We start from the raw sequence: 53,620 nt of genomic DNA on the forward strand, positions 1-53,620 counted from the left end.
CAGTTTAATGACAGTGTTTACATTTTACAATAATACTGTCATTGAACATTTCCAAAAGTTACAGGCAACCACGAATAGGCCATGCAAACAGCCTTGGCATACACAGCATAGACCAATAAACATATTCCTAGAAAATAAATGACCTAAGAAAAAAACTAATGACCTGTCTGTCCAGCAGCACATGCAATCACATGGACAAAATAGGGCTCTCTAAATAGTGGGCATATGATGCTGACTCTGTGTCTTGACTGTCCGCAAACTTACCCGCCAGACACGTCGTTGCGTCGAGGGTGAAAGGTTGTAGCCGTCATCACTGCCGCGATAGATTGATCTTAGCAACCAAGGGTAGGGAGTGGGTGGGAGGAGTGTCTCACGCGGGCATCGGCTTTGACAAAGCTCTGCCATCTACAGCTAATGTGAAACGAGCACAGATCATAGCCTATCTGTCAATCCTCATCCTTTTTACGAGCACTGAATCAGCGACATCCAGTCTGTTGGAACGACTAGCAGCTGAGAGATTGAGGAATACTGCGTCGTGCGGACCGGATTGGCAAGAAGCATTTCATCTCGTTATGTAATTGCACGGGTGCAGCGTCTGGATGATTATGTATACACCACTGGACTTCCAGCAAGAATGACGAAATCATAGTGCTGTGAGGCTGGGAAAGAGGATTTGCCGAGGACACAATATGTTTTGTTTCCAACAGTGATGCAATGGGAATTCATATGATTGCATTCATTGTTTTTCGCATCTGAGGCGCTAGTTGTTGGCCCGGTGCTCTGATGCTCCAGTGACCGCTGAACAAAAAAACGAGGGACGTGTCTGTTTTAGAGGAAGGTGCTTAGCTTCAGCCGTGCCAATGAGGTTCGTTTTAAATGTATGTTAATATTTAGTGCCTTTACTCTTCCCTTTTTATATTAATTTCATATCACGACTTCACCACCTTGCCCTGTTTCAAGCTTCCAGACAATGGCGGGGCCTAACCAATCTCGGCAAGAGCAGCAGCAGGTAGAGGAGAAAGCCAATCAAATTGATGATGCAGAGCTAGCTCTTCAAGGCATCAATATGCTCCTTAACAACGGGTTTAAAGAGAGCGATGAGCTTTTCAGAAAATACAGGTAAGTGTCTAATTATATAAAATATTTTACTTTGAAGGTCTTCGGTTATTGCTTAATATAAGACAAATGCATTACCCTAGGCATTGTTTATTGTAAAATCAAATAATTATTTGTGTACAAGATTAGGCTACTGTAGATTGTAGACCTATTGCCTTTTTATGTAGGCTACTGTCTGTTTATAACCAACTGACCATCCATCTGTTTGTATTATTGACATAAATTAGATCTTGGAAGACCTGAATGAATGAATTAAATAGATTGGTGCTTCAGAAGTTGTAGTAAATAGGCTATTCGTTTTAGAATAAAGAATCAAATAATTAGAATCAAACTAGTTACTAATTACGTTGTTGCCCTAATTATGTTAAGTTTCTCCTTCTAAATGAACTAAAATGGCATTTTCCTACATTTTCCAGAACCCACAGTCCTCTGATGAGTTTTGGAGCCAGTTTTGTCAGCTTCTTGGTAAGTCATGGTTATACTTGATGGCTAATTTGCAATGACCATTCATTATTTTAAGATCTGTTTGTATTGTGCTTGAGTGTCTTATGCCTTCTCAGTATGTACACAACAGTGAATTTCCTCAGGATTTTCTTTTGTGTGCATTTGCATGGTTGTTTGTGTTTACATTACACTGTCTGTATCAGAGCACGATCAGTTTTATTATTGTTGTTATTCAAGCCCAATTGTTTTCATACGTGCATCTGTGTTTACCAAAGAGAATCCAAGAATTAGGGAAAGAGGAGGAGTGGCGGGCAGGGAAAGACCGATGGGACAGGAAGTGGGCAAGAGGCCTCTGCACACCATAATCAAGCAGGCCCCTGATCCATCCATTCACGTCAGAGAGGGGGCAGTGTGATGTGAATGATGATCTCTGTTAGATGTAAATAAGCGCCTGTTACAGTTGATAGACATCAAGCACTGACCAAGATTATTACTCGTGTTGATCCAGGGAGTAGTGACGTGTTTCAGACAAACTGCTTTATAAAGGCAGAATTATTTTAACAGAATGACAATAGAATTTCCTGAAATCAATTTTGCTATATTGTGAAAACCTGGGGCACTTCTGCTTCTTTGCAGAGAAAAAGGGCAGTTTACAAACACACACACACACACACAGCACGCGTCCAATTTTCACTACACATTGAATAAAGGTCTCTTTGTATCCTGTATTGTGAGCCCCATTGTGTAATGTAGCCAATCTGTTTACCACCTGCTAAAAATTCTTGATGTCTTATAAAAGCATTTCCTGACCTAGAAGAGCAATAAACACACAGCTTCACACAGTTTGCGCCAGCTGTGATGTAACCCATTAATCAACTGCTTTTGCTAACCATGGCTCTTATCAGCTCTTGACACTATTATCTGGTGTGCTGGTGACCTGAGCAGATATTAGAGAGAATGTCAAGAGCTGGTCCCACCATGTGTTTTTCTCTTTCCCTCACGCCCACTAATTTGTCCATGGCTTTTCTGTGGTGATATACAGTATATTACATGTAGTCTTTAAGGTGTAGAGGGAGGAAGTTGTTAAAAAGCGTTTGCTTATGTGGTTACTTATGGTGCTAATAATGTTATGATGGAGGTGGTACAGTAAAAGTTGTGTTGTATATCATCCATTGTGTTGTATATCATCTCACTAAAACTTATATTGTCTCTTCACATTTCTGCCCCCTCCTATTGATGAAATGTGTCTGTTATGCCACGTTACTAAGAATGTGTGTTTGTGTGTGTGTGTGTGTGTGTAGAATGCAATGATGACCTTTGAGGATGAGAAAATGCAAACAGCATGTGATGACCTGAAGACAACAGAGAAGCTTTGTGAGAGTGATGTTGGGGTCATTGAGACCATCCGTAACAAAATTAAGAAGAGTGTAAGTCTTTGTGGTTTTTTATTTGCTTGTCCAAGCCCTTTGTCTTTCTCTGTGCATCTTTTGTGGGCCTCTTTTGTGTAGGAGTTATTAATGTGCAGTTATTATTGTGAAGTGAAACAAATATTTGGTACCAACCTTGATCAGTTACAGGCTTCCTTTGATGACCATTAGCCATGGTGCTGTACGAAACAGTAGTTTACATAAATGCCCCTAGATATTTTATCCGTGCTATTCCACAAACAGATTATTCCAAACACCATTTTAGCTAAAGAGTGCTGCTTTCTTTTTTAAACATATCTCAACGGGAAATGTTTTCTTGGAAAACTTCTTGGAGCCAGAAAGAGAAATAAAATGGAACTGTAATGTTTTAGTCAAAAAGCCCTGTAATAGTGACTGTATGAACTTTCAATGATAAATAACAACAGGTGGTACAGTGGATGTTTCCTTGGACACCATGATCACACTAAGTTATGGTATTTTAGACAGGGACAAGGGAGAAGTAAAGTAGTTCTTGCACAACACAGGATGAATTTAACCATTTTGAGAATGAGAATACTGGACATTTTAAATACTTATGAATAAATGGGGTGTTGGATATTATCAGTATCAAGTTCCCAGGCACTGTGCAGGAATTCAGGCCATTTCAGATTTGAAGAGATTTGATTATGTATAATAACTTTATTATAAAAATATTTCTGTTTTTTAACATAACATTTCTGAAAAAATAAATTCTTGTATTAAGCCCTGAATGTGTTAAAATCTATGTTGACACATTGTTCATGTTACATATACTGTCATATAGTAAGATATTACATATATACATATATATACTGCTAAAAAAAATTAAGGGAACACTTCAATCATACACTGGATCGGTACTCTGACACTGTTTGGTTCTGAGCACAAGTAAAACTTTTGAGGCGAGTGTTTTATTTTGCAAGAACTGTCAGACATTCTGTGAATGTAGTTTGAGAAGGGAGAAAAGGGTGGAAGGTTTCAATAGATAGATACAGTAGGGCTGTGCCATATCATATCTCATATTGTATATTGTGATCATTCTTCTATAGTGTAAGATTTTACATATTGCAATATTCATTTTGTTATGATATTTTTGCATAGCTTTGTACACCTCCATGCATTAAAAGATGCCCCTGTGCCTTTTTGGTAGAGCTGTGAGAATTTTTTTTTCAATTGTACACAAATATAATGTATGACGGTATGTATTAACTATAATCTTTTTGCCATATTGAAATCGACATTTTTCTGGCATATTTCCCTGGCCCTAATATACAGTTTCATATGTTGTGTAGAGTGTCAATTTTTATTATTTTTTAAAATTATATTTTGGTTCTTATAGGTGGATAGTCAGAGGCCAGAGGTGACTGTGGTGGATCGTTTGCAGAGGCAGATCATTGTGGCCGACTGCCAGGTTTACCTTGCCGTCCTCTCCTTCGTGAAACAGGAACTCTCAGGTCAGAGTTAAGAGATCGAAGTAGAATTTTTGTCACCTTTGTTGGAAGTTGGATGAGAGTATTTTGATCTGTGTTGTGTTATGCATGAATCATAGTCATTCTTTGAAAGAGTGGTGTTACATGAGCTTCAGTCTGCAGGGAAATGCTTTCACATGAATTATGAGGATGCAGCAAACTGCTGGTGCATATTTTATCTTTTTCGTAAAGTATCTGCTTAGAAAGACGTCTTTTTTTACTGCAAATGTCATGTTATGCAAGGACGTGATAGCTAGCAGCCAGACCAGTGGATACCCTGTCTCTGCTAAATTACTGAAGCTAAACAGGTGTGGGGATGGTTAGTGCTTGGAGAGACCTCCTGGGAAAACCAAGCTGCTGCTGGAAGTGGTGTTGGTGAGCGGCTAGTTGGTGGTAATCTTCTCTCTGGTCAAAAATCAAACCCTGGTAAAATGACGGGGACAACTGTGCTTTAGGAGATGCCGTCCATCGGATAAGATGTTAAGCCGATGTCCTGATTCACTGTGGTCTTGAAAGATCTCATGACACTTAGAAAGAAGACTAAGGGGGTCCCCAGAGTCCTGGCTAAATTCTCCACTTGGCTTATTCAATCTGGCCCCCTAATCATTTCCCAGTGTAATTGGCTCATTCATTCCCTCACTCTCCACCTCAAGCTGGTGTGTGGTAAGCATTCTGGCGCATAATGGCTGCCATGCATCACTCAGGTTGGTGCTAAACATTGGTGATGTTAGTGAGGCTCCCCCTTTACTGTAAAGCTTTGCGTCTGTTGAAAAGCTATACAAATGTTTGGCCACTCTGTGCCACTGCATACTATACATAATTAACTAAAAACCTCCGCATCTCTTTAAATAGTAGGAGCGTTTCTTATCAGATATACTATCATCAGAAGCCCCTAAGACAGACTTATGTCCTTTTTTCCTGCAGCTTACATTAAAGGAGGCTGGATCCTCCGTAAGGCTTGGAAAATGTTTAACAAGTGCTACAGTGACATCAATCAGCTGCAGGAGTCCTGCCGTCAGAAGTCACCCGACCAGCAGGATGCGCTTTCCTCAGACCAGGCCAATCACAACATGCCAGCCGGCGAGGCTGAGGGGGTCACTGCGGAGGCCCTCAGCCGCCTGAAGGGCTCCGTCAGCTTTGGCTATGGCCTGTTCCATCTCTGCATTTCCATGGTGCCGCCTCACCTCCTCAAGATCGTCAACCTGCTGGGTTTCCCCGGCGATCGGCACCAAGGCCTGGCCTCCCTGGCATACGCCAGTGAGAGCAAGGACATGAAGGCTCCACTGGCAACGTAAGCCCTTACGCGTTACTGCACAGACATTTTTATCTGTTTGTCTGTATGTCCATCCATCCATCTGTTTGTCCATCTGTTGTATTTTTTGTATTTTGTATATTTTTCAAATCAAATGTTTTTTATTTTGTATTTTTACTGGACCTTAGCCAGAGTAAAGGGCTGTTCACCCCAAGAATGATAACTATAACGATAACATCAAAAAAATTTCATTCTAGCTAATGTCATCCCCTTTAGATATTCATAAATTAGTCATTATAATTACTGCACCAGTGCAGTGCCACTGAAGTGGACGATATGTACCGTCCGTATGAGACAGTTTTTATAATACAAATATTACAAATATTTATTCTGTAGAATCATGCCATCTTTCAGCAAAAGTCTTATCACGTAGAGAAGTAGCCTCGTTGACACCAGACCCTTCTCAATTGAGAGTGGGTTTGGAAAGTGTTAATTGATTTATGACTTCCAAGAGGGGTGTAACTAGCAGTGAAATTAAACAAATTGGTGCATTAAACTCATACCAAATCGTTTCAGAAGGGTAGCAATCTTGTAAATGAAGGTTTTTAATAGTCGTTTACTCAATTCCAAAGAAATACACGTCCATGCCAGATTTACGTGTCGTGTTTTAGGGACATTGGAAATGGGATTCAATGGCCTCTTGGCCAGGTGGACCTGCAGAGCAAATCTCAAATTTGCTGAAAGTTCGTATAGGTATTCCCAGGCTAGTAGAGACGTTTTCCTAATGGGTGAAAGAAGACTGACTATTTCTCAGAAGTCAGTGGAAGGATTCAATACAGCCAGTCTTTAATTTGCCTTGCTGTTCCTTTGATTTGTGGTGTTAAGCAGCTTTGCCTGCTGAGATAGTTCATGCTTGTAGCCTAGAGGCTGACAGCTTGTTACTTGCAATCTAAGAATAGCCGTGGACTACATGCATAATCAAGTTGTGCAGTTGTGTCGGACCAAAAACTGCTGCTAGATGTACTGTAACTTGTCTGTAATAGTGCTTAAAAAGAAAGATTTTACACTCAAGTTATCATTGCCCTTTACACACTAGCTGTAAATAGTCTATATATATATATATAATATACACTAAAAAAGTGTACAAATAACAGAAAAAAATGGTGTATTAAATCTGATATGTTGCTGATACTGTTATAATGTGTGTCATTTATCATGTTTAGCTTGGCACTCCTGTGGTACCATACAGTAGTGCAGCCCTTCTTTGCTGTGGATGGATCGGACTCGCGAGCTGGACTGCTGGAGGCCAAGGCTATACTTCAGAAAAAGTCAGTGGTGTACCCCAACTCCTCTCTCTTTATCTTCTTCAGAGGAAGAGTGCAGAGGCTTGAGGTTTGTGTGTTTCCTATCTATTTTGTGCATACATACAGTACATGCATGTATTTGAAATTATGAGCTTTTCTTACAAACATTCTTTTTCCACCTACTGTATGTTGTATTTGATGAGTGAAGTGTCCTTTGGTCTTTCAGTGCCAGATCAACTCTGCTCTTACATCTTTCCATGATGCTTTGGACCTCGTCTCAGACCAAAGAGAGATACAGCATGTGTGTCTGTATGAGATTGGTATGGAAAGCTAAACACATGCACATGCACACATACACACACACACACACACACACACAGTATGGCCGATTTACATGTAGATATATCATTTATCTTGTAGACACATCTAATCGCCATGTACACTACAAGCTGACTTAAATACAACTACAGTAACCTACTGAATGTAATCAACTCATCCCTAGTCCCTCATCTTATGCCTCTTTTCTCTGTCTTCATTTATTTATATTTTTCTCACTGGTATTACTGTGGTAAACAAACTGCAGGTTGGTGCAGCATGATTGAGCTAAACTTTGAGGACGCTTACAAGGCATTTGAGAGACTGAAGAATGAATCTCGGTGGTCACAATGCTATTATGCCTACTTGACTGGAGGTAATGAATCTTTACACCTCTGCTCTACACTTTACCCCTTTATCACCTCCTTTTCAGTGATATGAGGTAGTTCCTAATTTATAGAACCACAGTTACAAAGGGAATAAATAACAGCTGAACATCTTATATAAGGATAGATACACCATATTGGTCTATCACTTTGACCATTTCTGTACAGTTGAAAAAGCTGATTTCGTCTTCCATCCTGTTAAGTGTGTCAGGGGGCCTCTGGAGATCTGGAGGGAGCCAGAGGCATTTTCAAAGATGTGCAGAAGCTGTTTAAACGGAAGAACAATCAGATAGAGCAGTTTGCACTCCGAAAAGTAGGTTTGAACAGTTTACAGTCATTTCAAGGCTGAAATAAATCAGAATTGTGGATTATTCTGTTTTCCTAATGGCTCTGTTCAATCTGTTTTTTCCCCCTTTCTTCTATCAACCAGGCTGAAAGGCTTCGAAAAATATCTCCGACGAGAGAGCTTTGTATCCTAGGGGTGGTGGAGGTGCTCTATCTGTGGAAGGCTTTGCCTAACTGCTCAGCCACAAAACTCCAGGTCATGAGCCAAGGTCAGAAGAACTTGAGCTACAGTTGTATTTACACATAGCTGAACATATTAAGAAATGTCAAACTGCATGTTCTCACCCACAGTGTTTTTGTTTGATAAGCTTTTTCAATCTATCGATTGATATGTATTAATTGTACACTTTATTGATCAGTTCTACAAGGCCTGGAGGACCCATCTAGTTATGGACTGAGACATCTGCTCCTTGGTGCCATACAGAAATGTCTTGGAAATATTAAAGATGCAGTTCAGGTAAGTTACTAAATGCAAACGTTTGGGTACAGGATATATAAAGGATATATGTCACGTCTAACATCAAAATATTTCCAATCCAAATACTGTCGGTGAAGTTGAGGTAATTTGGGAGTGTTCGATCTTACCAACTGATTGTTATCATTAAAATCAAATAAAATGTATGAATATGTACTATACTTTACACTATAATGAAATACTGTATAACACACAGTACTTTACACAGGACCTGTGATCAAGAACCTACTAGACCTCAATGACCTTAACTAATCTTTCTGATAATTTTCTGAGTGCATGTTGTGACTTTGTTTTTCCAGTCCTTCCAGCTGGCAGCTAGAGATGACCTGGGCCGGCAGACTAACTCATACATACAACCGTATTCTGTCTACGAACTTGGGTGCATGCTGCTCACCAAGCCTGAGGTAGAGTGAACGCTTTCTCACTTTGGACTCCATACACAGGATTGCTATGCAACAGGCCTCATCTGTGTTAATGGCTGTGATTCATTTAATTATTGGTATTAAAAACAAGCCCAATGGAAAATGCCCTGTCTCTGAATCTACCGCAGGCTCTTTCAGAGGGAAAAAAGTAAATCAGGACAAAATGTCTCAACCAGTCTGTTAATCACATACCCCAGTCGAGGCAGGACATGCCATTTTTACAGGAGTTGAGTTTCTATTTTAGATTTTGGATTGTTAATAAGTAACATAATCTGAAGATAGCCTGGGGGGTCACATGAAGCTTGTATGTTACAAACACATGTAAAACGATAATTGCATGATTGTAAGATGGAAACCCTTAGTACATTTGACTTTTGTAATTCCTTTTCATGCAGACGGTGGGAAAGGGACGCTCACTGCTTCTTCAGTCAAAGGTAAGACAGCTACAATAACTCATTCACACTAAAATAACTTAACTGTTTGGGTGGTGTTCATGTGATTAGTCTCTAATTCTTGGACTCTCGCTCACTTGTTCTGCAGGATAACTACTCTGGTTATGATTTTGAAAACCGACTTCACGTTCGTATCCATTCTGCCCTGGCGTCTTTGAAGGAAGTGGTTCCCCAGTGATGTCATCAGTCTAAGGAAGTTATTGTTCAGTTCCCACCCCACCTCTGACCTCTGCACTTTTTTGTCCTTTTTAAACAACAATTATTAGCCATCTGAATTGACAGTGATATACATTTTACAAACAAAAAAAGCATTTTATTGTTACCTTACATCACTTGTATTCCTGTGAAACTGTTTGTAACGTTCTTCAGTAATTACATCAGTTTATTATTGATCACTTGAGGACCAAGGTTTGAAAAGAGTATGGGCTGGTGGGCATTCTATTTTGGTGCTGGAGGATGATGGAAAAAAATATTAATATTAAATATTAATTAAGTGTAACACCACATTTCAGGCGTTTTGAGCCGAGGACCGTGGCTCTCCTTTTCTAGCCGATACCTCATGTGTGTTTCATCTAATGGCCTGTGGAATCCATCAGCGACACTCTTGGTCTATCTCCTTTGTCTCATTCTACATATTTTTTGAAAATAACAGAAAACATGAGTACAGAGTCTTAGCCGTACTCTATGTCAAAGGTTTTATTTTTACCCTTTTCAAGTCACATGAGAATGAAAATGAAATTTTTTGGTTGAATAACTGCTTGATGGGCAGTAGGGATTATACAGTTCACTGCTATCCGTTTGCAATTATATAGAGCATAATATGTCATATTTGCCAAGAGGGTCATCCCAGATTAAACCCACTTAATTATTTGGATGGATATGCTGTACTTTTCACTGCATTATTACCAAGTTGTATTTTTCACAATTTCCGTCATCTCAGGCCACCTGGCAGTCACGTTTGAGCCCAGTGCGACTGGTCTTTTATTGCAATTCTTCATGACCTTGTTAGTATACTTAAAAGTGTTACGAGCTAGAATACCGTACACTTTTCATCGTAGTTTAAACTAGTGCGCACTCCCACCATATTACACACCTGTATAGCTTAATAGATGAATACTTAAGTTCTTCTTACTGGAGATAACCAGTGCATCCTTACAGTATATTTGCCTTAAAATGGCAGCATCAGTGTTTTTCAGTGTCACCACTTGTGTTTTTACAACCTGTTTTTTTTCTCTTGATAACCATAGATTTTAGCATACACTCAGATGGAATCTGTTGACCATCATGCCTAATCGCAGAACTTACAACAAAGAGAATTCTATAAAGTTCTGGCCATGAGTTTAATCATTTCATTACATGCGCTTTGTCAAAACGACAGCCAGTCCTTTTCTTTACCTCCATACTAGTGACAAGTGCAGCTCCCAGACTTAAATCATTGAAGCAGGGTAACAGAATATCACAACAAAATATGCACTTCGAGGTGTGGGAAATGAGCAATAAAAAGAATAGTTATTTAAAACCGTGCTGATTCTGTGGAAGGTTGTTAAGAAAAGCTTTGCTGCACTTTGTTCTCATGTGTGCTTTATCTCACTCAGTGTACTGTAGCAAGGATGTCCATATTTAATTTGATCTAATATTTGTGTGTTAATGTGTATGTGACTTCCCACCCAAATGTCAAGTGGATTGAAAATATTGGCGTACCGTTCATGTGACCATGCCATGGTATTGAATGGATGGGTGGTCATCTCACATAGACACCCAACTTTTATTCTCCTACAAGGGAGTAGTGCACAACAACATCAGTTCATTGATGATGAACCTATTCTTGACCCTATGCTTTCAAGTCCCAAGCTTTTGACTGGACATTCATAAAGTCATTGAAATGAGGCTGGGGATTGCCAAGGGTCATTCTTATACTCTTGTTTGGCTTCTGACCAGAAGATAGTGAACATAAAGTGAATTAAGTGATGTTCAAGGACTTGAGTTGTGCATACTCTCAGTAGGCGATGCACTGTAAAAAGTGGGAAGTCTACAAAGTCTCAGGGGATGGGGGAGTTGTTATGGAAGTGAAATGGTTAATTTTTCAGCAGGAACTGGTTTTCCTGCATGTTGTGTTTTCTCTCCAAAACTGGGTTAGCTGTAACAATAAAGTACAATATTACCAATGACCTGAATTGTGTTGTGTACTTTGGACAAGAGGGTGGATTTTTGTTTTGTGCACGAGCTGCTGTAGTTATTTAATAACACATTTAAGTAAATATGTTCACTATGATGATGTCTCATTATTGACTTGTCGCAATCTGTCTTGGAAGAAATTAAGAGTCATTGTGACGAAACGGCTACTTTGCGTCATTCATCGACCAACAAAACATACCTTGTGGATGAAAATAACATTACGCTTGTAATCACATAACGCCTCCACCAGCTGGCGTCAATTCCCCGGAAAAGTTCTTCGTAAGTTTTCCAATACGTTCTTACCATTCTTATGACTGACACCTTATTATTTTCCTACACAAAATGCATTCTTAAATTCTTGCAGATACAATAACCTATCCCTGACGTTTAGCCTACCTTCAAATGATTGTTTTGGCAGGGGGACATGGAGCAAGTCCTCGTCTATCAGTATCCAACAAAGATCAAGGTGCCGCCGGGACTTAAAACAATTATTGAAGGCCTCAGCCGAGCTGTTGTGCAGAGACAGCCGGAAAGTTTACCGCACTTCGCCACGCTTTACTTTGCTGAATTACTGCGTTTTAGAACAGGTGCGCCAAACAACTTTAAATCACTGCCAGATAAATAGATAGGCCTAATCATTAGATCATATAAATTTCCCCTCTGATCTTGTTATTTGCTGCACAGCGCGTTCCAAAGAAGGGATTCAAGGGCTTGTGAAACAATTCCATGAAACCAGAGGTAAAAATGTATTCTTGAACTTATTAGGCTATGTGAAATGGTTATAGCTTAATTGGATTTCTTCTGGAGTGGAAATTATACTTGTTAAGAATAATAAAAACATGAATTTTCTTTTTGTTTAGTTACAAAACATCTCTTTACAAAACAAATAATACTTATAGGCCTACAATAAAATCAAGAGCATGTAGAGGAATAACAAGTTACAGTATCTTCACTATATTGTAATGCAACAGCCTTGAATATCTAGCCTGGGTGCCATTCCGAACTTAGAATTGAGTACGACTACGCCAGGCTACACTGTAAAAAATAACATTACATCTTACTGCAGTAACACAAGTATACTTTACTTACTATAGGCTGACCTAGTGTTCTTACTAGAGTAACATTAGTAATGTGCCGAACTTGCATCAATGGGGTCTAAAACTTGAGATACACGAGTAAGCTTCACAACTCAGACCTGAGTAAACTGGACTCACGCAGTGCACACGCGCACAGTCAGCCGAGGGAGCATTCTGGATTCCACAGCCAACGGTCGGCAGTGTTACGGTGTGGCTAACTTTTGGGATGGGAGTGTAACACAGCTTCACCAGTGACTTGCTCTGTCCGGTAAGTTTACAGTATGTATTAATGTGTCAAATGTTTACAGTACAGGTTGAACTAACAGCATTTGTGCAAAACTGTACATTCGGTTTCATTAACAGCTGGGGTTCTAATGTTAAGTTCAACTTGCTAAGTGGCCGATATATGCGCTAGCTGCTAACAGTTTGCAGCTAACTGATAGCAGCTATGCGAGTTAACATTGCCTCAGACCATGCAGAGCAGAAAACAAATATTCTAGGTATTCAAGCCCTTTGATATTTTTTGTTATCGAAGTTATGAGGAAGTGGTGGCGCCTGGGGTCTAGAACTAGCAGCTAGGCTGTATAAATTTGCCAATAGCAGTTGTCTTCATGAGCTCTTAATGAAGTTCAGCTTCTAGTTCTAACGTTTCTCATGAGAAACGCTTGCTAGCATGCTAAGTTGATTCAAAACGTGTAAAGATTAAACTGTGTATGGTTTACGTCGATATTCCTACTGTATTGATAAAACAATTAGGAAGCCATGGTCTTTTCTCTAAAATCTTTTGTTGTGATTTAGCAAGAGGACTTAGGTTGCAGTGTGTGGAATTTAAACGAATGTGCCATTAATTGAGGTGCAAAATGGCGTCATATAATTCCAACGTATGATTGACATTTTAAATTCTATTGTGATAAATGTACTAGGCCTGAAGCAATAGAGAAAATTCAGTTGCCAAATCATAATATTTTTAGCTTAACAGTATTAATGAGGTCTCTGGAGAAATAATTTAAATGAACATTTAATGTGATAAACTTAATCAGATGTTTTAGTTAAACATGGCCAATAGATGCATATTGATAATAATGTTGCCCTCTTTTTCTTTTTGCAGTTGGAAAACTGAAAATGCAGTGCAATGAACTGGACATGTAAGTTGTGCTTGTTTGGATGTGAAGTCAGAGGTCAGTTGCTCAAACACTACAGATTGAAACATGGAGGTTACACCAGAATACGACCGAAAAAAACTGCAGAGGGTGGTGAAAACTGGCCAACGCATCACCGGTTCCTCACTCCCCTCCATCAAGGCCATCCAGGGCAAGTGATGCTTGCGTAAGGCGCGCAGCATCATCAAAGACTGTTCTCACCTCAACCAGACTGTTCACCCCACTCCCCTCTGGGAGGCGTTACAGGTCTCTCTGCACCCGAACCAGCAGGTTCAGAGGAAGCTTCTTCCCTGCGGCTGTCACCCTACTGAACTCTAGCTCTGCATCCCGGTGACAACCAACCAACTAAGCCCCCGCCCGATGCCTCCTTGCCTGTGCCTGTTGAGGTGTCCACCATGACCATGGAAAGCTTGACGGGGGACACCCACCCCCGCGGACAATTGCACTACTCTATCCCACCCATAGTGTTCTATTTATTTACAAATGTACATACTGTAATTACACTTATACATGGCATTTTCTACTGCTCTTCATACTATTCACCCTGCACATACACATATTTTTACTACTGTTATAATGTTACTGTTTCTGCACTACAGTACTGTTACCACACTGCACATAGCTGTATACTGTACATATATGTCTATATGGTTCATACCGAATATCCATATTTATTCTGCTAATACACTGCACATATTTATACCTAATTTATATTCTAAACCACCTTCGGTAAACCAACTGTATACTACTGTTTACACCGCATATTTCTTATCCTGTCTATGCACCACCTGTCTTTGTATATCACATTGCATTTTTCTGCTTTTTTTGCACTTCTATTTAGACGCAAACTGCATTTTGTTGTCTTTCTACTTGTACTCTGCAAAATGACAATAAAGTTATCTAATCTAATAGTGCCAACTATTTGTGTACATTCTGCAAGTAAACTTTACTATCCAACATAAAGTACCCTTTACAACTCAAAGTAAGGGTAACTCATTTAACAGTGGTAAATACAACTTTGTTTTTAAGTAAGCTTTACTCGAGGGCATGAAGTAAACTTTACTAGTTGGAAGTAAGTAACCAGAACTTTAAAGTCTTAAGTAAGGATAACTTCTTCTAAGTAAGCATTACTTGTAGACATCAAGTAAACATAACTTGGAAGAGAAAAGTTTTGTTTACTTAACTTATTTAAGGCAATGAGTTTCCACCCTTTTTTCAAGTAACCATTACTTATTATTTTTTACAGTGTATTGAATATCAGCAAAATATTTGTTTTGCAGTGAAATACCTAAAAAAAAAAAAAACCTGCTTTTTTGTTATTTTAAAACAGTGGATAGGCTGCCTAACCGTGGACTGGGTACTATGAAAGATGTAAAAACCAAGAAACTAGCGGCGGTGGCAACAGCAGCTTTATTTACTGTTCATGCTCATCAGCTGAAATCACAGCAGATTTCAGGCACCATCCCTGCCAAACTGAAAAATGATGATGACAAAGAACAAAGTGTTAGCATCCAGGAGATACTCTCAGAGCCTCCAGCAGCTCCTGTGGAACACTGGAGTCTCTATTCACCTCCACGTATCAAACACAAGGCACCCATGCCTCCAAAGGGCAGCAGGCTTAAAAAGGGCGTGGATCTCACTCAGGAAGTTTCTGCAGGAGCTGCTCCAGAGTCGTCTGAACAGGAAGCAGGAGTGGCCACAAAGCCTTTACCCAGGAAGAAGAAAGATAAGTGTAAACTGGTAAAGCCTGAAGTGCCCACTGATGAGCCTGATCTGGATGTGTCCTTGGTCATAAACTTGGTAAACCCTCTTGAATCCCTGACACAAGAAGAGATGACTCCTTTGAATCATTTGTCTGGACCACCTGTTTCGACAGGATCTGAAGCAAAAACCTCTCATTTGGTTTATCCCCCTGTTCCAGCAGAAGAAGAGGTTGTGGCTACCATGCAGCAAACAGGTAAACTCGTACAATTATAAAATATAATTGAACATTAATCAGATTATGATTAATTAGCAATATTACTATATAATATGGTTCATTGATTTCATACTAAATATCATCTTTCTCCAACAGTGCCTTTATCTCAGCATAGACCAATTGATGGAAGTTTTGTCGAAGGTTCTGATTTTCTACTGGAATTAGAGAGTGAACTTGCAGCTGACCACAGTTCTGCAACAGTGCTGGCCAGTGATCCTCAGCAGCTCTCTCTAAGTCCTTCTGGTAGGATGGAGAACCAGGGTGATTACAAGCTTGTCAGGCCCACAGCTCCAGCTGAAGACCCTCAGTTGTGTGGTGTGACCAATATAGAGTGGACCCCACCCGAAATGGAGGAGGATGTAATAGCTGAGCTTATTGACAAACAATTGAAAAGGCTTCTGAGTGCGAGACCAAAGAAAGTAAACAATGTTAAAGTGACGGCTTCCTCCATATCACAACAGAAACTGACCTTATCCAGTGCTCTAAACCAGGATTCTGAAGGAAAACCCCAAAATATTGATCCAAAGTTGACACAGATTGAGACGGGACCTAGACAGCTACCAAGTTCCTCCCAGAAAGACTCAGAATGCGGTGCCATAGAGGAACCCCAGGTTCCATCCACACAGGGTGCCCAACAAATGCTATATTGGGCTTTCCCAGTGCCTTATGTTCTTCTGGCTGGAGGCTATTTGTCTCAGAATGCTGACCTTACCATTGCCCCTGGGACAACAGTGTCCCCCACCACTGAGGAACCACTTCAGCCACTGACTGTGGAATTGAAACCACCACTGTATGGCATCTCCACCACTCCAGGCACAGGTAAAATCTTGTGTACTATAATAACTATAGAATTTTTATGGGTATATTTAGATATTTCTGTGTAGTATATTGATATTGTGTGTTATATAATTCTCAAATTATTTGGAAACTCTTACATTGAGAGAGGACTTAATGGAAACATAAACAAAAATACTTTTCCCTCTCTCTGTCCATGTCTCTACAGTTCAGTTTACTCCACCTGCAGGAATACCCACCATGCTTTTCCCATTTATGAGGCCCCAAACATGGGGGTCATGGCCTGCAGCTCAGCCTCCTTCAGCAGAGACACCAGCTGGTCAGCCTGGGACAGCAGACCACCCACAGCCATGTCAGGACTCTCAGAAAACTCCACAAGCCTCACCAGACCAGGGACCCATGGCAGCCAACCAGAAGTGTTCCACCTGTCCACAAATGCCCATCGTAACCCTGGCTCCTATACCCTGTGCCCTGAGCCCTGTGCCCACTGGGTGCCAACACCCTGCCCATGAATCATGTAGCAACTCCCTCTAGACACTGGAGGTGAATCATGCACTACTGTACTCCACTGTACTGTACACTACTGTACTGTACCATTCTCTTAATAAAGGGAAACTTGGCAGGATTTCCCCCTCTGCTGGAGAAATTGTGCACTATGCTATTTCAAACTGTGGGAAAAGGTAACGATAAAGCACATTTACAAGCTAGCAGAACGGTTAGCATAAGTTCGGCAGACAATGTGGATGTTATAAGGTAAGAAACACGATTTAAAACGAGTTTCTTGTTTCTCACTTCTCTTTCCGAAACGGTAGTCTCAATGTTGCAAGGTTGATGGGAGAATTCCGGTGTGATATTGACCTAAAGTGTGTTGAAACATGATACCGAGTGTGAACGTATGTCTCATAGCCCATCTCGGCTTGTCCCCTGCACTCCAAAATCTGGCGCTAGTTAGCCGATGCTACCAACAGCTTTTTCAATGGTGGTGCTTCGGCATCGGGCTAGCCATGCAAATAAATCATTGTTTTACACCATTTACGAGGCTCAATGTATCTCCACACTTAATTGGTAGACTTCCAAGGGCCCTGACATTTAATTATTAAAAATAATTCTGTGGAAATGCATGGATTCCAGTTGCTGCTAATGGAAGAAACTGGAATCCATGCATTTCCACTGAATTATTTTTGGAATCTGATCCCTTATCATACCTGTTCATTCTTACTCGTCGCTCTACATATCGTGACTAAATTCAAGATGGCTGCAAACGCTAAACTTCGTGAAGATACTGTCTGCATAAATCGTCTTGTAAGTAAACTACCAGTGCTTTTTCAAAGTTCTCAATGTCTCGTTTTAAATGTCAGGGCCCTTGGAAGTCTACCAATTAAGTGTGGAGATACATTGAGCCTCGTAAATGGTGTAAAACAATGATTTATTTGCATGGCTAGCCCGATGCCGAAGCACCACCATTGAAAAAGCTGTTGGTAGCATCGGCTAACTAGGCCAGATTTTGGAGTGCAGGGGACAAGCCGAGATGGGCTATGAGATATACGTTCACACTAGGTATCATGTTTCAACACACTTTAGGTCAATATCACACCGGAATTCTCCTTTAAGCATCCAAATGATTTCTAAACGGGTTTATTACGTTGAAATAGTTGCCAAGCTACTACAGAACTCCCTCATCAGGAGGGATGCTAGGACAAAACAGTGATAGAAGCAATAGAAGTAGGCTACTTGTGCTAATAACATGCAATTCTATTAAATTCTATTAAATTCTATTAAATGATATGATTATACCAAGTATGTATTGCAACCTTTCATGGCTGACATTTTTGGACATGTTTGTTTAACATAATACAATATTTTTTTGTTCAGGACAGTACTAAATTACCAGCTGATCAGATCGTTGCCTAAGTCAACATGCATTCATATTTAATGGCTTTGATCAATATATGATTATCAGAGCTGAAGTTAATGTGCTTGTGTGTGTTGTTTCTGGAATAACAACGATCATTTTGTAACCTCTATGTTCAATGGTTCTCTTGCAGGATCCGTCTGGTTTTTCCCACTTCCTCAATCAGGCTTCCATAATTAAATACACTTCATTGACAACAAAGATAAAGAGTTAGTGCATATATTCCTCACTGATGATCTCTCTCTCCTTTTTAGTGTGATAGAAATATTTCTATCTATACTTACTCAGTGCTGGGAAGTACATAGCCTACTTATCACTCAATTTCTATATAACTGTCACTTGTAAGTGCTCTATAAATTGAATATTAATTTCATGTTAAATGTGACTTAAAGTCTTACTGAAGTGTTTAGTCTAAGTGAATCGGTAGCTTTACATAAAAAAAAAACATAATATGAAATGCTGATTTATCAGAATTTTGTTTAAATATTTAGTTCAGATAAAGTAGTGAGAGAAGATTAATTTTGTTGTTGCACAGGACTGCACAAGTGTTGTCTTTAATTGTGGGTTCAGCAACCAATTAAATTCAACAAGGTGATTTTCACATGAATATCCTTCAATTGGCCTTGGCCATGTCATTTTAAAGAAGCATCAGGAACTAGCCTACTGTAGAGGCTGGGATGCATTAACATGATTTAACTTTTAAACTGGAATAAATCAATGTGTATCTAGTAATTCTGTTGCAGCAAACGTTAAACCTAGTGTTAGATAAGTGGGATCATATTTTCTCTTACGCTACACGAATCAATTAGACGTCCCTTGTCCATGGTGCTGAAATATCAAGCAGTGGAGGGGCTTTTTCTTCCTTTCTCTTATTTTACGCGACTAATAATTACTCAGTCATTTTGGTTGGTTTATATTTGTGTATAAGGGTAAGGTATGTGCTATCATTCAGATACAATTGCAGAGACGAGTTGTATTTATGAAACCGCACCAGCACCAGTCACTGATCAACGTTCTCGTGCACGACAAAACTGTTGAATTCCGTTGTGATGGTGATCATTCTGGGTTTCGACTTCACGGAATAGCCTAGGCTAGCATTACTTGTAATTTTCCCCACAATGGCTTCGGTAGACTAGGATGTGAGTTTCAGTTGTAAATGTAAATGTAATTCACAGTATGGTTCAGTATCTGTTATTTGCTGAATTACCTTAGATAATATACGGTAAGTAACCTAACGCCTTAGACTAACTACTAAGGCTTAGCCCTAGCCCTATTAATTTTCGCGATTAGCTAATTTATCACCATCTTGTCGCTGGTAGATTAAGCCCTACGTTATCATTCGTAAACAGTCATGATTATATTTGTCCAGTTTGGTATTTCCAGCCGTTTGTCAAGCACATTGACCCTCCATAAGGTATAGGCTAACTAATGAAAGAATTAATTTACAAACTTTTTTAGAGCCAAAGAGACCCATGAGAATGGCAGAATCTCAGATGAATGTCCCTGATGGACTTGTCACAATGCTGGAGGGCTTGGCGAGATCTGTGTTAAAGAAGAGGCCTGAAGACATCCCATTGTTTGCCCTGTATTACTTTGCCAAACTGAAAGAATTCAGGAAGGGTAAGTTGTAGGAAACTACAAAGTAAGAATGTAATATGTCATATAACATTGGGTTTATTCATAATAGTCTATTGTTTTAACAAACCATCTATTTTATTTTCAAGGACACCCTCATTTCCACATTAAGAAGCTTGTCAAAGAATTCCATAATGGTGCAGGTACGTTTGCTCAACTTCAACTGTGCAGCCAGATCTATTTAGCCTACTCTATGTAAACATTACAAGTTCCGTTTCTATTTATTAATTTTCAGCTGGAACTCTATTTGTGGTTGGCCTCGAAGAGGAATTGCAAAGGATGGGATATCTTAAGCCGGCGTCAGTAAAATCTGACCATACAGCAGAATTTATAAGGATTCCTTGTCATGTAAAGATCACAATAATTCCTGATGAACTTTTGTCTCAAGAAAATGTAAGTCAAGACAAATGTGACAGAGGTGCTTTTCCATATGCCACTACACAGCCAGTGTACCAGGAATCTTTGTCCACTGCAGTGTCTTGTACTGAATCAGTACCTAATACAAATGATGTACCGTTGCTGTCATTAAGTACACACACCAAGCTGTCAACCTGTGTTGATAACAGTGATGTGACTACAGTAGTGGGTGGACCGCTGGCAGGAGGAGACAGTCTGACGATTCAGAAAACAGAGGAGAGAGTTCTAAGTGAGGCTTCCATTGCTTCTGTTTACCAAATGTCCAAGGAGGAAACAATTGTAAAAACAACACCTTGTCATCCATGTAATGTGCCAAGAGCCGAAGTAACAAAGACAAGGCTTGCACAGCCCAAAGCAACCACAGCCACAGAGGTGTCTGTCTGTTCAGTACGATGCCAGACTTCGGTGGTTCCCCAGAATAACCAGCAACCCACCACTGGGATTGCTGGCTGTCAGGGTACACAGGACTCACCATCTTATGAAGCATCACAGGTGATTCATGACACCTCATTAACAGCCAGACAAGAAGACCCTGTTGTGAGTCGACTGCCGGAGACTGCCCAGACTGAGTGTGCGGTTCAGCCCAGTAATACAAGAGAGCATCCTTCATCAAGCATGTGTGGTGGTGGGGGTAATCCAATCTTTTCATTACAATTCTCTTGCAAAATGAATACTGACCTGTTGTACAAATTATGATTCATTTTCATGTAATGCAATTTAAAGAACAAATGTTGTTCTTTTTGTGTGTAAATGTGTGTATAGGTGCTTGCAATCATCCAGCTCATCCTTTGACTCAGTATCCCTGTAGCCCTTGGAATTCTTGGAACCCCAGCTTCTTTGACAGATGTGTTTACCCTTCATATAACCAGCCATTTTATTATCCATACTCCCTCTACCATCCTGCATATGGCCAGACATTGTACTATCCCCCATACTACCCCTACCATCGTGAACAGGCCTGTTGCAGCTATAGCTCATACAGATGTGATAGCAGTGCTCAGAAACCTGATCAAAGGAATTTCTATGCTCTCAGGGGGTTCTCCCCACCCATGCCATATTACCAGCCCTTCCCAATGCCCTCAAACCACTGTACATGCAGGCACCACCTCCCAGGAGTCCGAATGCCTGTGCCCTCTTGTTTGGCAATGAAACCCCATCAAACCACACAGTTGGAAGCCACACATTTCAAACAGATATCAACCAGGATGTCACCAACTAGGCAAGTTCAACCTGTGAATGGTCATCCAAGCATGCATCCACCACATAGATACATACCACCATTTGCTCTCATGGGACGGCATCCTCTTGCAGCCACGCCTCAGCACTTCCAGAGCCCTGCTTACCCTGCTGTGCCCTTGACTGGGGAAGAGATGGATAATGCTGATCAGAATGCAGCAAGACAGAGTCCATACAGTGCCCCGTTCCTCAGGGGTGACTCCCACTGTCATATTGATTCAAACAATAACTGATGTTATTTTTATGTCCTAAAATGGGAAAATGCATGACAGAAGACACATACATTTTTGCATGATAAACAACTTTAATACACGTTTTGAACATTTGTCATTTTTAAAGCACTGCACTGCATTGGATTTGTCTTCAGGGAAATCCCGCTTAAATCTTCTCCTTTTTTATTTTTTATTAAACTTAAGTATTTGAAACAGTTAAAATTATTACACAAAAAGTGGAACAAGCTGGATAGTCTATACAACTACAAGGTTTGTGAGGGTGTAGCCTATATTTTGATGGTTTGAGCATATTAAATTAAACAAAGAATAAAGAACAACTCCATTAAATATGAAAACGCATGTTCAGTGGAATTGACGTAGACTGGTCAACGCTAGCAGAATGTAGCAGGGCGGCCGATTCCATGGAATGTTCTCTACAAACATACGTCACTTTTGTTATTACTCGAATTAGCAGTGGGCAAGTAGGCAACAGTTGTTGCTGTTGAAGTGGGAGCATTTGTAATGGGCCCAATTTGGCAGCAACTGATGTCGGCCGACATGTTGCTTTGAGGGGTGGAGACAACTTTGAGCTCCGGTGGTGACCGCTGCAATCACCAGGGAGGCGCAAGCCACCTTTCAGAGGTAAGTCAAGCAGTTCGACAAGTCATTAGCATCTAATTCAAATCTAGCGCTTAACCTAAGGCTAGGCTAGGCCTACTTTAACCTACCATATGATACCTACTTAACAAGCTAAAGTTATTTTTACTTCAATTTCTGATACAAACCTTCACATCAGCTCGCACTCCATCAAGATGCCGGTGGGAAAGTCCAAGCCATGTCGCAGGCGCACTGTTATTCTTCCCTACGGACTCAAAACTTGGCTGGAATGTCTCGCCATGGCTGTAGCGAAGGAATGTCCCAAATGCATGAGGCGTTTCATTGCAAACTACTGTCAAGAGCTCTTGGAGTACAGAGATGGTGAATGACCACCACCATGAATTTTTTTTATCAATGAAAGACTGATGTGCCAAAATGAAATATCTTAGCCACAGTTTGTCTATAATTACATTTTTTAAAATCTATTTTTTATAGAAAACCCCATGATGGACATCAGGGATCTTGTCTTAACATACCAGAGTTTAAGAGGTGCTCCTTTTCTATTTATGGTTAATATAGGCATGTTTACATGTTACATGTTAATAGTTGGTGTTTGTTAATCAATTGTATTACTTCTTTTGAAATTCATAGAGAACAGAAGATCTTTAAAAAAGCATTATCGTGTGGATGGACAATATTCCAAATTTAAATGTTTTAGCTGGTGCACAACACTTTCTTCCTGTGATGCCCATAACGTCCAAGCAGAGATCCAAAGAACTGAACGGACAGATGATATGGGGCAGTCTGTGGCCATCGAGACACCTACCGCATCAAAAGATTTGATCAGTTGTCATTCCGAAGATGTCTCCAAAGCTATTGGGCTGTATATGAGTCAGCCTGGCAAAGAGAATGAACAGGGGCCTTCTGCTACCACCTCTGAAGCAATCCCTGATGTTGTGGTCCACAATAAGGCACCCACGTTGGTACCCACACCAAATCTGAGCCGAGCTCCATCAGGGGACCTTCAGGATGGCAATGTGGTTGAGAAGGAATTAGGTTGCCAAGCTACAGACAGACTAACTTACCAACAAAGCACTGATATATCTAGAAGTCCCTCAGAAGAACTCTTGAGTGAATATGAACAGCTTTCAGATGGTGAATTTGAGATTGGTGCACAGCATGTGTCGGCGATTGCAGCCAGATATCTGTCAGAAACCATGATGGAATATGAACAGTTTTCAGAGGGTGGATTTGGGATTGCTACACAAAAGATTTCCGATGTGTCATTGCAAGAAATAACCAGTAGTGAAGAAAGAGTGTCAGAAGAGAGTTATGGATCTCCAAAATTATCTCCCATGTCATCCAGTGAATCAGGTAAATAATAGCGAACAGGAAATACAATTTTTGTGCATATAACAGATATGTATATTTAACATATATCATCATATTACTTATGATTTACCTGATATAAAGGCTACAGAGAATTTTGTGATTGGAAACTGAGAACCAAGAATGTGTAGGAGAATTTGATAGTTTTTCAATTTCAGGCAAAATATTGGTCAGGTTGATTATGTACCATGCAAAGTGTCTTCAATGCAGGGTTCTCATTGTGAAATGACTTCTTTTTAGCTGTCCGAGTGGCATCACCTCTACAGAAAGTTGAGTTCCATCATCTGAGAGACAACAAACATGAGATTGATGTGAGAGCATCTGCTGAACAACTTGATTTGACTTCAAGCTGCATGCTGTACAGATCCTCATATGACTCACTGTCAGAGGAGGAGGAATCGGCTGAATCGGCTACGATTTCAGAAAGGTCTCACAGCCAAGCAGTACTGAGGACGATCAGCCTGGAAGAGAGAGTGCGTAAGAAAACATCCAGTGTTTCAGGTAATTAACAGGGTCTTTACCATAATGATAGTTAATGTTAATCTAAAGTCATCTTTTCTGCTTTGGTCTCATTGAGCTGAACAGACAAGATAGAAGAAAGATCAAAAGAGGAAACTTATTTTTCAGGAGTAACAGATGAAACTCTACTGGATGATGGTGAAGAGGATGCTGATTTAGTTGTCCTCTATGAAGCGCCCTCAGATGAATGTGTAGTTTCATCTGAGAATTCAGAAAGTAAGGACAGTAAGGAAGAAATTGTCTTGATCAGACATAATTATTATTAGTAATTAGAATGATAGTATACAATTGTAATTAAGATGTAAATCCAATGGCTTATTGAGCCCTAGAAGTGGCAGCTGAAATAACACAAGCAATTAACAACACTGTAGAATATGGAATCTATGTTATACTGAGCAGTAACATTTCAAATAAAAGAGTCATCTCCAAATATATCTTCATACAGCCATGTGTTTGCAGGCATGCTGACTGTATCGCTATTTATGTGCTTTTTTTGTGTCAGTTTCAGCAGATGAGTGTGGAGACCTGTCGCCAACTCAGGAAGACGCCCCAGTTTCTGTGCATTCCAGTTTCATGGTCACAAAAGGCAGTGTTGTAATGGGAACTACACCTTCAGTGCGATGTCTCACATTGTCTCCTGTGTCATCAGATGTTAAGAGTAAGTTCACATGTTCAAGTTAATCTGGTTGTCTTTCATGTTACAGCAGGGGTGTCAAACTCATATTAGGGCAGTGGTAGTGTAGTGGTTAAGGAGCTGGGCTAGTGTGCAGTAGCCGGAAACTTGTTGGTTCGATTCCCGGCTTCCACCGTTGTGCCCTTGAGCAAGGCACTTAACCCCAAGTTGCTCCGGGGGAAAATGTAATCCCTTGTACATATGTACGTCATTTTGGACAAAAAGTGTCTGCTAAATGTAATGTAATATCATATTAGGCAGTGGGCCGGATGTGTTGGAATGAGACCTCGTGGGGGTCATCATGGTCATTATCATTTTTCTGCATGGGTATCAGAGTGTTGTTTGATGATACTCCTTTACTATACCCACTTATGAGCAAACAAGTACTGTACAGCTGTCATTTTTTCAGCGTCTTCCTTTCTGAGGATGGTTTTTGCTTTAATCAATTTATCATATCATAGAGATGTTGCTTATTACACATTGTGGAAGACAATTGGATGTGAATATCTTTTTTCTTTTAATTTTCCTTTCGTACCCAAAACATCTGGGGGGCTGTATGAAACATTCTGGCAGGCCTGATCTAGCCCCCGGGCCTTATGTTTTGACACCCCTGTGTTACAGTATACATACTGTATGTTGAACTGAGGAATTGGATACATTAAGAGAATTGCGTCAACACTTAATTTTAAGAACTATATGTGTCTAGTAGTGCCCAATAAGGTCTGTGTCGTCTATTAGACTTGTATTCATCCATTTACATTCTCATTGAATAGGTCATATATTCCTGGAAAATCCTTAATAAGAAACGAATTGGTCTCAACAAACATACTTATATATATAAAAAGGATCAAAATACATAGTTTATAGACTCCAAATACACTGTCTGAATATGTTGTAGTGATATAATAGTTGTAGAATAGGTATTCCTACTGACAGAGATTACCCAATGCAATGGCACAGCAGGCAGCTAGTGGCCACTGAGAAGCAAGGCAGTATATAGCATAGTATCACTGATCCAATTACTTTCCTTATAATCATACTGAAATGGTGAAAATAGTTTGAAATATTTACTAAAAACTAATTTCCATAAGACAGGCCAATGCCGCAAATTTCATACTCTGATATCTCTGTCTTGTGAGACAACAGGATGGATCATCCTGTTGTCTATATATATACTATATATCAGTAACCTGAGGTTAAGACCAACTAGTTGTTTATTAAAGATTTACAGTACCAAGGGTAAATTATCTACTCAATGAGAATAAGAAATTGTTGAATAACCTAATAAATGTGTAATACTTGATGATTAGTGCATTATTGACCACAAATACATTTACACATTAGTTAGTTTAATGGATAATACATGCTCCCTAAATTGTAACCCTTAAACAAAAAAAAAGTGTTCACCTTCACTGAGTTTGTTTTTTGATGAGCCTCTCTCTTTGTTCCATGTTTTCCCCTTCTTATGTCTAATTGTTCTTACCAGTACCATAGCATTTTACCATAATGTGAATGTATGCTTGAACATGTCAGATAGTGCATGCATGTGTGCTATGGTAATGGATGCATGCTACCACCTCTTCAGTATAATCAAAATCCCCTCTTGCTTCTTTTAAAAAAAAATGAAGGGCTTGAAGAGTCTGTTCTTGTAAGGAAGCCTATGGGTAAAATGTTCTGCATATTGATAAAGCTAATGTTTTAGAAGAGTTAGAGGAGCCAGTGTTTTAGAAAGAGTGGAAGTAGGGAATTGGTTGCAGCCGTGGCCTAATGGTTAGCGCTTCGGACTTGTAACCGGAGGTTTGCCGGTTCGAACCCCGCCCAGTAGGCACGGCTGAAGTGCCCTTGAGCAAGGCACCTAACCTAACCCCTCACTGCTCCCCGAGCGCCGCTGTTGTTGCAGGCAGCTCACTGCGCCGGGATTAGTGTGTGCTTCACCTAAGTGTGTTTCACTAATTCACGGATTAGAGACCAAATTTCCCTCACGGGATCAAAAGAGTATATATACTTATACTGATGATTTGCATGGGATGTTCCCTCAGAACAAGTTTGTGCGAGTGGAAATAACTTATCCAGTATCCCACCTTCAGCAGTTATGGAACTACCTGATGTCTCTGGAGATGTCAACATTCCAAGGGAAGAGGACATGACAAGTCAACATGTTGCCACTGAGATAAAGAGACACATCCCTTTGAGACCTTCTTCAGAGAGCATTCATTTTGCCTCAAATTGGAACCAGGCCAGACTACATTCTAGTTCTAAGCCAAGAGTGAAAGACCTTTCTAGATTATCATCTCTAACAAGACAATCAAACAGAACTACATCAAATGAGAAAGAGGGCTCAACAAGTGGTTTCACTGAAGACCATCTGAGCACAATGCCACATACAGAGTCTTCTATCACAGTACTCTTTGAGAATTCAGACGAAGATGTTGATGATGAAAGTGAATCCTTAGCTGTTGCTGAAAGTTTAGCAGAGTATCATTCCATTCCGGAGGTGGTGATTGTCCACAAAGCTCCATCATTTGAGGAACTGCCTGAGACAGATGAGGAGGACCTTCATAGATCAGAGTCCTCTGTGGGGAGGCCTGATTCTCTCAGTGGTGCACAGGGATCCCAATTTAGTGTAACGTCTCCCACAATGTCAGGTAAAGTGCTATATGATATATTATGATATATTATTATACAGGTTACATACAGTGAAAATTGCATCCTCTACACAAAGATCAGATAGTTTTTAATACCCTTCTTTTCAGTGGGTGCTGAAAATACAGATGGGACACCATATGTGGTGATCATTCACAAAGCTCCTTCTGAGGAAGACCTTCCTGATACTCCGTTTACACCAGGAGTAGGAAATATGGTTGGATCTGGATCAGCTTTAGGTGAAGTGTCAAACACATCTTTCAACCTCTAGTGTCTTGGATAATCTGTGGCCAGAAAGTGACGTTGAATGGGTAGTACTTATGTATGAATGCTGCCTTCAGCAGGACAGCCAACCAGAACAAATGAGCAAATACTGATTTAAGAGATGTTTCTAAGCTCCCCGAATCACTCTGTTTTACGAATGATTTGCTTCATTTTGTCAGCAGAAGATGTCGCTAGATTACCATTGGTTCATGATAAACTACCACCAAAGGTGCCACATCAGTCAGAGGAGAAATCATCTGAAGCAGAAACAGCAACATTGTATGATGAGGTTGTTGGAGATGCATTGAAAACAACAGAGAGCCTTAGATTAGGACCAACGTCATCTTGCATATTAGGTAAGGCATGATCCATCTACTAATGACAATACAACCAGTGCACTGACCTCAAATAATATTTGTGTTCCACTATACTTTATAAATCTTATTTGTAGGGCTGTCAGAATAACTGATAAATTTCGATTCATTTGAGAAAAAATAACTGATTAAAAAAATGAGTGCAGATTAATCGATTCCGTATGACCTTTGACCCCGAGCCGTTCTAGTCAGTAAAAATTAGACTGTAAAATGAAGGAGAGAGAAGAAAACATGCTGCCTGGATCATTGATTGGAACATTTACTTTTAAAAAACGACCTGATGGTGTTGATAAAAAATAAAGTGTTGAAAATAAAGTCCTCTGCAATGTCTGCAGCAAGGAATTTGCATATCACCGGAGTTCATCAACTCTATAGTCGCACATCAATGCAAAGAAATAAGTGTTGACATTGAGGGGAGTGTTAATTTATTTTCATTATGTCCCCAAGGTTATATCTGTGGCCTGAAATGCCTTGTATGTGAAAAAAAAACTTTATCCCAAAGCACTTTTGAATTTATTTCCTCAGCATATTAGGTCATATCATAGATTATTATGGCAATTATTTGAACAGTGAAAATAATAATAAAAGAGTTTTTGAACTTTAATGTCACTAATGCTGATTATTTAATGATTCATTTGAATTTAAATATTTAAAATACTTTCACAGCAAAAATTATATATGCGATTAATTTAGATTAATTAATCACAGAGTATGTAATTAATTAGATTAATTTTTTTAATCGATTGACAGCCCTACTTATTTGTAGTAAACATTTCAAACAGTTGCATGCTTTTATATGCCCTCTGTAAATGAGTATTTATCTTTTAAATGTTGAGAGTTGTAGTTCAGTCAAGTGTACTTCCAGTTGATATTCCATGTTTAGCTGAGATTTACTCCTTTATTTCAGAAGCTGCTGAAGACTCTACTCTAGACACTACTACCCATGCGGTAATCATTCATAAAGCTTCCTCTGGCGAGGGTTTTCCTGAAGTTAGTATTACATCTAATGTTGAGAGTGTTGGGTCCTCTCTGAAGTGGGTGCCATTAGCAGATGAAAGTGTGCCCTCTTCTGGAACACAGAGTTTAAATGAAAGAGATGAAAGTGTCTCATCAGTGACAACCAAATCCCCAAGATTGACTCCGCAGCATTCAAAGGGAGATGTTTCTAGAACAACATCATCAGATCACCTCAGTGTTTCAGCCTCTGGCTTGAGTAGGACTTCCTCTGGCTTGAATGAAGATATCTATGAAGTTCAATTGAGTGTTGACACTGAAAAGGACTCTGTTGGACAAAGTGTAAAGGACTCTGTTGGAACAGCCAATTCAGCGGAGGGACTCAGAGACTCATCTTGCATATCTGGTGCACTCGAAATATCAGGTAAAAAGAAATGTATTTAACATATATATGTTTAATAAACTCAATCCATCTGGAATTTCTATATACTGCAACTGTAAAAGTTTATTTGTTTACATGTGCCCTTAAAATGTCATTCAGTGTATTTTTCCAGTTTCAAACAGTTGTGTTATATTTTCATCTAATGATGATGACATTGCATTTGAAAATGGATCCTCCACCCTACATTCAGATCATTACCACTCACTCACCAAGTCAGACACTATTGCAGAGTGTTGTGCTACACTAAATGATAAATACATTTCCGAGAAAATGCAGTTATTTGAAATACATATAGCAAGAGATGTGGCAGATTTTCACAGAAATGAACCCATTTACTCCTAAAATGCCTGCTAAAAACGCCTATAGAATCCTATGGCATTCTAGACTAAATAACCTTATTTCCTGAGGGTTTTCTGAAAACATACTAAAAATTGTCAACGTCTACCAAAATTTAATATCTAAGCCTCTGTAGCACCTAGAAACATGAAATAAAAAGCATGCTGCGCTACGCAACATCCAGCGGGAGGGTCAATGTTGCGCTACGCAGCATCCAGCGGGAGGGTCAATGTTGCGTCATGCAGCATCCAGCGCGAATGGGTTAAAATATAGAAATTCTCAATATGCATGAATTGCTTTACATTTCCACTTCCTGTAACCCCCACTGTGTTGTATACCTATTTTGTTACAGAGAGATTTAATGAAATGCCAGTTGATGATACACTTGAAATGAGAACAGCATCCTCACAACAAAGCTCTGAAGGAATTCAGTTCTCTTCCATATCAAAAGATGCTGAAGAGGCTGACTATTCATCTAATGTGGTAAACATACAGAAGGCTCACTCTAGAGAGAAACTTCCTGAATCTGGTGTAACATTGGGACTGTTGGAGAAAGTGCCGTTTGTGGCCTCCAAAAAAACAGAGGATGATACTTTGGATGTTCACAATTCAAGAATTGACACGGTTGTTGTAGGCCCATCTGAAGCAGCAGAGCAAAGAGTTGCTTATGTAAGGACACCTAGTGAAGATGAAATCAGTACAGACGTTTCAGTAGTTATAATCAGATCAGACTCAAAACTATCTCCTCGCCATTCAAGTGGAGATGTCTCTGAGAGAGTTTCCTCCGAGCACCTTCAGGTGTTAACCTCTGACCTGAGGTCAACTCCCATTGTGCCAGCAGAACATGTTTCTGAACTGCTGTTAAGTTGTGAGGACATGTCGTCAGAGAAAACATCAGACATGTTAAGGAGACCCAGTCATGATGAAATATGTGCTGAACTTTCAGTAGTAAGAATGAGATCTCCACAATTGTCTCCTCGCCATTCAAGTGGAGATGTCTCTGAGAGAGCTTCCGCCGAGCAGCTTCAGGTTTCAACCTCTGGCCTGGGGTCAACTCCTGGTATGTCAGCAGAAGACATTTCTGAACCACCATTGAGTATTCAGGAAGTGATTTTAGACACATCAGGTGTAGTTAAATGTTCAAGCCACATTAAACTGGATAGGGAACCATCTGAATTGACAACAGCGAAAGAATCATCAAGTGGTAGGTGTATTTTTGAGATATTGAAGTAAGTTGGAAAGATTGTAGTTTTCTACATTTTACCCAGAATAATCTCTTGCACGGCAGACATGGAGGTTGAATCCACTGACAGTTTTAGGCAAAGCTTGCCAAAATATTGCATGTCTCAGTATACTGTTGGTATGTTAACATTTTTAGCTATTTAGTGTTCTATTAAATAAAACCTTTTTTGTTTCAGAAAACTCAGCTGAAACTTCATTTGATGGTACAACTGAAGCTAAAGTGGCATCGTTGCAATCAAGTTCAGAAAGAACTCAGTCCAATTGCATCTTGGAGGCTGTTGAAGTGGCAGAAATTATTCCTCATGTGGTAATTATTCACAAGGCACCTTCTGGGGCAGAACTTACTGAAACTGGTAGTTCATGCTCATTCGGTCATGGAAGTCTTTCAGCCACCGATAGTTTAGATGTTCAGAAGTCAGTAAGTGGCACTTCTGTTGTAGCACCACCTGAATCAACAGAGGAAAGAGTTGCTTATATAAGGACACCCAGTCAAGATGAAATGAGTGGCGAAGTTTTAGTAGTTATAGTCAGATCCCCAAGAGTGTCTCCTCGCCATTCAAGTGGAGATATCTCTAAGAGAGCTTCCTCCGAGCAGCTTCAGGTGCCAACCTCTGGCCTGGCATCCACTCCCACAGTGTTAGTAGAAGACACTACTGAACTGCTGATAAGTCATGAAGACATGTCTTCAGAGAAAACATCAGACATAGCTCAATGTTCAAGTGACAGTATATTAGAGAGGGAGGAGCCATGTGAGACGGCAACAACCAGAGCATCACCACCACCACCTACACCAAGTGGCCAACACATCGCTGAGATGGTGAAGTCAGACGAGAGACTCAAATCTCCAGTGTTATCCCCCAGATCATCAGGGGCATTTGGTAAGAATTTAACCTGATAATAAATACAGTAATAGATACAGTATACTCAAATATAGCAAGTTTTAGTTGTGAAGGCATTTCTTTTTGCCTTTCTACCTGTTTAAATACATGCTGTATGATATAACTACTTCTGTTTCAGAGAAATCAAATGAAATTTCAGTTGATGGTATGCTTGAAGTGACGCTGACATCTTCACAGTCAAGCTTAGAATGTATTCAACCCCCTTCCATGTTGAAAAGTGCTGACGATTCAGAAATGAGTCCTCATATGTTGATCATTCAGAAGGAACCCTCAATAGTGGAAAATCCTGAATCTGATATGACAACAGGGATGTTGGAGAGAATACCACCTGCAGCTTCCAAAAGTTCACTGGATGATGTAAGCCTTTCAGCCTATGACGCTTCGGATGTTGAGAAGTTAGGAAGTGACACTGCTGTCGTAGCAACAACTGAAAAAGAACAAAGAACTGTTTATAAACGGATACCTAGTCAAGATGAAATATGTGCTGAAGTTTCAGTAGTAAGAATCAGATCTCCAGGATTGTCTCCTCGCCATTCAAGTGGAGATGTCTCCAAGAGAGCTTCCACAGAGCAGCTTCAGGTGTCAACCTCTGGCCTGGTGTCAACTCCCAGTGTGTCAGCAGAAGACATTTCTGAACCAACTTTGAGTGTTGAGGAAAAGGTTTTAGACAAAACATCAGATGTAGTTAAATGTTCAAGCCACGATGACCTAGAGAGGAAACCCTCGGAACTGAGAACAAAGGAAGCATCTTCAACTGTTACAGAAAATGGTAGGTGTATTTTTGAGATACTGAAGTAAGGTTGAAAGATTGAAGTTTTTTCTACATTTTACCCAGAATAATCTCTTGCATGGTAGATATGGAGTTTGAATCCACTGACAATTTTAGGCAAAGCTTGCCAAAATCTTGCATGTCTCAGTATACTGTTGGTATGTGAACCACTTTACTTTTTTGGCTATTTAGTCTCCTATTAAATAATAACCTTTTTGTTTCAGAAAACTCAGCTGAAACTTCATTTGATGGTACAACTGAAGCTAAAGTGGCATCGTTGCAATCAAGTTCAGAAAGAACTCAGTCCAATTGCATCTTGGAGGCTGTTGAAGTGGCAGAAATTATTCCTCATGTGGTAATTATTCACAAGGCACCTTCTGGGGCAGAACTTACTGAAACTGGTAGTTCATGCTCATTCGGTCATGGAAGTCTTTCAGCCACCGATAGTTTAGATGTTCAGAAGTCAGTAAGTGGCACTTCTGTTGTAGCACCACCTGAATCAACAGAGGAAAGAGTTGCTTATATAAGGACACCCAGTCAATATGAAATCAGTGGCGAAGTTTTAGTAGTTATAGTCAGATCCCCAAGAGTGTCTCCTCGCCATTCAAGTGGAGATATCTCTAAGAGAGCTTCCTCCGAGCAGCTTCAGGTGCCAACCTCTGGCCTGGCATCCACTCCCACAATGTTAGTAGAAGACACTACTGAACTGCTGATAAGTCATGAAGACGTGTCTTCAGAGAAAACATCAGACATAGCTCAATGTTCAAGTGACAGTATATTAGAGAGGGAGGAGCCATGTGAGACGGCAACAACCAGAGCATCACCACCACCACCTACACCAAGTGGCCAACACATCGCTGAGATGGTGAAGTCAGACGAGAGACTCAAATCTCCAGTGTTATCCCCCAGATCATCAGGGGCATCTGGTAAGAATTTAACCTGATAATAAATACAGTAATATACGATATACTCAAATATTGCAAGTTTTAGTTGTGAAGGCATTTCTTTTTGCCTTTCTACCTGTTTAAATACATGCTGTATGATATAACTACTTCTGTTTCAGAGAAATCAAATGAAATTTCAGTTGATGGTACGCTTGAAGTGACGTTGACATCTTCACAGCCAAGCTTAGAATGTATTCACCCCCTTTCCATGTTGAAAAGTGCCGACGATTCAGAAATGAGTCCTCATATGTTGATCATTCAGAGGGAACCCTCAATAGTGGAAAATCCTGAATCTGATATGACAACAGGGATGTTGGAGAGAATACCACCTGCAGCTTCCAAAAGTTCACTGGATGATGTAAGCCTTTCAGCCTATGACGCTTCAGATGTTGAGAAGTTAGGAAGTGACACTGCTGTCGTAGCAACAACTGAAAAAGAACAAAGAACTGTTTATAAACGGATACCTAGTCAAGATGAAATATGTGCTGAAGTTTCAGTAGTAAGAATCAGATCTCCAGGATTGTCTCCTCGCCATTCAAGTGGAGATGTCTCTAAGAGAGCTTCCACAGAGCAGCTTCAGGTGTCAACCTCTGGCCTGGTGTCAACTCCCAGTGTGTCAGCAGAAGACATTTCTGAACCAACTTTGAGTGTTGAGGAAAAGGTTTTAGACAAAACATCAGATGTAGTTAAATGTTCAAGCCACGATGACCTAGAGAGGAAACCCTCGGAACTGAGAACAAAGGAAGCATCTTCAACTGTTACAGAAAATGGTAGGTGTATTTTTGAGATACTGAAGTAAGGTTGAAAGATTGAAGTTTTTTCTACATTTTACCCAGAATAATCTCTTGCATGGTAGATATGGAGTTTGAATCCACTGACAATTTTAGGCAAAGCTTGCCAAAATCTTGCATGTCTCAGTATACTGTTGGTATGTGAACCACTTTACTTTTTTGGCTATTTAGTCTCCTATTAAATAATAACTTTTTTGTTTCAGAAAACTCAGCTGAAACTTCATTTGATGGTACAACTGAAGCTAAAGTGGCATCGTTGCAATCAAGTTCAGAAAGAACTCAGTCCAATTGCATCTTGGAGGCTGTTGAAGTGGCAGAAATTATTCCTCATGTGGTAATTATTCACAAGGCACCTTCTGGGGCAGAACTTACTGAAACTGGTAGTTCATGCTCATTCGGTCATGGAAGTCTTTCAGCCACCAATAGTTTAGATGTTCAGAAGTCAGTAAGTGGCACTTCTGTTGTAGCACCACCTGAATCAACAGAGGAAAGAGTTGCTTATATAAGGACACCCAGTCAAGATGAAATCAGTGGTGAAGTTTCAGTAGTTATAGTCAGATCCCCAAGAGTGTCTCCTCGCCATTCAAGTGGAGATATCTCTAAGAGAGCTTCCTCCGAGCAGCTTCAGGTGCCATCCTCTGGCCAGGCACTAACTCCCACAGTGTTAGTAGAAGACACTACTGAACTGCTGATAAGTCATGAAGACGTGTCTTCAGAGAAAACATCAGACATAGCTCAATGTTCAAGTGACAGTATATTAGAGAGGGAGGAGCCATGTGAGACGGCAACAACCAGAGCATCACCACCACCACCTACACCAAGTGGCCAACACATCGCTGAGATGGTGAAGTCAGACGAGAGACTCAAATCTCCAGTGTTATCCCCCAGATCATCAGGGGCATCTGGTAAGAATTTAACCTGATAATAAATACAGTAATATACGATATACTCAAATATTGCAAGTTTTAGTTGTGAAGGTATTTCTTTTTGCCTTTCTACCTGTTTAAATACATGCTGTATGATATAACTACTTCTGTTTCAGAGAAATCAAATGAAATTTCAGTTGATGGTACGCTTGAAGTGACGTTGACATCTTCACAGCCAAGCTTAGAATGTATTCAACCCCCTTCCATGTTGAAAAGTGCCGACGATTCAGAAATGAGTCCTCATATGGTGATTATTCAGAAGGAACCCTCAATAGTGGAAAATCCTGAATCTGATATGACAACAGGGGTGTTGGAGAGAATACCACCTGCAGCTTCCAAAAGTTCACTGGATGATGTAAAACATTTAGCCTATGACACTTTGGATGTTGAGAAGTCAGAAAGTGGCACTGCTGTCGTGGCATCACCTGAAAAAGAACAAAGAACTGTTTATATACGGATACCTAGTCAAGATGAAATATGTGCTGAAGTTTCAGTAGTAAGTATCAAATCTCCACAATTGTCTCCTCGCCATTCAAGTGGAAATGTCTCTGAGAGAGTTTCCACAGAGCACCTTCAAGTGTCAACCTCTGGCCTGCTGTCAGCTCCCACTGTCCCAACGTCAGCAAAAGACGTTTCAGAGGACACTTTCAAGATGCAAGCAAATGGAATTGGATCTCCCATAACATCATCAACATTCAGTGAAGGATCTTTTCACCTGGATCCATCACAGAGTTTCAGCCCAGTCAGAAGTCCCTCTGCTATCCTTCTAAAAACAAAAGATCATCTGAAAGAAGCTAAAATATCTTGTGAGGAGATGCTGGCACAGGACACAACAAAAATATTGTCTCAAGAAAAGATTCCATCCCCAGGATTATCCCCTACGGTCTCTGAAATTATAGGTGTCTGGTGTGGTAAGTGTTTCTCTTGTCTGTCCAATTGTAATTATCCAGAGTGATATATTATTCAGACGATTTTCTTTGTTTAACTTAATAAGTTAACTTGATGTACATTACATTTTCACTGTCTATTCCCCAATATAACAGACAATTTATCTGAAGAGCAGCTGGATGAAACGGATGAATTACTGGAAGGTCTGTTCCTTAAGTGGTCTAGAAAAGCATGTGTGTCAGGTAAGCGTAAAGCCTAAATTATGTCTGTAGCACAATGCTTTATTAAAGGGATTCGGGTATTTTATTTAAGAACATGTACAGGGACAGTCTTGCATGGTTGTTCTTTTAGCCTCTATTGCTTTAATAGAGGACACAGATGTGTTCTGTGGGTCTATCCAAGTCAGCGTTATATTTGATTGAATATTTGGCACACAGCAGAGTCATTGGACTTGGAAACTGAGACTGACATAAATGAAGTGGCAATTGTGGAGGAAGTGCATCAGCAGTCTTCCAAAACCGACTTCCCTGAAAATCTAAAAAACACCATACCTGCTGCAACAACAATATCTGCTACAGCCTTGATAGCACCTTCTACTAGAATACCAAGTAAAGACAGTGTAGAGGTGATGCCAACACTGTCAAGAGAGAAAATCACATCTCCTAGATTGTCTCCTAAATCATCCTATGTTCTACGTAAGTGAAGTTTAGAGGTAACCTGACTCTCGCCAGATGAATTTCGTTCCGCCTAGCTCCACTCATCCATCTGGGATCGATCCATTGGAGTGGTGCTTCAGAAGGCTGGGCCTTATTAAAAAATCAGGTTGTTTTAGAGGAGCCATAGCATCAAATATAACTTGCTGCAAATGGAAATAAAATGAGTAATTGACTAAAGTGGTCCTTAAAGTGTGATTGAAATTATTTGTTTTTCTTTTCTATAGAGAGGTCGTCTCCTGATGGACATCAAAGCAGATGTCTATCACCACTGTCAAGCAGCGTAAGAGGCCATTCCCCAGAGAGACTGGAATCTCCTCGGTCATCGCCAGTCACAGGTGAGATGTCCAGAACTTACCACCTGTGGCCAGCCAATCACTAGAATTATATATATATATATATATATATATATTTATAGATACTCTGTATAATATACATAGAAAGAGAGATACACAGGGAGAGACATATTTGCTGTTCTTTTATATTTGTTTCTATTTTAGAGTTTCTGTCCTCAGTTGAATGGGCAACACAGACTTCCAGATCATCACTCCCTATTATTGATAAAGCCACACAGATGTCTAGAACCTCACTCCTATCAATCAGTCAAGCCTCTCAAACATCAAGAACACTGCTAGCAGGGGCTAAGCAAGAATCAAGACCATCATTTCCATCTGTTGATCAAGAGACTCAGATATCCTGGACATTGCCTCAGGGTATTGATAAGAGAACTCAGATATCAAGAACACCAGTGACATCTTCTGACCAGGGCTCACAAATGGCATCAGTCAATCTGCACAATCAGGGCACACAGATGATTATTCCGCAAGGGGTATCAGTAACTAAAACGACTGTTGACTCAAAGAAATTGATTTGCCAATCCTCATCAGCTGGTAATTGGGGTTTGTGTCTGCCTGATTAGTGTTTTTATATGCTAACTTGATTTCACTTAATGCTTCACTTGACTTCACTTAAAGGTTGTATCAGCGATTGCAGGCCCAAAAAAGGCCCAAACTTAATGATCACATTCATCTAATCTTTCCTGACGATCCGCTAGCTGTCCGCCCCATAAGCAGGCCGTCAAAAAAACGCGTCTCTGTAGGCAGCCTAGGCTCTGAGATCTGCACACAAAAACAAATGCTATCAACAAGTGTTGGCAACTACTCAAAGGTAAAATAAAGTGTTCCAACCAATAACCGACAAAATGCACGTTCAGGAGAAATTCAATTGCACAAGAGTGGGGGGGGCGGGGGGATGGGGGGTTAGCTAGCTAGCTCTCTGTTTTGTTTGAACATCAACAGAAGTGACGTTAACCTGCCATCGCTGATACAACCTTTAACTTTGACTTAAATTTTGGTAAAATATTAACATTTGTTACTATTTAAACCATTTTGTACTGCTGCATACCTGCTCGAGTATGAGATAGTGTGTTTAAATATAAATATATCATTATAAATATATCAAAATATGAATACAATGAACCAGCCGTGTGATGGCATACACCTGTGATAATGGTAAATTCCTCTTCTGGTTGTTAGATGATGGAAAGCAGTCTGCACATGATATCAGTCCTGGAGGTTTTAAGGAGGCTGAAGAAACGCAGAAGGATAAGATATGGACTCTCTACCACTTAGGACAAAAGAACGATGAAGGGTTGTTGTCCACACAAGTACTGTCTGAACCTCCATTTAATGGAGAGGCCTACATCCGAAACTTTGGGACAGGGGCTGTCCTTCTCTCAGAGCGGCGTAGAGAGAGACTGAAACCACTTTCAGCCCCTATTAGGGGGAGGCTAGTTTCAGCCAGTGCTTTTAAGCCTGGGCAGAGGCCATCCTCCCTCGGACCTAGTGAAGTGGTCATCCGGCCCCCTCATCCACCAAGCAGGTCCTCCTCAACTCTGCCTGACTATGTGTTGGTGGTGGACACTGAGACTGTTAATCTGGACAATTTCTTTAATGCACCAGGAACAAACCAAGTCCAAACAAATGCCTTGGCTTGGATGTCCAGTCAATTTTGATAAACAGATGCCCTTGTTTTCCATCCCTCTCTATTTCAAGAGAAAATGTATTATAACTTTACTGGTGACCAAGTTCAGCTTGGTATTGATAGTGGTACATTTTCTTGAGGCTTTGAAATAAAGACCAATGAACTAGTTTCAATATTATGCTCATTGAAAGTTTGACTGTCAAAGATTTTCTGCTCACTTGTAATAGTAACAGTACAATACCATATACTAAACCATATATTATATTATATAATATATATATATATATATATATATATATATATATATATATATATATATATATACACCACTATCATTTATCATAGCAGTAAAAGAGCTTGTATAGATTTCCTGTATGGGATTCATGAGAGAGTCTTGAAATTGTTAAATGATTTATTTAGTGACTTGTATATGAAGACAGTCCATATTCACAAACTTGCCAAACAAATACATAGATAAGACCTCACACATCTAAGACATCTCCCAAATATATCTATACATAAAGTAAACATATTCATGGGTCATCGGTAACATTATTTATATCAGCAGATCATTGGTGTTTTGTACTTTTTATGGTTAAAAAGCAAGACATTGTCCAAACAAGAGTCATTGATATCTAACACTTTTTCTTACATTCGTTCAGAAGGTCACTTGGGTATAGCAATTTCCACTCATACTCTCTTCATTACAAACATACACTCATGTCATGTCCAGGCAGCACAACACACAGCACACAGATGCACTTAATGTACAGAAATGACAAAGTACTGACTACCTCCCGAGGTTAGTAATAACAGACTCACATTTTCACACTTTTTACAAAGTAAAGTAACATGACTTATTTCACTTAGCAACAGCTTTAGCAAAAATGTGACCTCTAGTTTGAAATACTGGGCCCTTTATTGTTAATCGGTAATTTGTGTAAGGGCCAAGGTAAGGCAAATCTACAGATCCGCAGTGCAAGTAATTGAGATGACCATATCTAAGGGTAATCACCACCTTGATGCAACTGACATTCATAGAAGAATGGTGGTGTCCAGCGTCCACAAATATGGCTGGTGAAAATACAGAAATACATGAACACAGAAGTAGAAAAGCAGACCAAGGAACACCAAAACAAAGAAAAGTCTGACATATCTAAACATTTGTGAAACCATGTATGAAGAGTTCAATATGCCCGCACATATCCAACAGCACACGTCTGGCCACATGGTGGTGTCAGACTCATAAAATGAAAGCAGCTTCAACAACAGACACTGACACCATCCCACAACCTAGCCAGGATCAGCTCAGCACATTAGATCATATACCTACAGGTCAGGTTGTATATACTGTTTGCTTTTCACAAGTAAAAAAGGAGCATAGAGCTGTAGCACTGAGAAAGAATCACAGCTCAAGATCAACTCTCTGGTTGTTGACTGAAGTCCCAAATAAAACCAATACTCTGACGATGACATTAAATCTGCTCACTTGCCACAAGCTGGAAGAGCACTGCTGAATATAATACTCCTTTGCTGTAATAATTTTGCTCGAATTCAACTACAGTACATTTAAATATGATCTTGTAACAGGGCCCTTGGATACATTTTTTTTCACAATCCTCATCATTGTCATATCCCTTAAAAAAAAAAAAAACAAGGCTAAAGTAAAACAAAACAGTTTAAACATAGGGGGAAGAAAACACCTACAGCTACATTATAGCCGGATAAAAAGTTAAATCTAGAAGTATTGCTTTCACAATGCTGCCGTCATCTCCATTTACAGCAGTGCAACACTGATGGACAGCAGCATTAACAGTTTTGGAATGTTATTAGGCATGTAAAAATAGCTGTGTCTAGCATGCATAGATAACCAGCTACAAAAAAAGACACAGAATGTAATTTGTGTTTGTCGAGTTTGTTAGTAAATATCAGGCAGCTGGCTGTAGTTCCTGTCCCAGTAGCCACTGGAGAAGATCCAGTCCTGAGCTCCGTTATGGGGGTTCGGACCCTGGTGAAACCATCTGTTCACAGAATGGGGCAAACATCAGAATTCAGCCTATCATATACAGACCTATTAGAACTGACATGGAATGCTACTTTTGCAGTATGGCATCATAGTGTTTAGATACTTTAGTGTATATGTTGACCATTAGATGGTGCTATCCTTTCAGCTATACAGGAATACATTGGAGTTGAGCCTTTGGCTAGCCGACAGGAGCAATCTCCTGCGCTTGTTTCTGTAAAATGTTAAATTATTTAAATTTAACATTTGCTGATGTGACCATAAAACAAATGTTTTAACTTGTTTAATGTCAGAAACTGTAGTAACATCAAAGCCTTGTCTTTTTTTTAAGCCAGAGGAAATGGTGCGGAACTTGCAAAAAAGAGCTGTCACTCAATTTGCAAGACTACGGACATAGGCTTACTGGAAGCATGCCAAGACTCAGAAGCAGAGAGAGAAAAAGAGGGAGAGAGAGAGAGAGTCAGAGAAAGAAAGTCAAACCTGGGGCCGAGGGCAGGGCTTCTGTGCACCACGGCGATTGGGATGCATGGCAAGCAGTGAGATGGCAAGAGAGAAAACCAGAGATGAACTTTCAGGTAAATGCAATGCAGGTTCCACATACCAACGTCACAACATTAGCAAGCATGAAATGACTTCCATCTGCCTCGCCACCACAGCTGTAGGCTGGTAATAGCATAGCAATGGCCTCTTAACTTTGCCATCCGAGAGTGCCCACGGCTCAAGAGATGAAGATGGCGTGACTCTCATGAGAACTAATGCGGCAATGAAGTCAACGTCTGAACATGTGTTGCCGTCTCGTATTCAGACTTGCGTCATCCAGGTTTTGTCTTTTTCATCACCTCAGCAGCAGGTTCACTTTCCAAGCACATGATAATGCATGATTTTTTTCACCAGTTGGTTTTGGTGGGTTTTCTACTAGTTCCTAGAAATCAACCTGCAGTTACTGCACTGATGAATAACTGACTTATGCATAATACTTATTTCAAGTAGAAATAAGGTGTCCAAAACAAACAGTGACGTTTCTGAATAGAAGAGACAGACACTTGTTGAGGTTCACTTTGCTTTTGCCACTTGAGAGAATGCCAGTTTTCTTATCCTGGATCAGAGATATCTTGGCAGCTGTCGGGAACAGGGACAGTGCACTCACTTAGTCTTCCATTCCTCGTTTGTCTGGGAGCGTTTCTTACGTGCTGCTCTCTGCTTCTCCTCCAACCGCTTCTTCTCCTCACTTGCCAAGTCTGTGTCATGGCGAAATGGACGATTTAGCATTAACTCGCAAAACTTATAAAAATACACTTTGAGCTCTTTAGAGAAAAGCGGCGTGATTGGAAACAGCATAGCCGACAGCAAGGATAATATTTCACAATTTGAACACGGTAGGTTCTCAGCCAAAACCACTTGTAATATAACCTTGTATTAATTCTTAAGAAAGTAGAAAAGCCAAAACAAATCAAATACGAATATCAAGTTAAGTGCAGAATAAACCAGCAAAAGCCAACCGATGTCTCCATTTTCCATGGCCCGAATGTCTGGTCTCAGTCTGCAGTCGGTCTTGGGGATTACTTCCTCAATCTCCTTATCCAGCTCGTTCAGCTGCATGGCAAACATGGTAAAGCTGTACATCTGCAGGGCAGGCAGAAAGGACAGAACGGGTCAGAAAAGGAAAACGACAGATACAGTATGTGTCCCTGAATGTAACATGCAGGCAAAACCCATGGCATTCATGGCCTTGAATCAAATCAATTTCCGCTCTGTGCAGAGATACCTCTATGTTTATTTAGTCAACATCATGATGGATTAGATAGCCAGCAGGTTATCATTTCCATTTGTCACTTAAATACTATATATTAGGAAGAAAAAGTAGACAGCGCAGGTTACTTTTAATCAGTGGAACTGGATGGATTGGATAAGCTGTGTAATTCAATGGTCCTCCAGGCACTAAAGAATTTAACCAAACAAGCTTACTTAACTTCCTCAGTATTTTTACCAGTGTGTGTGCCCACGGTGATAGGAGCCCAATTAATCCACTAGCTGAGGACATTTTAAATGCTTTATATTTTATATTTTTACCAATGTGTCTACCCTCTGTGACGGGAGCAGAACATATATTCTATGCTTTATACTTTTTACCAGTGCATGTGCCCTCTGTGATAGGAGCCCAATTAGTCTACCAGAACAGCAGCAGGACTTCTGGAGCCATTAAATTCAAACAAAATTGGACAAAGTCCCAAATACTCCCCCTTCCTTCCTTATGGACACGGCTTATACGAGACTGCTGTGGGTGGTCTGAGTGGAGAGTAACCTCTGGCTGACCTGTGCTGAGTTCGGTGGCCGGGGCGCTATCCTCCATAGTAGCTGGCTGCCAGGGATCGCCGCCACAGTGTCGCTCTCAGGTAACGGACTGGCATCCGACTCACCACCCGCACCCTGGGACCGAGAGGAAAATGTCGGAAAGAGAAGATAAAGGTCACTCTGATGCAAATTGTGCAACTTCAGTCGTCTCTCCTTGCTTTATTCACCAACTTCCACCACGGTTAACCAATGCAGGATGATATCATTTCATGTCACTGAGCACAATACAGTAAATCACTCAAATGACTAATGAAGGATGACTGGTTCTTAGGCAGTTATATCATTGGGTAATGATAGCCAGATGTATTTTTTTAATTCATCCATCACCATCACAATACAAACATGGATGCAAGAACGCACATGTAGGTTAAAACCGCCATACATATCAAATATCAAAGAAACACAAAGTCACGTAAATCTAGGAAAGAGTGCTTGCGGTTTCAGTGCAACAAACCGATTTATTGCTCTTTTCCTCCGCCGCCTTCTTGTCATTGGTCTTATGGGCCTCAAATGTTGCGGGGTCCACTGTGTACAAACACTCTGTCCACTTGCCATACAGCATGCACAGCTTCTTTTTACTGAATTAAAAATAATGACATAGATGTGAAAAACAGGTGGCAATTATGAACCAAAAACTTGATAAAATGAGCAAATACTAAAAAAATGTAAATCATTTATGGGTCTAACTAAAACCAGTTGAGATGGTGGGTGATATAAGGGAAGTTGTGGGAGGTCATGTGCTACACCACACAGTTGCTACACACATTTCCAAACTCAGTCAGGCTGTCATGAGGTACCTTTTGTCAAGGATGTAGCCTTCAACTTTGTGCAACTCTTTGCCAAAGAGCCCACAAGGTTTGAAATTTAGATGGCATCTTTCCCCAGTTCTGTGAAAACATTGCAAACCTTCAACTGATATATTTAGCAAGTATCTAATTTTTAGGGGTGTACAAAGTAGCTTGGAGAAATAAACAAGTCAAATTAAGCAAAATCAGACTGAGCATCTCTACTGTATTAAATATTTTATTCTACTTTCTATTTTATGTATTAAATAATTTATGTTGCAGACCACCATTTGGCATAAAATATCTTCAAGGCTCCCAACCCCCAGACGCAAAAGCAATCAAACAGCATAATCCATAAAAACTGTTGAATGACGTCAAAAAAAAAAACACAAAATGAAGATGTTGGCAAGTGTTGCACTCACTGATGGTTTATTATCTCCATATTACCATACTGCTCGATCCACAGTTGACCAACGATAATGTTGTGTACACAACACGTAGGATTAGTCCAGGTGTAAGCTTCATTATGTCTGGGAGGAAGCACAGGGTTGTGTATTAGTTTACAGACTCAAGTTACTTTTCACAACAACTTACTTACAACATAAAAAGGCAACTGGTCAAAGTGTTTTGAACGACAAATATTTTATAACTGTAGCGAGAGAGAGGAGTTTTACAGGAGCAACACGGATGTTTAAACTTCAGATGTTTTTTTTAGTGTGCCAACATAAGGGACTAACGTTTCAACGTTCTGCCACGTCAGAGTCTAGTGGACTCCTCTCTCTCGCTACAATTGGTCCTCTCCCGTTGACGCACTAGATAGTTATTTACAGAAGCGCGGAGGAACAAAATTTTTTCTATGTATTTTAAAACTGTATTTGTGCTTTTACCATTCACCTTTACTGTTTCTGTTTTGCAATTTATATTTATGAGTTCCATTCCTTTTCCACTTTACTTCTTTCCCTGTCTATCCTTGCGTTAATCATTATCAGCGAGCGATATAAAAGAATATGTATAGGATTCTTACTTGGGAAGCTCTAGGGTGATGGCGCCTTTGGGCTCAGCCTCCACACTCTTTCCCCAGAACTTGAGCTTGGGGTAGATGGAGCCGTGGAACACAAAGTCTTTCTGGAGCCCCTCAGCATGGAAGGCACTCACTGGAGGGTGGTGGCTCACCTGCTCCGACATCAGTCTGAAGCCCAAGTCTTCTCTGGGAGGAGGGGGAGAGAGGCACACAGTTACAAATAGTTTGTGTGTGTGTGTGTGTGTGTGTGTGTGTGTGTGTGTGTGTGTGTGTGTGTGTGTGTGTGTGAGAGAGAGAGAGAGAGAGAGAGAGAGAAAGAAAGAGTAAGAGAGGAAGAATGGGAGAAGAAAAACATGCAGGAGGGAGAGACATACAATAGGGCTAAGGTTAAGAGCCAGGAGAAGGAGGAACAAAGAGGAGGTGAACTGGGGGGAAAGGAAAATCCAATATCCAATGAAATGAATGGAAGTCTGCTCATTACACACCAGCGGCTCTTACCTGACAAGCTCGTAGGTCTCCCCCAGCAAGGGGTTGAATGGCTTCCCCGTCCTCTCCCACTGAGAAGCAACCGCAGACACAGCGAACGCTGCCACACACTGCGAAACACCAGGGGTCAGAGCAGGACATCAAAACACACTCCGCAGACGGCTCTTCAAAAGCCGCTTTCACACAAAGCGGGGCAATTCCAACTAAGCAGAGAATAAGATTTGAAAATGGAGGCAAAAGAGATGCACCACTGACTCTGTGAGGAATGCTTTCAGAAAGGCAGTGTGAGCCGTCTAGACAGACACTCATTCAACACCTCAACTTACTTTCTTCTTATCTTTTCTTTTTATTTTTTTTCATGAGTCGATTCGAGAGCAATAACCAAAGTCTTTCACTTGCGCCTGCCTTTGAATAATGGAGTCGAAAGAAAGAATGGAAAATCAATGTGCAGATTAAGGCGAAGGAGCCTTGAGAGTGTCCTCTCCTCACCCTCATCCTCTCGATGGAGTCCGTGGAGGTGTTGGCCTGGTGGATGAGGTACGTATGCTCCATGTACTCAGATAGCCTCTGAAGAAAGCTGAGGGGTTCATTAAAGATGACAGGCATGGTGATCTTAGACAGCTCCTGAAGGTGGCAGAGAGGGAGAGATAGACAGTTGACAGTTAGAGAGGGAGAGAGAGAAGTGACAGAAAGAGAGATCGGAGGGAAGAGAAAAACTTCCAAAAACATTTCCACAAACATCTTGACTGTAACAACCATGACTACATGCAATGCTACTGATATGGGTAGACTGATTGAACCATTCAACCACACCTGCTACCCTCATTTAGATGTGAAATATGTCATCTCAAAAGGAATCTCACCATTCCAATGCATTTTCGAAGAATACTCCAGATGCTGAAGTCATTTCTGGAGAACATGGGTGCTGGCAAAGTCGACCTGGAGAAAAACATACACACACACACACACACAATAGAATAATGAAATTAATGACATTTTCAAACACAAATACAGGGGACTGAATGACAAAATGACTACACTGCAGCTTCCCAAAGGGGCTTTAGAAATTATATAAAAGGCCCATAACATTTTTGCTACATACAGTACTCCCATTTAACAGAATGTGAGTAGTTACTGGGGATAACCGTAACGCTCTCTTAAGTGTCCCCAGCTGTCTAGACTAGATTTGCCATCAGACAGGTAAATGGATGCTTTATCTCTTATTCAGATGAACCACGCCTCTAGTCAGATCACGTTCAGGGAAGTGGCCCATAGGATCCTGCTCTTTCAGCTGCTGTGCGCACTTGCAGCGGTGTCAGTGAAGGGGGAAAGGTCACCAGCTGGACGGTCAGTTAGGATGGACTGAAGTTCATTTTCAACAGCGCAACAATTGCTCCAACTTACACCATGCTGAGTTGTAGAAAAACTACAACCTGAAGATCCTTAACCATAAGCCACATTCTAAGGGATGGGGCTATTAGATAAAGACAGAAACTCAAAGAGACTTAAAGAGAATTAAAGCTGGAAACAAAGAGCTGCTAAGAATTCTTGGCACCTACTATCAGGAACATTTACCGGTACATTTCATCCAACTCGATAACATATTTTAAGTGATTCATTAAAATTCACTAAAAGAAAATGGGAGTGAGTATAACCTGCTTTGTGTTGAACCGCACGGCTCAGCCCTGCACACGCCCAGACCCGAACCCGCAAACAACAGCACCTCGGATCGGAAGTCGAGCGTGCTAGCAATTGGACTAAAAGCCCAGGCTGCTAGCTCTCTTGCCAGCGCTAACTCTTAAGGCGCCGGAAGGGAGGTTTACCAACGTACATACTGCACAGCTACGGACCAGCTGGTTACCGTTACATGAGCCTGTTTCCATCTATATGGAAAAATTAAAATGTGCACTCTTTAACCTAACTTTTAACACCAACAACAAAACAAAATTGCAACAAAACTTTTTTATGCAAACAGTTTTCCCCCCCCATCAACCATTGCCATATTAAACCCTATACACATCTGAAGTTAATGTAAATTCAAAGCATGTACACATAGGATTTCCTATTCGGACGGTCAAATTCCCCTTGGGGAGTTGGCTGGAAACTCCGCTATTGATTGTCAGCTACTTATTGGGCTCCATGCAATAATCAGAGGTTTCATCCACTCTGCTTATGCCGAAACTTATTTTAGAGAAAATACTTGTTGTATAGTATTTCTTTATGAAATGCATTTAAGTATAAATCATGGATTAAGCCTCGTCCTAGGCTAAAACCTTTTTTTCAATGGAAAGAACTAAGCTTAATCCAAACACTGCAAACCGGCCCCTTGTATGTGTGAAGCCTTTGATTCCAAGCCCCCTCACCCCCCCTCATATTTCATAGTTTAGGTTGAGCTCTGTTTACACAGTAATACCATTCATAGTTTACACATGGGAAAAAGTGCAGGCAAAAGTTCAGTAACATTCAATTACATCTACCAGTAAGAGAAATGGCCATTGGGCCAGACAAATAGTTTTCATGAAACTGCTCCAGCCATCAATCACTCAGCAACGAACACTAAGCACATCAGTCAGCACAGGGTGCTTTCACAGTTCAAATTACGGCATTACATGGCCAGCTCATCAATCTTTAAGCGCGCCATTTCATTGTGAGACCCTCCATTGCCTGATCCAACCTAAATTATTCACTCGCACGATTTGACGAGCAACAACAATGCTGCCAGCGGTGCAGACGCCGTTTTGCAGCAGGGTCAGACTAAAACTGTGGGGGAAAAAAATCTATTAAACTTGTGAATAATGCACTGCATGTTTAACCTGGGCAAGACAGATAATATAAATATAAAAATAAAGGAGGCCTAGTGTCAACTCAAAAACTGTGGCTGGTGATTAAACAGGCTACTAAAGTTGGATTACCAATGGACACCACATTCAACTGACAGCAAAAGCATGGTTTTATATGTACAGTATAGTGACTGTCTATGACTAAGTCAGTGAATGTGTGTGTGTTGCATGCATGACTGTGACACACTTTACCTATGCCTCCTCACGCCATTGGGCCTTGCCTCCTCGTCCTCCTCATCGCCGCGGCGATCCTCCTGCGACATCCTGGTGACCGGGCGGCTGCGTGTGCTGCGGAAGAGCTCTGAGCTTTCGTCCTCTTCCTCGCTGTTGATCTCGTCCCCGTCGACAGAGTGGCTGGCCAGCGTCTCGAAGCCGCTCAGCGAGCGCTCGGACTCGGAGTCTGGTGGAGGAGAGAGGCGAAGGGCACGTGTTTAGAGGGATGGGGTGTTGCTGACTGCATCCAACACCTTTGGAAACCTGAGTGGGGTATCGCGTGGCATTTAAAGGGCGCTCACACCAATGCACTCTTCAGGTTTACAAAGTTGCAAGTGCAAACTCCTATTTAATGCTGTTAGGTAATACCAAGCTATAGCACACATCTGTATTATCAGGCTGATCAATGGGTACTGCATGAAGATTTAAGCTTCACCATCTGACAAAGGAAACAGCCTTGTCAATACCTGACATTACTATTGATACTGACCAAATAGTGGACAATAATGGCAAAATATCCACAAAAGTATACTCAACCCATCTCCTCCATTAAAGGACACATAGCAATATATTTATTTACTACACAATTGTTACTAATTAATTAATGGCAGGTACATTTGCTAATATGATTCTCAGTTTAAGCATCGCCATCTCATTTTCTCTGATGATGTAAATATGATCTCTGTGCACTTAGAGTACTCTTCCTAATCACCATAATAACTGCAATGACCCTCCTTCACATCATCGCCACCCCCCCACCCCTTCCGCGTTCCTCTCACCAGAGAGGGCATCGTAGAACTCGTCTTCACTGAGGGCGCCGCGCTGTGACGAGCCCTTGACCACAGACTGTTCCAGTTCATGGTGCTCGGTGGCCAGAGTCTGCAGAGCCTCCGATAGGATCTTGTTCTTCTCCACTTCCTGTTCCAGCCTCTGGCTCCGTGCCTAGCACACACACACACACACACACACACACACACACACACACACACACACACACACACGTGACACAACTACAAAATGACATGTGTATAGAAATGCAAACGGTAAACAAATAGCATTTATGGAACTGAAAAGAAATAAAAATCCAAAGGAAAGGTTTTAAAATGCAATTAAGACCGAGTAGAAGGCAAAAAGCAAATGGTTTAACAATTACTCAAAAACAATGAGAATCGAACAGGTAGTAGTTAAAATAATCATCTAAACAAGCATTAATTGCCATTCTGGAGCATAGTATTAAAATCTGTAATGGATGGCTTTTGAGAAACATACTAAAAGGGGCATAACATTGATTAAATCTACCTGTAAAAAATCATGCTAAATTTCTGTTAGCAAATAAGTGCTTGTTATACACTAACACATGAAAGCAGAATCTACAGTAGGCCTACACGCAGGCACGCACACACGCACACGCGCACACGCACACACAAACGGAGGAAAGTCTTAAAGCCAGTGCATCAGGTGTCCACCAAGTCAGACAATACCCCCGGCGATTGGACAAGATCATGTAACAGCATTGAATGGGAACTTAACCATATACACAAACCCACCAAACCATCAGCCTCTCCTATGTCAAAAAGCCACAACTACAGTACATGACCCAGCACTTCCTCACTAATCATCACTCACCCCGTCTAGGTTGACTGTCTATGTGGGTTGTATCTGACTGTAGATAACGTTCAGTTCAGGATCATTGATTAGGTTTATACAACTGAAGAAACATCCATAAATGTTGTTTATCAGCTGATAAATAAAAGTGTCACATTTTATTTTTTGTAAGCTGAATTAGCCATACACAAATCCTTCCAACCAAAAAAGCTGTGAGTGTTCCCTTACACAGACAGATAAGATATCACATACCCCTTCCTGTTTGGAGAACAGATTGACACACTGACGCAGAGAGGAACACGTGTCGTTGGAAAGCTCGCACATGTCCCGCACTTTCTGCACCATGCCAACAGGAAGCCCTGGAAAAAAACACAAACACCCCGCCAGGCGAGAGTTCGACTTTTTAATTTCCTGAAGATGTCACCAGAGCATCACACCAATGACATCGGGCTGGTTATTATTAAAAGATAAACCATCACTTAGTACAATATTGTTGATGCTTTGCTTCAATTGTGCCGTAGGGCAGAGTGAATAGGGTTCATTATGGGGCTTGTTTGGGCACTCTGCATTCATGAACCAGAAAGAAAGATAATTTCACTGATTGAACTTACTGTTTCTGTTTTTTTATTTATTTTTATTTTTTATTATTATTTATTTATATACACACAATGCAAATCTGTGCCACGGAATAATTTTTAGCTATTCACTTTAAATAATTATTTGTGTCCATTACCAGCTTTATGTTTCATTTCTATTGGGGTAGTTCAACCAAATATCTAAATTCTGTAATTATCTAGCAATCCTGATGCTTACAGTAAGTGGTGGTGTGTCAGTGCAGTAGAAAATTTGTTATCTAATGAAAAGTAAGTGTAGAGAATAAAAGAGCACCTCTACCTCCGTGGAATTGTGCTTAATAATCAGTGGCACTGCACTCTGTGATGAAGCTTGTGATGCTAGCAAGAAGATAATTGCAGATCACAGCTTTCACAGCTACACAATTGAACTGTCAGGGTTGCCTCAAGGCATGGGGAGCACCAGCTACTGGGGTGGAAACTACAATCACTTTATCACCTGGCGGAGAAAATCCTGAAAACCTTTTCATGTTACCATTACAGGCTGAGCGTCAGCCCTTTAAATCTTTTCAGTTGTGTTTTTTTTAACTAACACAATGTTTCTCAGACAGAAAATCAGACTGACAGTAACCTGAAGCTGCCATTTCAGATATTCTATAGTAATTTACTTTATTCCACATGGGTTTTGTGGTTATGGTTATGGTTATGGTTATGGATTTAGCAGACGCCTTTGTCCAAAGCGACATATAAATACAAAACAACATAATAATATTTAAAAATGAACAGGGAACAGATTAAAATCTAGGTCAAATATAGTAAGGAGAATAGTTGTAGTACACAATAATATCAATTCAATCAATAGCCTAATAAAAAAAACAATGTAAAAAAGGGGAAAGGCAATAATAAAACAATAATGTCAATTCAATCAATAATATAAAAACAATAACATGCTAAGACTACATTAAGGAGAATATCAATAATAAACAATAATGTCAAATTAATTAACAGCCCAATTAAAATAAAACAACATTATATAAACCATAACACATAAGCGCTTAAACAACTAAGTATATGTTGAATAGGAATGTCTTTAGACCCCTCTTAAACGACCCAAAACTACCACAGGAACGGAGAGCACTGGGCAGTTCATTCCACCAACATGGAACCACTGAAGAAAAGAGTCTGGAATTAGACCCAGTTTTTATGACTGGTCGACACAACATACGCTCACCAGAAGACCGCAGTGGGCGGTTGGGGATGTAAGGCTTGATTATTGAATTAAAATAACTAGGAGCAGATCTAGTTAGTGTCCTATAGGCCAAAGTGAGAGATTTAAATTTAATTCTGGCTACTATAGGGAGCCAATGGAGAGTAACTAGGAGAGGAGTTACATGTGTCCTCTTTGGCTGATTGAAGACCAGGCGTGCTCCAGCATTTTGAATCAGCTGTAATGATCTTGTTACACAAGCGGGTAAGCCAGCTAATAGCGAATTACAATAGTCCAGCTTAGAGATGACCATGGTCTGAACAAGAAGTTGTGTGGAATCTTGTGTCAGATAAGGTCTGATCTTCCTAATGTTGTAAAGCATAAACCGGCATGATTTTGCAATAGAAGCTATATGCTCAGAGAAGTTAAGTCGGTCATCAATTACAACGCCCAAGTTTCGTGCCGATCTAGTTGGGGTCAGTGAAGTTGAGTCAAGCTGGATGTTAATCTGTTGGGGAATAGCTGTTTTAGCTGGAAACACCAAAAACTCTGTTTTTGAGAGATTAAGCTGAAGGTGCCGATCTTTCATCCAGGCTGAAATATCCTTAAGGCATGCAGAAATCCGGTGGGAAACACTAGAGTCATCAGGTGGGAAAGACAGGTAAAGTTGAGTGTCGTCTGCATAACAGTGATAGTCAAATCCATGGGAGCGAATGGTATCACCTAAGGAAGTGGTGTAAATAGAGAAAAGCAAGGGTCCTAATACTGATCCCTGAGGCACACCTGTGGTGAGGGCATGAGACTTAGATACCTGTCCCTGCCAAGACACGTTGAAAGAACGCCCTTTAAGGTAAGATTTGTGCATGGCTAATGTTGTGCATATATATGGATAAGCAGGGGAAAGCAGTAAAATCAAACTGTCTGAACTCAGTTAGGGTGAGGGGCCAAAACATCCCCTTCCCCCTCAAGACATGACTATGCAATTTAAAGCTTGGCCTTTGTACAAGTTTAATTCACACTTCTGGTAAACTAATAGAATGAATCTAATTATTTGTATCTTTGCAAATCTCTTTGACTGCTGCCATATTGCCAATGACAGATTTCAAATGAAACTGCCTCCTCCTTTTTGTAATTACTAATTACTAAAAC

General features: G+C 40.4%; 2 protein-coding genes across 6 annotated transcripts in view; one reads left to right on the forward strand and one right to left on the reverse strand.

Annotated features, from left to right (window-relative positions):
• Positions 1 to 497: 497 nt before the first annotated feature.
• Positions 498 to 11,593, forward strand: ttc39c (tetratricopeptide repeat domain 39C). Of its 2 annotated transcripts, none has more exons than XM_076278804.1 (15): positions 498 to 878; positions 961 to 1,119; positions 1,533 to 1,581; positions 2,862 to 2,987; positions 4,345 to 4,459; positions 5,399 to 5,765; positions 6,950 to 7,118; positions 7,257 to 7,350; positions 7,614 to 7,721; positions 7,935 to 8,044; positions 8,162 to 8,285; positions 8,436 to 8,533; positions 8,851 to 8,955; positions 9,369 to 9,407; positions 9,514 to 11,593. In XM_076278804.1, the coding sequence occupies exons 2-15, from the start codon at positions 971 to 973 to the stop codon at positions 9,601 to 9,603; spliced, it is 1,743 nt and encodes a 580-aa protein (XP_076134919.1). In that variant the 5' UTR covers positions 498 to 878; positions 961 to 970; the 3' UTR covers positions 9,604 to 11,593. The 2 variants fall into 2 exon arrangements, with proteins under 2 accessions (XP_076134919.1, XP_076134918.1); XM_076278803.1 differs by having other exon boundaries at positions 498 to 865.
• A 28,168-nt stretch (positions 11,594 to 39,761) lies between these two features.
• Positions 39,762 to 53,620, reverse strand: part of osbpl1a (oxysterol binding protein-like 1A) — a 32,656-nt gene continuing 18,797 nt past the window's right edge. For 2 of the 4 annotated variants that reach the window (XM_076278808.1, XM_076278805.1), the window contains exons 15-29: positions 50,945 to 51,051; positions 49,867 to 50,029; positions 49,067 to 49,274; positions 46,898 to 46,973; positions 46,524 to 46,658; positions 46,047 to 46,144; positions 45,552 to 45,734; positions 44,950 to 45,057; positions 44,540 to 44,629; positions 44,197 to 44,320; positions 43,704 to 43,817; positions 42,890 to 43,013; positions 42,538 to 42,628; positions 41,871 to 41,891; positions 39,762 to 41,388 (exon numbers count right to left, since the gene is read on the reverse strand). In XM_076278808.1, coding sequence (XP_076134923.1) covers positions 41,286 to 41,388; positions 41,871 to 41,891; positions 42,538 to 42,628; positions 42,890 to 43,013; positions 43,704 to 43,817; positions 44,197 to 44,320; positions 44,540 to 44,629; positions 44,950 to 45,057; positions 45,552 to 45,734; positions 46,047 to 46,144; positions 46,524 to 46,658; positions 46,898 to 46,973; positions 49,067 to 49,274; positions 49,867 to 50,029; positions 50,945 to 51,051 — 1,745 coding nt within the window. In that variant the 3' untranslated portion in view covers positions 39,762 to 41,285. The remainder of the gene's footprint in view (positions 41,389 to 41,870; positions 41,892 to 42,537; positions 42,629 to 42,889; positions 43,014 to 43,703; positions 43,818 to 44,196; positions 44,321 to 44,539; positions 44,630 to 44,949; positions 45,058 to 45,551; positions 45,735 to 46,046; positions 46,145 to 46,523; positions 46,659 to 46,897; positions 46,974 to 49,066; positions 49,275 to 49,866; positions 50,030 to 50,944; positions 51,052 to 53,620) is intronic. The other 2 variants (XM_076278806.1, XM_076278807.1) reach the window with 2 other exon arrangements.

The sequence above is a fragment of the Alosa pseudoharengus genome, unplaced genomic scaffold (genome assembly GCF_046254945.1).
Source record: "Alosa pseudoharengus isolate Yale_2024_CS ecotype anadromous, Long Island Sound unplaced genomic scaffold, YU_APseudo_1.1 YU_APseudo_1.1_scf_11, whole genome shotgun sequence".
In the NCBI taxonomy this organism is placed as follows: Eukaryota; Metazoa; Chordata; class Actinopteri; order Clupeiformes; family Clupeidae; genus Alosa; species Alosa pseudoharengus.

Excerpts from the sequence above, each read along its gene's own strand:
- ttc39c (XM_076278803.1), top strand. Across the intron at positions 5,766-6,949 it reads ATGAAGGCTCCACTGGCAAC|CTTGGCACTCCTGTGGTACC; the intron begins GTAAGCCCTTAC and ends TATCATGTTTAG. Across the intron at positions 7,119-7,256 it reads GAAGAGTGCAGAGGCTTGAG|TGCCAGATCAACTCTGCTCT; the intron begins GTTTGTGTGTTT and ends TTGGTCTTTCAG.